Source organism: Mesoplodon bidens, assembly GCF_964165515.1.
Source record: "Mesoplodon bidens genome assembly, chromosome: 4".
Lineage (NCBI taxonomy): Eukaryota > Metazoa > Chordata > Mammalia > Artiodactyla > Ziphiidae > Mesoplodon > Mesoplodon bidens.
The window spans coordinates 157074113-157146201 of record NC_138160.1 but is presented as its reverse complement, the minus strand read 5'-3'; positions in this window follow the sequence as shown (position 1 = coordinate 157146201).

The window sequence follows — 72089 nt, the reverse complement described above, 5'->3', positions numbered from 1 at the left end:
GGCAAAGGATTCCTAGCAACTGGAGTATAAGGTGAAGGGGGGTTGCGTGGAAAGGAAAGTGGTTTAGAGATTTTACAGGGCCTTAAATGTCGTTCACAAAAGTGCTGGCCATTCCAAGAGTCGATATTTCCCTATTCGTGGTCTGAAGAAGACTTATCAAAATCAACTTGCAACACTTATAAAAATGCAGATTCTGGTTCCAGCTCCCAGGACGAAAGGATGAAAACATTCAGAGAATTAAGCATTCAGAGGATGCTCAGGAATTACCATTTTAAAAATACTCACATAAGCATTGTGCACTCCTTTAGGCACTGGGGGGCCATGGAAGGTTTTGTGTTTTTTTTTAAACATCTTTATTGGAGTATAATTGCTTTACAATGGTGTGCTAGTTTCTGCTTTACAACAAAGTGAATCAGTTATACATATACACATGTCCCCATATCTCTTCCCTCTTGCATCTCCCTCCCACCCTCCCTATCCCACCCCTCCTGGTGGTCACAAAGCACCGAGCTGATCTCCCTGTGCTATGTGGCTGCTTCCCACTAGCTATCTATTTTACCTTTCTTAGTGTATATATGTCCATGCCACTCTCTCACTTCGTCACAGCTTACCCTTCCCCTTCCCCGTATCCTCAAGTGCATTCTCTAGTAGGTCTGTGCCTTTATTCCCGTCTTGCCCATAGGTTCTTCATGACCTTTTTTTTTTTTTTTTTTAGATTCCATATATATGTGTTAGTATACGGTATTTGTCTTTCTCTTTCTGACTTACTTCACTCTGTATGACAGACTCTAGGTCCATCCACCTCACTACAAATAACTCAATTTCATTTCTTTTTATGGTTGAGTAATATTCCATTGTATATATGTGCCACATCTTCTTTATCCATTCATCTGATGGTGGACACTTAGGTTGCTTCCATCTCCTGGCTCTTGTAAATAGAGCTGCAATGAACATTTTGGTACATGACTCTTTTTGAATTATGGTTTTCTCAGGGTATATGCTCAGTAGTGGGATTGCTGGGTGGTATGGTAGTTCTATTTTTAGTTTTTTAAGGAACCTCCATACTGTTCTCCATAGTGGCTGTATTAATTTACATTCCCACCAACAGTGCAAGAGTGTTCCCTTTCCTCCACACCCTCTCCAGCATTTGTTGTTTGTAGATTTTTTGATGATGGCCATTCTGACCAGAGTGAAATTATATCTCGTTGTAGTTTTGATTTGCATTTCTCTAATGATTAATGATGTTGAGCATTCTTTCATGTGTTTGTTGGCAATCTGTATATCTTCTTTGGAGAAATGTCTATTTAGGTTTTCTGCCCATTTTTGGATTGGGTTTTTTGGTTTTTTTGATATTGAGCTGCCTGAGCTGCTTGTAAATTTTGGAGATGAATCCTTTGTCAGTTGCTTCATTTGCAAATATTTTCTCCCATTCTGAGGGTTGTCTTTTGGTCTTGTTTATGGTTTCCTTTGCTGTGCAAAAGCTTTTAAGTTTCATTAGGTCCCATTTGTTTATTTTTGTTTTTATTTCCATTTCTCTAGGAGGTGGGTCAAAAAGGATCTTGCTGTGATTTATGTCATAGAGTGTTCTGCCTATGTTTTCCTCTAAGAGTTTGATAGTGTCTGGCCTTATATTTAGGTCTTTAATCCATTTTGAGTTTATTTTTGTGTATGGCATTAGGGAGTGTTCTAATTTCATTCTTTTCCATGTAGTTGTCCAGTTTTCCCAGCACCACTTATTGAAGAGGCTGTCTTTTCTCCACTGTATATTCTTGCCTCCTTTATCAAAGGTAAGGTGACCATATGTGCGTGGGTTTATCTTTGGGCTTTCTATCCTGTTCCATTGATCTATATTTCTGTTTAAGCCATGGAAGGTTTTAAGCTACAGAGTGATGAGAGTAGCTCTGGTTTTTAGATGCATCCCTCCCCGAGGGGCAGAGAGTGATGTGATGGGAGGTTGTCACTAAACGAGTCCCCTGTGCACCGGAAGAGGGACAGCAGGCAACTGCTCAGGCAGAGGGAACTTCTCTATCCAGTTCCCCAGGCCAAAGGTGGCTGAGAATGTTCCAGAAGACCAGGGCTTCAGCACAATTGAACCTTGTGGGCCATAAACCCAGACCATACAACCAGGGCTGCCACAATGCACAATCCCAGCCCCGCAAGAGTGGTGCTTTTCCTGCAGCCTGGAATGGGCATGGTGCCCCTGCAGTGGTGCAATGCCTTGTTCTGCGTACAGACACCCTGAAATGAACTCTGAAGAGAAAGCTCCCACCTGGTGAAGGTGCCTCATTCCCCCACAGAGAAGAAGCTGGCACAGCCCCTGGGACTCTGAGACAAAGAAGTCGCCTGCAGAGATTTCCAGCTCACCCTTCTTCAGTGGCTGTTTCTACATGTTGCCAGTGTTTTTAAAAATGTAGAGTTTAGAATAAAGAAGGAAAAGCCTCTCTTGCCCCTCACCTCTCCTTTTTATATTCCAGAGGTAACCACTGTTAAGAGTATGTTCACCCAGAAATGTGTTTTATATTTATTAGCATAAGAGAATTCTTCTCAACACAAATCAGCTCATACTCTAAAGAAAATACTTGAACTTGTGTGTATTGTGTTGCGTTTAAATGTTTACTGGGCACTGTTTCATATGAGCTCACAGAGATGGGTCTCATTCATTTCCATGGCATGGATGCACTATCATTTTGTTTTTAACCAGCCCCTGTGGATGGATCTTTAGATGTTTTCCAGTTTTTACCTTTAAACATGTGACTTTCCCCTTCTTTGCATCCCATACTTGGTTTTTCTTTTTTTTTTTTTTTTTTTATTTGCTGCTATGCCAGTCTGTTCCAACATGGTCACTTCTTTGTATCAGAGGTAAAAAGTTAAAAAGTGTCAGATGCCCAGCAAGCGTGCTAGACACACTGGCTGTGCATTTGTTGGTACATCCCCTTAGATTTTGGGGAAAAATAAGTTGAAGAACTGAAAATGAATTTCCCCCCATCCCAGCAGGCGTCATCTCTGCTAAAGCCAAATCCATTCTTTCTGACCTTTAGGAACTCATTCAACTGTGAATGTCCACTCGCTTCCTACTTGAAGAGGCAGCAGAGTACATTGCTAGCCACTTAGCAACCAGACCAGAACGCTCACACCCTGCTGGTGAGGATATAAAGTATGCAACCGCTTTGCAAAGCAATCTGGCAGTTTCGTATAAAACTAAACATAAATCTACCTTTGACCCCTCAGTTGCACCCCTAAGTTTTAACCCCCAAAATGAAAGCCTATGGTCTACAGAAAGACTAGTACACGAATGTTCATAGCATCCCTGTTCAATGTAGCCCCAGAAGGGGGGCGGGGAAAGCCAGGTATCCATAAATAAGCAATGAATAAACCAAGTGTGGTATATTCGTACAGTGGGATATCACTTAGTGATATATATACAATCTATAAATATAAAAACAAGCTACTGATACCTCGACAATATGGAGAAATCTGGAAAACATTATGGCAAGGGAAGGAAGCCAGCCATAAAGGAGTACACACTGTGTGATTCCATTTATATAAAGTTCTGAAAAGGAAAAATATACCTATGATGAAAAAAGCCAGAACAGTGGTTTCCTGGGTGCAAGTGGGGTGGATAATTGATTAGGAAGGGATGTGAAGGAAATTTCTGGAGTGAAGGAATGTTCTACATCTTGAGGAGGTTTGAGTAACACAGGTGGACACATTTGTTGAATTTCACTGAATGGTGCAATTAAGGTTTGTGCATTTCTCTCTATGTAAATTTTATCTCAAAAAACCCATAAATAAATGTTGAACTCTAGGTAATGGTATCCATGCTGAAGTGTTTAGAGGTAAGGTGTACAGATGTCTGCAACTTACTTTGAAATGCATCAAAAATAAGATGGGTTGATGGATGGGTAGATGGACAGATAGGTGGAAAAATAAATGGAGTAAATGCTAACAACTGCAGAAACTAGAGGGTAGGCACGCAGTGTTCTTTCAAGTTTTCTATGTGTTTGAATTTTTTCCTAACAAAATAGAGAAAGCAGCCAGAACTTTACTGTCTGGGTTTGAATCGTAGCTTTAACCCCTTCTTACCCTTGACCCTAGACAAGTCCCTTAGTCTCCCTGTGCTGTGCCCAAGTTCCCTTGTCTGTAAAATGGGGATAAAAACACTGGGATATTCTGAGGATTAAATGATTTATGCACTTGGAACCATTTCTAGCTCACAGTAAGCACTCACTAAATACTTTCTTTGGCTAGCCAGTACACTGAGATGTTGATTGTACGCCTCTGTCTTCAAGGAAGTGTATCTATATAGTACCTGTCCCTGCTCAATTTACCCCAAGAGGCAGTGTTGAAGAGAAGTGTGTATTGAACCTTGGAGTCCAAAGGCCCAGGAGTCTCAAACAAGTGGTTATTCTTGAACTCCAACTTCCTCAACTCAAAAACTGGAATAATAAGAAAACTGCTCTGGGCTTTTAAGAGGATTAAATAAAACAGCATAAATAAAGGCAACACGAGCTAGGTTCAATAAATGTTCATTGAATGCCTCTTTCCTAAATGGAACCTCTCCTCTGCTGACATAATTAGAAGGAATTGATTGAGTTATGTCCTAATGCAGCCCCTCTTACGTACAGGCTTAGTAGCAGGATTCCAGTTGTGCAGCCCTGGACCCTCCAGCAAGTTGGGGTGGTTGTCAGAGAGGCGGCAAGAGGAGGGAGCATCTTCTCCCCAAAGCACTTGGGGCAACTCCTTTGCAGTCCCCCTCAGGGATGCTGCCTGAACCTCCGGAACCCTGCTGGAGGTCTATTTAGCCAGGAGGCTGGAGTAAACAAGATTGATCTTGGAATAGCCATGTCAGTGTTATGCAGACCTATGTAGGACACCAATTACGTAGCATCTCCATCCCAAGGATGGCAGCTCTTCGGGTGAGGACATGCCCTGGTAAATAAATAGAACAGAAGAGGCTGTTCATAATGTCAGCAGCCATGGTTCGCGCCATTTTATATAACATGATGAGAGAGTGCGGACTTTGATTTAAGTTACAAGGCCTGTCTTGGCGAAACTTTGGAGTAACCAAGAGGTCATCCGCTGCTAGGATTTCATAAAAACAGAGCGATTTAAACAAAAAGGTCCAACTGATTTGCAAAACTTTCTAAAGCCTGTTATTTCATGATTTCCTGATTTTTAAAAAAACTTTTCTAATGGATATTTCGACTTCCTATAGAAATGGTTCCCCTTAGCCCCCTTCCCCCACGTATGGTCTGACTTCACTGGCTTTTGGGGAAGCAATTTCTCACCCTCAATCTTAAAATCCATCTGGATTTCAAGAGCATTTTAATTCATGCAGAGCTGATTCGCTTATTTCTGACAAAAATGCTATTTTGTAAGAGGAATTTGCAAACCCCCCAGTCTCTTTAGAGATCTTTTTAAAGTGCTTTGGTGCTGTAGGATTTGAAGGGTGGCTCAGTGCTCTGTGTGTGTGTATTTTTTTTCTAACCTTCCTCTTGGCAACACTTAAATGGAATTCAAATCCCAAATGTCATGAGTTTTCTACTGAGCTAAAACTGGTTAGGAAAAGCTTCTCTAAGGGAGCAAACCATGTGCAAGCCCCTTGTTAATGAAGAGACTTAATGGCGGGTTAGATGGTACGATGGGATTGAACGGTGCCTTTTCCACCCCTGTTTGGCACCATTCCTATAACCCAGGTGGCTGCCAACTTCCACATCCTCACAGGCTGGCTCACCCCCCAGCCAATTCCAGCACAAACTCAGCTGCATCACCACCTTCCCCCCAAAACACTATCGTACCAAGCATATTAATATTTTTATTGTGACTTTTAACTTAAGATTTCTGGCATCCTAGGGCAGGATAATATTTCATTTCATGTAATATCTGCATTTTCACAAGACTGCGTTGGACACGACCTTCTCAAATTCCCTCTTGACCCCTAGCCACCAAGACTGTCTTTCCTCATCAAGATGGTGTCAAAGGCAGTTGGCACAGTGGTTGAACCTTCGATTTTGGAGTCGAGAGTGTGGGTTCAGAATCCAGCTCCACGACTCTGTGACTGTTTGGCCTTAAACCAGTGATTTCACCTTTATACCCCTGTTTCCTCCTCTGTAAAATGGAGATAATGGTGCTTACCTTAGAGTTGTGGTGAAGATTAAATGGGATAGTTCATGTGAGCCCTTTACAACAGTGTTTTTCATGCAGGATACGTTCAGTAAATGAATAAATTAATGGACCCACCCAACTTAGAGGACAATGTTGCAGGCACTGTTTCTAGAGAATGTTCTTTAAAGTGTTTCTCTCCTAAGTGGAGCACTGGTAAATACAGCTTTCTCCATCTCATTTTGTATGGAGAGCCAGAGGTGTATATGTGTATGGACCTAGCTTAGTTCATTTCTGAACTCTCCCCACCCCACTGCATTATGGGGCACAGGGAGCAGCACTGCCCATATTTCCTTTCTCTGGGACCCCACACACAGGGTATTCAGTCAAGCTGCCAGACAGTGGTCGGTCCCTAAGGCAGCCCCTGGAAAGGTGAACCTGAGAAGTGACTCTGGGATCCTTCGGGAGGTGAAGTGCTATTCAAATGCCATTTGGATGTGAAATCTAACCTCCAGGGCCAAGCCAGAGACCTAGAAAATCCATCACTTAGCAACAGCTGACCCTGATCAAAAAGAGACATGAGACTGCTATTGTGACCTTGGGGACACAGAGCTGGAAAACCACCAACAGCAATGACTGAAAAGGACCCTGAAGGCAGAGGTGTCTGTAAATAGCAATTGGTTTGTAATGATGTGAGGACACAGGGTGAGAGCAAGAGCCAGGCTCTGGCATTAAGATCCCAGCTGAGCCACAGACAGGCTGTGTGACCTGGAGCAAGGGCTGACCTCTCTAAATATCAGTGTCCTCACCTGTGACGCAGACCCCAAATCTTACTCTTCAATGTTATTGCAAAGATTAAATGGATGATATATCTAAAGCTTAACACAGTGCCAGGACAGAGTAAACACCGAATGACTGGTGTTTATTGTTAATATTGATTACATTTGTGACCCCAAAATCCATTTTGGATACCTGGAACTGTGTATCTAACATTCTAAATAATACCCCAAATTTTCCTACACAAAGGTGAACCTGTTAGGACTCACCCTGGGGAGACACTGACATATTCTATTGCAAATCTCGTTTAGTCAACTTGCCTGTCCATCTACTATACATACAAGTACACATACACATGTGCATGTGGACATTTACATATGTGAGCTTGTGAACATACAAGGCATGTGTATATATGTAAATATATACATATACAAAGTGCTTAGTGGTTCACACAGATGCATAGGTATATGTGTCATTAATATTAATACAAATAGTAATGATAAAATGATAATCATTCATTAAGGTCATATAGGAAGGTGACAACTCACCTTTGTACCACCTGTTAGAGGCTGATATAGCAGGAGATGAGACATGATTCACTAAAGGTGGGCATATTGGCTCAGAAGTGAAAGGTGCTCCACAGATAAAATGAATAAATACACATTACAGGTTCTTTCAATCATAGGGCTACTGTAAGCATCGAATTAGATAATGAATGTGAACGTGTCATGCAAATGTCACTATTGTGTTAGTGTGTTATTAATCTCTTGTTATTTAAAGTATTAATGAAATAATAGAAAATTACCAAAATTAGAGACAGGAACACTTCTCACAGAGTATCTAGAAAAATTCATATCACCTAGGAAAGGACACAACCAGCATTTGTTGGTATTTCAAGAAGTTGCTGTCTACCCCACCATGACACATGGAGACATGTCCCAGAGCACCTTTGAACAAGAGAATCTAAACTGTGGACTATTCATTCAACTAATACTTACTGAACATCGAGACTGTTCCAAGCTCCATGCTATATCGAGAGGCAGAGATAATCTAACGATCGTCTCCCCCAAGAAGCCCAAAGGCTAGAGGGGAGAAAGATATGTGAAAACATTGCCCTTGTTCTGTGTGAGACACCCTTTGAAGAAGGAAGGTCCAGGACATTGTGGCAGCACACATGGGACCAGCCCAGTGGTTCGTTCATTCAGGTGAGCAATACTGGGTGGAGCCAACAAAAGAAGGCTTGGGGACATTGTGTGATTGCCCCCTATGTAGGGTGACTATGCATTTGAGTTTACTAGGGACAGTCTTAGTTGTCACTTGTTGACCTAACTTAATCATTAATAGCCCGTCCCCCGCAAATACTCCCTCTCAAGATAGACCCAGATTATATGATAGATTTCCCTATCTCTATGGCTAGCAACCTCTAATTGGGCTAGTTGTGTTTCAGACATTCCAAACGTAGTGAAGAGAGAGCAGGCTTGGAAGTCAGGTAGACTTCCAGAGTTCCAGAGTTCAAATCCCAGCTCTGCCATTTATATGCCATGTGGCCTTAGAAAAGTAGCATCAACTCCTGAGCCTAAAATTCCTTACCAGTGAAACACTGATCCTTGTTATGCATGGAGAAGCATCTTATACATGAGAGGTGCATGATATATTGTAAATCCCCACCAAAATAACAATTGCACATCCCAATAAATGGTACTACCATTGACCCTATGGCTCACTCAGGTCAAAACACTACCACGCATCTTAGACTCTATCTTTTGCTTACCCTCCAACATTCAGTCCATATCAGTTATATAAGTTACAACTTATAGCTACGAGTTATAGCAATTCTATCTCCAGCATTTATCCTGATGATGTCAGTACTTCGGGCTCAAAGAAGAAAGGCTGTCACAAACCATGTTATGTCCTCATTTGAAAGCTATGAATAGCCTTTGATCTCATTGTTTGAGCAGTTCAGGCAAAAACCATGGACTGACCGTGACCAGAAAGGTGATCATCTTTCCCACTGAAGCTAGGAATAAGTTCAGGGTTCCCTACTCAAGTGTCCTTCCCAGACTTGAAATAACTTAGGGCAGATTGTGCCCTTGGTAGAGTGGTAGAGCTTGAGATCCTTTGGGAGGACCTCAAAAGGTTTCAGGATCAATTTCTTTTTCTACCATTATCACAGATGAACTTTACAATGGTATTCCATGTTCCTACTAAGGTCATTTTAACTTGTCATTTTTACCTCAGTGTACATTTTCCCTTCGAATCCAGAGAAGTTTCTAAACATCTTCTCACTCTCCAAAACTACCCAAGGAAGGAGGAGAAAAAGCTCAAAACGGGATGTTGTTACCACGGCAAGGTGGAATAGCCCTGGACCAGTTGTCAGGAATCCCGAGATCCAGGCTGATTCTGTTTAGGCTGCTTATATGAACTTGGACTGAACTGAACTTCAGGTTTCCTGTCTGTAAATAGAGCAGGATTAAATCATCTCTACTGATCTTCTGGTTCTGAGTTTTTACAGTCAGTGACCTTGATGAATTGAGCTATGGCTCAATTAGCCATAGCTATGGCTATGGCTAGCTATGGCTAGAACTACAGATTTCCCCCAAAGAAAATGCTCTGGCTGCTTCTTCAGCTTTCACCAAAACTCTAGAGTTCACTATGCTGTATTGTCAGTATCTTCCTACTTGTGTAATGGATTTGAACTTCAGCCTCAAACTCAGGCAGGCAAAAATAAGACATTTTTCTCTATGATCTAACTTAACTTAGATCTCTGAGCACTCATTTTCTTCTGGGAAGTAGGAGACTTAACCATGCAAATTCAAGGTAAACTCAATCACTCAAGAATGTTCACACTCTTGTGTCCATTTAGATTCCTTTCTCTTTTTTCTCCTTTCCTTCTCCCAGGATAATCTAAATTTGGGAAACACATGCCACCCTGGCCTTCAGGGAGAGGCACTGGTCTTCAGCATTGCTCCATGCAGGCTTCTATTGACAGGTAGAGTACTCACCTGTACTTGGTTTGTTAGGTTTATTTATTCTTGATGCTCCTGCTCTTCAAGAGTCCACATCTATGTCCTTGTCCCTGTCAGCTTTCCCTTCAGGGTCACACCAGTCCCCCTGCACCTTCCTTTTCCTGACCACAGGCATGGTGACGGAGCCTCTGACCTGCCCACACCTGTCCTGCCATAACTGTTGTTCTTCTGTCTCCAAGCTAGCTCTCAGTCTTTGCCAGGCTGTTCCTTTGCCAAGGTTTCAGATGTAAAGTAAATCATGGGAGCCCTCTGATTTTGGTCCTGCATGCGTATCTGAGACTTCTACTGTTCCCATCCTGGGACTCATGCTGAGAGGTGTGCCTTGAGGACCTCTTAGAAGCATTCCCCTATGCTTCACTCTCTTCTTTTCTCCACTGCTTCTCCACCTCCTGTAACCTACACGCCATTTACCAAGTCTAGGATGGAAACTGTGTTCTTCCTCAGTCTGTGTACATGAAAGCAATCATTTACACTGAGTCCTCCAGCACAGCAGCTTTTGATTTATAAAGCCAAATTTTTAAATTAAAACAAAAAACAAGATAAAACATTTCTGTCTCAAAATTCCAAACTCTTGCAATTACAAGCCTTAGTTTTAAAGAAATTTACTCTGTTATGTGTTTCAAGAGCCTGTTTTGGAATCTTCTACCAATAATTTTTCTTGGCTATAAATGTTCTCCTCCTGAGTGCAGGGTATGTGCTCCCTGAATGTGGCAGATGTGAAATGTGTACAAAGAAATGGAGTGGGCATGAATAGGGTGACAGCTTTGGCTAATGTCTCAGAATACTGTCCTGCTGTAATTGGCTGTCTCACTAATGGTCCCTGAATCCATGAAAAAACAAAAGTGTAATCATATCCATTTGACTCTGAAACTCCAGGTTTGCTCCAAATTCTCAGAGTGTGCATAGTAAATTTCTTAGACCATCTCAGTCATAGAACTTTGTGTCTCCTCGTCGAATTATCTTCAACCTGAAAACTTCTAATTACTTTTTCATTTCTCTAAGGTACAAAGGAAAGATCAGGAAAGTAATCCTTTTCCTTTTATTTTTTCCAGAATACTATGACAAAGGAGTAATGCACCTGCCTTTATCCAGTGGTAGAATATACTGTTCATCATATCTACCTGCCCTCTTGTGGATACCCTCTCTGAACCATTAGCAGAGAAACATCACTTGTGAGGAATGTTTTATATCCAGAATTATACATGTTGAATCAGTCAGCACAGAGGATAAGTGTTAGGGGAAATTTAGATTGCTGAGCACTTAAAATAAATAATGTCATTTGCAAGGATAATAAAGATAATACGGTACCCAGGGAGGTGTAGCCAAGGAGATGTAGCAAAAGACAGAAGTGAAGGAGATGTGAAGGAGGAGGGGTTGGACTGCCCCAGCCGGAAAATGATTGTGTCATCTTAGCTCTATGGGCAAGCAGGGATTCTGGTTCTAAAAGCCAAAGCACATCCCTTTGGGATCCAGAACCTAGTCTAGCTAACATCAAAATTGAATTTTTTTTTTTTTGCCCCAGGTAAGGACCAAGAAAATTCTGAGTTTTTTTTTGTATCAGCACTTCCCCTCCATGAAGGGAAGAAGAGGTAGCCCCTTCTTTCCCCAGCCAGAACCCCTGGAGCCTCACCACTCCCCCCTGAACTCCTCCCCTGTTTCTCTAGCCACTGTACTGCCTCTGACTTCATTGCTTCCAACCTCCACATGTGCACTCTTTTCCTTCCCAGCCAAGTTCAGAAAAGGGTCTACAGTTACACTCTGGCCACTGCCTCTCCTTCCAGCCCCTCTTCAACCCACTGCCTATCTGCTCCTGGTCCCAGAGGCTCGGGGCCACAGACTGGGAGCCCCATGGGACAATTGTCATGTTTCTCTTGTCTTCTCTGACTCCAGTACTGGTACCGAGCAGGAAACGTCTGATAGATGACAGGTACCTAGGCAAGGGGATGACTGGCTGGCTGAACTACTGAGAGATTCATTCAAGGTAAGTCTCTCAGGAAGACTCATTGACTGAGTTTAAAAAAAAAAACTCATAACAGAAGAAGAGTAAAGCCAAGATACATCAAATTATCTTAAAAAAAAATCCGAATAGCCAAGTGGCACCTGTCATGCACTGCAGCAAGGACAAAGGTCTTGAGACAAGGTGGGACTGTTCCCTTGCCTCAGGCAGGCATGTTGCTCTGAGCAGTAATTCAGGATGTGGAAGAAGAGCTGGGATGAGGCAGCAACTCCGTGCACCAGCAGCCACCAGCAATTGGTGAGTGACAGGGAAGGAGATGGTGGATTCGAGGCATCACGTGCCTCCTCTGCTGATGTCCCTTCGCATTAGCCCATCCAAGGTGATAGGGAGCTTCGTGCTTCTTGCTGATATGCAGCTCTGGGGAAAGCCGGGGAGAAGGATGCTTGGGGGGCTAAATGAGGAGGGCCCACTCCGCCCACCTGCAGCAGCTGCAGTGGTGGAGGAGCATGGACCCCCCCCCCCGACCAGACACTCCTGGGTTGCCATCCTGGCTCTCACCTACTGTGGGCAATCTTGCCCAGAGATTAACATAGAAAATCATCCCCACTGAACAGGGCAGTGGTGAAGGTAAAATGGGACGAGCATCTGGGAACCTGATGGATGTCTGCTCCCTTCCCACCTCCAAGAATCCAACAGCCTGGGAACATGCACCGTAGAGTGACATCTTAGAGCTGGATTCTGCTTGCCAGCCAGAGGTATGAATCCTGCTAGCTTTTCACCTACAGCATTTGGGAAATGAGAATTCCAACTTTTTTTCCAGTTTTGCATTATGATGGGAAACTTGATTCTACCTCTCCCCTCAACAGGAGGCTCCACAAGGCCTGAGACTGAGTCTGCCTGTCCCCCACTGGGTGTAGGACACATGGCAGAAAATTAAGCCCCTATAAGTATGTTTTCGATACTCAAGGAATGGCAACCACAATACCCATTGTTTGTTATTGCTTCATAGTTCAGGAAATGTTTCCGCTAGATAATCTTATTACGTACTTATTGCTAATGAAAGAAATGGGCCTTAAGTGTAGTCATTTGGTGTACAAACCCTGGAGTCAGATAAACTGGGTTCAAATCCTAGAACTTACAAGTTATATGGCTTTGGGCCAATTACTGTTCCTTTCTCAGCCTCAGTTTCCCACTTATAACATGGGGATCATATAAGAACCTGCTACCTAGGGTTTGTGGCAAAGATTGTAAAGGTATAGATGTAGAGGACTCAGTGTGGTGCCCGGTACATAACAAATATCCCATATAGGTAAACCTAATTCTCAGAGAGGTGAGGCCAATTACCCACAGTCACACAGCAAGTCAGTGTCAGAACCAGGACTGGAATCTAAGATGTTTGACTCCAAATGAGTTTCTCTTTCCATTCTATGATTGTAACACCTACCACTTGTTGAGTGATTTTCCTCAAGTGCCTGACACTGTGCTAAGCACTCTTCATGTATTATCTCTTTTCATGCTCAAGACAATCCTGAGATGGGTTCTATAATTGTCTCCATTTTACAAATGAGAAAACTGAGACTGTGAGCCATTAAAGTGACATGACCAAACATGAAAAGATGCTCAGAGTTGCTAATCATCAGGGAAATGCAAATCAAAACCACAATGAAGTGTCTCCTCACACCTGTCAGAATGGCTATCATCAAAAAGAACACAAGTAACAAATGTTGGTAAGGATGTGGAGAAAAGGGAACCCTCGTACACTGCTGGTGGGAATGTAATTGGTGCAGCCACTGTGGAAAACAGAATAGAGATTGTTCAAGAAACTAAAAATAGAACTACCATATGACCCAGCAATTCCACTCATGAGTATATATCTGAAAAAACAAAAACATTAATTCGAAAAGACATATGCACCCCAATGTTCATAGCAGCATTATTTACAGTTGCCAAGATATGGAAGCAACTTAAGTGTCCATCAACAGATGAATGGATAAAGAAGACGTGGTATATATGTATTTACAATATATATATGTATATATACTCAGCCATAAAAAGAATGAAATTTTGCCATTTGCAGCAATATGGACAGACTTGGAAGACATTATGCTAAGTGAAATAAGTCAAAGACAACTACTATAAGTTATCACTTATATGTGAAATCTAAAAAATACAACAGATTAGTGAATATGACAAAAAAGAAGCAGACTCACAGATATAGAGAACAAACTAGGAAACTTTTTTCAGCCTGCAGAGTTCAGAGAGTCAAAAGGTCTCAGATCTAAGAAACTATGAGTGTAACTACTGCTGTGCTTCACTTTGCTGAATATAAACATGACCTGAGAAATGGTTTACTAGGGGGGCCCTTCCTGAGTTAGGTAAAGCCTGCTGAATATTGAATATGGCTGTGGAGGGGAACATGGCAGCATGGAAATTGGATCTGACCTACACGTTTATTCTACTCCCTTGATGAAGTTTTTTATTAACTATATATGACAGCAAAGGAAAAAATGGCCCTTACCCCAAAAGCAATTTGTGCTTTCAATTACAGAGAAGCAAGATGTTGGTACATCTTTCAAGTTATTATAAGTGCATGCAAAAGATCATCTTTGAGTGGAAGTTTATATAAGATCTTGATCAGAGGGTTCTTCACCTTGAGCCTGCATCAGAACCACCAGGAAAACCTGTTAAAATACAGACTTGCTGGGCCCTACCCTAGAGACTCTGATTCAGTAGGTCTGGGGTGAGGCCTAACAATCTGCATTTCTAACAAGTTCCTAGATGATGCTGTTGCTGCTGCTCTGGGTATGATACTTTGAGAACTGCTACTCTAGATAAATCAGAAGAGTGTGGTTAAGTGTCAGAGAGACCAGAGTTCCAGCCCCAGCTGCACCACCAAGTCACTTGACCTTGGGCAAGTCACTTCAGTCTCTGAGCCCCAGTTTCTTTGTCTGTAAAACAGAGATGATGTTATGAGCATGAACTAACACTTGCCCAGTGCTTGACCCCTTACCATGAACGCTTGTTCCCTTCAGAGATCTCTTGTGAAGCACAATGCTTATGTACCTAATTAGTGGTTCTGGTAACAAAAGCAGCAGTCAGAACACAGCTGAGGAGTCAAACAGACCTGAAAGTAAATCCCAGTTCTATGACTTCCTATGAGGACTCAGGCAAGTTAATTAACATCTCTACACTACCTCTTCCTCTTTTATAAAATGAGGATGAACATAATGTCAGCATCTACCTTAGAGAGCTTGGGGACTGTTATTATGTGTCTGGCACAAAATAAGCATGGAGTAAAGTAAAATTTTACTGCTGGTAATTTCTTTTGGTCCCCAGAACCTCTGCTTTTGACATAAATATAAGTCCAAAGGATGGAAAGTGTGCACAAAGAACCAGATATTGAGGGACATGAAAAAATATTCAAAAAGCTTAAATTCTGAATTTCCAAGCCAAAATTTCAGGAGGAAATGTTAAAGATGTGATACATTTGTTTTGAAACGAATTCATGCCCAACGGATTAAGATGGGATAAAAGTTATGCTGAGGATTCATATTCTTTAAAGTTAGAAAAGCAGTGGGTGAAATTAGTCTAAGGGCTAGAATCCATTCCTGATTTCCTGTGGTCATTTGCAAAGATGGACAACTTGTTAATCAGTCCATGATTTCTCTCAGTAGCCATGGTGTTGGCCTCACCCCTGGACATAAAGTAATTAGAAGCCAGAAGGACTTGGTGAGTTGACACAAGGAAGGGAGAAGCCAACCTTTCCAGTCAGATGTCCCTCAGCCATTGGCCAGCCTGGCACCAAAATACACACTCATTTGAATGCTTCGTAGTTTGCTTGATTCCCTTAACCAGAAGAGTGGTGATCAAAAATCTAAACATTTTATGCCATTCTTCTGATGCCTGCATGAGGTAGAGATGGAGAAGGTCAAGAAGAAGAAGACATGGTGGGTGAAAGTGGGTGTGACCCTCCACTGTCTGGTCTTTGAGTAGCGGCCTCAGTGTGGCCTGAAAGATATATGGACCCACACGGGAGAAAGTAGTTTTTTGGTGGAGTTGTAAACATACCCTCCACCAAAACAACAGAACAGAATTATGCAGGTGGTTTAAAAAAAACTTTTAATAAATCCAGCACTGTTTGGGTGTATTATATTCTGAAGGTGTTAGCTCTGACATAGAAACTTGATTTCAGGTTCAACTTATTTATTCCCTAATTAATCAATACAACTTCTTGATTAGCTGGTTGAGTCTCGAGTACACAGTAAAGATCTGTTGGACAATGGTTACCTTAACAGCCACGTGGCTGTGTCCTCATAAGTCTTACACAAGTGGAGGTGAAGAGGTTAGTACTGGAGGATAGTGGATCTGGGTTGAGTCCCAGCTTTATGACACTGAGCAGGTCACATTCTTTCTCTGATCCTCAGTTGCTTCATCTGTAAAATGGGCCGAGTCCCTACCTCTTAAGTTTATAGGACTTAAATAAGAAGACATTTGTGAAATGTGTAACACAGAGTAAATTCACAATAAGTGTAAGCTGTTGTTATTGTCATCATGAGGCTGGACATAAACCCAATGGCACAATGAACAGGCCATTCCTTGGAAATGATGCTTTTCCCACTGAACACTGATTGAGTTAGTGAAATGCAGCAATTACAGGCCTGCTCTATTGCTTTAAGTCATTGTTATTGGAGGCAAATAAGTATTTGGAGTCCATAAGCCCAGCTTGCAAAGTGGCTTGGCATATTTAAGAATAGAGGCATGCATTTTATTCTAGCAAGTGTGGGGAAGGAAAAAAGAAGAAGAGAAGGAGGAAAGCAACATTTATTGAGCACCTAGCATGTGCCAGGCACTGTTCTAGACTTTGCATGTACGAACATTGAATCTCAGCTGCTTTAAAAAAAAAAAAAAGGCAAATCCAGGATCTGAACTGAAGACTGTTAGAGCCCCAAACTTCTGCTCTATTCAATTCTCTAAAGCCAACATCCCAGCCCTTCAGCTATGACCAATCTCCAACCCACCTGACAACTTTGTCCCGAACTCAAAAAATTAGCAAGATGAAAACCTTATTAACAGTCAAGTCAAAGAGCCAAATTTCCCACCGTGAGTGATAAGTCCCAGAGAGAACTTGATCATGGAATGTATTATACTCAAGTATGGACAGGGCATGATACAAAAGTGCTGGTATTAAGGCAGTCAACATGGAGATCAGTAAAGTGCTCAATTCTTTTTGAAAGGGATTAGATCAATTTGTAGTCCTTTCCACCTACCCAAGGTCAAGTGACATGGAGGAACTCAGACCCAGAAACTGACTTATGAGGAAGCAAAACGTTACACACTGAGCCTCAGATTCAAAAGAGGGTGCCTGAGAAAGCACAGATTTACGGAAGAAATCAAGATTCCACTGTCCCGGTAGTTAGTGTTAGGCTCTCTAAAATGCAACTTTAAAAAAAGGGTTTTCCAACTGTGTTTGGACTACAACCCAAGATTCTGAGCACAGTCTGAGAGTGACTTCACACCTTCAACCTTTAATCATGCCAACTTTGTATTCTCAACCTCATGCTCACCTCCTTCCAACCACAATGAAGTTCTTTTGCTTTGGGCACACACCAAGCTCACTTGCTCTCATGGGGTTCGCACATCCTATTCTCTCTGGAATGCTCTTCATCTGGAAGGACAAAGTCCCTCCAGCCATTGGAATGCCCCATTGGAGCCATTGGAATGCTCCAATGCCCCATTCTCCGGACCTTCCATAAACACTATTGAATATTGCTGTCTTTCTCCCTTCACTTTCTACCACATGTCTTGTTTTCTTTATGGCACATTTATTTATTTGAAATAGTCCTTTTTAGTCACTGGTTTGGGGATTTGTTGATGCTCTCCTGCTCCAGAGTGGAAATTCTGTGAGTGTTGGGACCTTACCTGTCTTCTTCACTACTGAAACTGCCTAGAATGGAGTTTTGCATTTTTTAAGCATTTAATAAACATGTTTGAATTAAAAAAAGTAATTTCTATCAGTTTGGGAGGATGTGAAAAGACCCATGAAGTTTTATACCTCTGTTTTGTTTTCTCTGCCTGGAATGTCCCCTAGTCAAGTCCTTGTCATGTTCAAAGTCCAACTCAGGAGTCAATTTCTCCATAGTCTTCCCAGCCACTCACCCATTAGAGGTAACCACTGGCTTTTGTGCACAATCTTTCTATCTTTCACTTACCACAATCTTTACCCATCTCACACTCCATTATGTTTATTTATGTATATGTCCATCTTCCTCACTTTCATCTGAGTTTCCTGAGGACAGAAAAACCACACTGATCTTGTCTTTCACACTTGGGACAATGCCTAGCATATAAGAGGTGCTTGGTGAATGTCTGGGAAATAGGTTGACTTGAAATTAATTAAATAGCATTTGTGAAAACAATTTTTCAAAGTCCACAAGCTGTGAAGTATATCCACCTGGTTTAGTTCAATTTAACAACTATTTATTCAACATACTTCAGCAAATAATAATACTGCCCTGGAACTGTAGCTCTGCCTGAGTAAAAAAAATTAAGTCTCTGTCTTTAATTACAGTAGTTCATAAACTCAGGAGTAGGGGTTGCTAATGAACAGTTGCAATGCTTAATTAAAAGTGTAGAAATGGCTGTACATGCATGGAACACCTCTTCTTGATTAAGTCTTCCATTCTATTCTGGGCATGCAGAAGGGTGGTTGCTCTCAGTGTGGTACATACCAAATATTGTGGGAGCAGAAGAAGGAGGAAAAATTATTGATCTCCATGGGATCTGGAAAGACCTTAAGGAGAAGAGGTTTAGTAGGGTCTTTGAAAATGAACACACTTCAGCCAGAAGAAAAGAGGAGGAGTCTGGGCATGCCACTGTAGACAGATGTGAGAGGGAGAACATACGTGGAGACACCAGGAGTAAACGTTGTGAGAGAGGAGAGGCAGAGCCAAGAGATGAGGGAGACCTCAGTGGCCTGGACCACTCAGAGATCTACTGCAAAAGGCTACCCCATCCTTCCCCCAACTATTTCCCACCGGGTGGGAGATACTGGTGCTGGGACAATGGTGGCCTGCTAGGAGGTTTTAGGAATTCAAGGTCCTCATCTTTGTGTGATGCTCAGGCCTACCCTAGCAGGTTGACTGCCTGACCAGAGGGCTTCCCGAGTCTAAGTTCTGTCTGTGAAGTGCCCACCCTACTCTCTCATACAAGAAGGCTCTGTCCACCCTAGGGAAAAGGACATCTTTAAAGACCTCAGAGCTGCCTTACGGATGGACTGGAAAGTGGACAGAGAGCCCAAGAGCAGACCTTCTGGTCAAACATGAAATCTGACCAGAAAGGTCAGGGTGAGTAAAATCCAAAATGTAGCCCTTCTTCAGTCTGTGATACTGAGTGGCTCACCGTCTCTCCAATATCCTCAACATCCTCTTCTGTAAAATGGGATTATAGCATCTGCCAGCCAGGATTGTCCTAGGTCAAATGTGATAATGCAGCATTTCTCAATACACAGGCTATGGAACATTCACAGAGAAGGGATGGTTTTGGATTGCACCAAAGGTGGTATTAAGAGATATTCTGACTGCTTCAAGGAGAAGGTCTTAATATGTGCTAATATATTTAATACCTCACCCCAACATTCTCTCTTCTCAAGAATAAGAACAATAGCCTTTGTGCTCAGAGCCAAGCAAACAATCATACACAGAGTGGCCACGTAGACCTCATGTTTGCCCCAGAGACAGCTGTATGCTTTCTTTCACTCTCTGCATACTTTATATTTAATCCAAGTTTCTCCTAGACATTTATTCCATGCTGGTTATTGCAAGTAATTCAATGAAGATCCAGAGAGCTGTTTTTTAACTCTCCAAATCCTGTTAGGTGGAATCTCATATGTAGAGACTTCATGGCCAGTCTTTGTCTAGAATCCGCTAACATTTTGTTTCCACTATATTTATTTTTACAAGTAACTTCTACTTATAGCCAGCGATGCTGCATTTTTATTTCAGGTGATGATATATCATTTCCTTTTTGAAAAATAGCATGTTTTTCCAAGTAACTGAATAATATTGGTGGGACAAAGCTATGACTTGGTGTTCAGAGCTATAACCAGGTGTAGGGATGGTAAGTGTGGAGCTGGTAGTATACAAATGACTGGACTTTGCTAAATGATGGAATAAATTATAGGACAGTGATTTATAAACAGTAAAGTAAATATGAGCCACTGTCAAATGGCAGTTCCCATGTGTATTCTCTGGCGTCAAGTCATTAATTAATCCATAATGAGAATGTGCTTGGTTTCATAATTAAATAAGCAGGGCACAGCACAGTCCAGAGTGACCCAGGGATAACCTGGATGGTCTGCTTTCCAGTTCTGCATGTCAGTGGCCCACCCGAGGGAGAAGAAGCAAAGGTTGGAGCATCTCTGCGCAATGACTGATGCCTTAAACTTGGCAAAGGGAGGGTTAACTCAAATTTCCTGAAATAAATGTCCTGGTAATTGGGTGGACTTTGCATAGACTTCATTTGTCTGGTGGGGACCACCACAAAGCAGCTGGGTGAGCAAAGGATAATGAGAGGAAGGCAGTCACAGTGCCCTTGATGAAAGGAACCCTGGGGTTGTTATGTTAACCAGTCTCTATCAGAGCCTTCGTTGGCCCTGATGTGAGAGGAAAGTCCAATGATCTCTCCAGAGGTGATTAGCTCAGAAGAACTTTGAAGAGGAACAAGGAGGTACAAATCACTCTGATAAACTACAGGAACACTAAGTTTCTTCAAGTCTGCTTGGAATTAACATAGCAAGTGGAAGTCCTAGCTTGAGCGTTAGAGTGAGATTTGTATAAGATGATCTGGCAAAGAGATGCTGTAGCCATGGGGCTGACAGATGTTGTAGCCCTAATTGTAGGGGAAGTAGAGAGTCTCCTAGAAAATAACTCAAGCCATGTCCATTGATAGAATGGGTACACACCTGGGCAGGTCTCACACAGAGTTTGCAGGAAAACCATGAAACACCCTATGAAAGAACTCATCTGGGGCTGACCCAGGACAAAGCTTTCGTTGTCAGGGAAGTATTCTTAAGGACAACTAAGTACTTACCACGTAGTGAATTCTCAATGTATATGTGTGGAATAAACAATAATGAATAAATTCATCTCTGGCTCAGGCAATGAAGCCCCCCCCCATTAAGCAACACCCTCTATTAAAAACCCCTCTAGGTTGGAGCATGTAGTTTACTAACTTGTCCTCTACTGTGAAAAATAGCACTGACAAATAACAACAGGTCTTGGCTGTTCCTAAGTCAGTCACAATACAACCCACATTCCTCTCTCTCAGAAAATGAGCCAACTGAGGTAAGGAAAAAATATAATAGCTTTAGTTTCCCTTACTCAAAGTCCCTTGATTTTGCAGGCTGAATGGCTTGCTTTCCCCTAGAAAATAGAAAGGGACTTATTCTTCTGTATCTCAAAAGTGATCTTTGATGACGTCATTGACTCACCATTTTTGCTCTAGGAGAGCTAATAAATGACAACAGAAGACTTTCCTCTTCCCAAACAGCCAATTTTTTATGTCCATCAAGATTGGCTATGGATTGTGTGCAAACACTCTTGTGTCCATTCTTTTGTCCAAGTGAGTGTTGCCACCTCAGGTCTTTTGCTCTAAGTCCAAGTGTATTAGGGTTCCCCAAAGAAACAAAACCAATAGGATATATATATATCCATTAGGGTTTCTATGACCTCTTTCATATCCACAGCTGATAGGCTGTAGCAAAATTCAAGCTACCTCCATCAAGTAGTTTGGAATTGAAATGCTGAAGGGTAAGCTTCAGCTCTGGCAGAAGAATCCCACTACCACTCACCAGCATGTGATATCTGGGAAGTTATGAATCCTTCTGGATTTCCTCCTCTCTATTTTGGGAGTCATCCTCCATTTTGTTATGGGAATCATCATGTCTTTTGTGTAAATATGTGAAAAGGACTAGAGAAAATAGATGTAACCTCACACCAGGCAGCTGCTATTTTCACCCTGGAATAACCTTGATGTAGGACTGGACTCTGCTGTGCATTTGCCCATGGTTCCAGAGCAATAATGAACAATGTGCTTTTTATTGAAGTCCGTAGAGGGAAGCAAGCATTGGCTTTACATCACACATTGCACAGTAGATGACCTCAAACTGTTCCACTCAATGTTTCCCATTCTCCCCGAGGCTTTCCTGCTCAAGCTGTCAACAGAGTCTTCTGCGGGACAGCTTCCCTTCCCAACTTTCTTATTTCTTTCCACATGAATCTGGTCCAAGCTTGTTTCTATCCCAGTGAGCTTACCAAAACCTCTTTTACAAAGTCAGTCTAATCAGGCCTGATGCTAAACCAAATACCATGTGGTACTGGAACCCAAGACACGTAATAAATGCTCAATAAATGAGATCTTCTTCCCCTTCCCCCTTGATCTCTTTGGATGTGAAATCAGGAAGGCATGGGCATCTGAAGTAATGTAACAATATAGGAAATGCTGCTGAGTTACCCTCACCGTTTTGGGAGGACCGAAGTCAGCTCCCAAAACCAAGTTTGTCTATTCAGAGGCATTGAGACAGCAGAGAAAACAGTAGGACTGTAACCAGACCTGGCTCTGTCACTTAAAGCTGGGTGACCTTGCAAGTCTGTGTTTACAACCCAGGGCATCAATTTTCTCATCTGATATTGAGCAAGATTAAGGGGTAAAGGTAAAGTACACCAACTTATTTTGATGTTGTGAGGCTTAAAAGGGGTGGTGGGTGGGAAAGCATACAGGAAACTGGATGCAAATTGAGGTTGGCTTCATTATTTCACATCCTCCATTAAGAATTAGAATGCCAAATTTAATAGTTAAAGCCTTCTGAAAAGATCTAAATTTAATACCTGGTTCTGCCATTTATGAATCACACAACTTTAGATAAATGACCTTATCTCTCTGAGCCTTAGTCTCTTTATGAGTAAAATGATGGTGGGGAGGATGGAATGGGTGTTGGTGAACACAATGGGTATATAATTGTTACTCTGTCTAAGCATGTTGTAAGAATTGAATGAAATAAGGAGATAAATGTAAAGACTAAGCACAGGTCCTCTTCCTTTCAGGCAGAAAGGGTTCAATTTAATATACTTGGCTGAGGCGCTGCCATATTTATACTTTACCAACCTAAAAGGACATTTCACTTTGTAAGCTTGTTTTAAACTTCAAGAATTTGTTTAATTCTCTCTCTCTCCCTCTCCCTCCCAATTAGATTTCAATTTTACTCTATTGTTATAAAATAGTGAGAGTTCATTTTGGAAAACTTGAAAAAAATCATCCATTATTCTCTAATTCAACGGTTTATTCAATTAATATTTCTCAGTTGTCTTCTGTGAATCCAGCTCCCACGCACCATAGCAGTACACAAGACAGACAGGCCCCTGCTCTCTGGAGCTGACTCTCAAGTAGGGGGAGATAGCAAATCAACAGATAGATAAACAACAGAATATTGAGCAGCGATGTGCTGTGATGAAAATAAAATAGAGCAATGTGAGAGTCCCAAGTGCCAGAGACCCAGCTACTCTAGATAAAGTAGTAGGAAAAGTCCTTCATGGAGGGGTGATATTTGAACTGAGACCTGATAGAAAAGAAGAAAATAATGCAAAAATCTGGGAAAAGAGTGTTTGAGGCAGAATATGCAGCAAGGGCCAACATCCTGAAAGGGAAAGGGTGTGATGTGTATGAGAAACAGAAGAAGGTTCATGGGTCTGGACTGTATTGAGCATAGGGACAATGATGTGGGAAGAAGTTGGAGACAGAGGTAGGGATTAGATTAGAGCAAGTGTTGTGGGCTTTAGTAAGAGGCTTGGGTTTGATTCAGGTGCAAACTATGGCCACTGGAAGGTTCACACATCTATAAGATCCCACCATGGAGGCAAAACCATAAGGAGGCAAGAGTGGAAGAAGGAAACCCAGTAGAAAAACTACTGCAATAGTCTGGGCAGAGGATAGATGTGGCCTGGTTGATGGTGGAACAGGAAGAGAAGGAGAGACGTAGGCAGGGTGGGATGTGTCTGGGAGGAAGAGTCATCAGCAATTGTTGATGGATTGGATGTGGGTGTTCAGGGAACATGGGGAATCAGCTATGACTCCCAGGTCTAACCTAAGCAACTGGCCAGTGGGGAAGACAGGAAGAGGTATAGGTGTAAGGAGTGAGAAGACAGAAGGGAGCTGGGGGAAAGAATCAGGAGGTTTAATCTGACAATGCTACATTTGAGATGCCCATTAGACACCCAAGTGGAGATTACAGAGATGCAATTGGTATTTGAGTATCAAGCTCAAGGATGTGTGGAGACCAGAGATATGAAATTGGGAGTTACTGTCATGTGACTGACTCTGAGGGAGAGATTGCACATGAAGAAAAGAGGTCCCAAAAGAGGGCCTTCCAGCTTGGAGAGATGGAGAAGGAGAGAAGGAAGGAGCTGAAAAGAAGACTGGAAATGAGTTACCTGTGAATTGGGAGGGAAATCCTGGAGAGTGTGTGGTCACAGAAGCCAGGAGGAGAAAGAGGGAGGGAGGGACTGAATGGGATGCTTCAAGAGACTAAGGCAAACACAAGGAACTGACCACTGCCTTGGGCAACATGGACGTCACTAGTGGCCTGGGCAGCTGTGCACTCCCCGTTCCATCAGAGACAAGTATTTGAGATTACAAGACAGCTCATAAACACAGGCTGTGAATGCCATCCCAGGGCACCCAGCCCTTTTCCTGCCAAACACTGGAGAGAGAAGTGAACTCAGGAAAGCTCCCTGGGCTCTCATGGTCACATGAGCTGCCGTCTATCACAGGGTCCTTCTGCCATCCTTTCTCTACACATGAACCCCACCCTGGGAGACTTCTTGGAATTTTCCCAGCCTGTGGGGCAAAAGCAGGCTGAATCAGAAGAAAGTGATTACTTATTTCTGGGTGAAATTATATTTTATATGAAATTCCAAAAGACTTTCTTTGATGCTGTCCATTTACCTAAAAAATCAACGTACTATGAGTATGTCCCTAAAGATCAAGAACTCAGGCACCCTGTTTCTATTTGTGATCTGCCAATGACATCAAACAATTTTTCAAAGCTTGGAGTTTAAATAACACTTGGAGGTTGATTTGGGAAAACATTAGAACTGAACGCCTTGGACGCATTGAATATATAAATGCTGATATGGAAGCTTGATTTTGTGATCATAACAGAGTGTATTTCTGTTAATCATATGAAATTGAGAAATCTGGAGCCCATCAAAGTTATTTGCATTAACTAAAATGACTAACATTATATATTGGACCATGAATACTTTCTGTCTGGGAAAAAATAAAGTTCCCAAAAGTTAGGAAAAGAGGATTTTTCTGTAGCTATGGTAACAAGTGGCCATAGGAGCAGATTTTAAGCCTGTTCAATTGATTAATGACAACTTGCCTCACTGAATCTGCTTCTGCAACCAGTCAGTCAACCCTTGCTTCTGAAAGTCAGCCAAATTGGGACAAAGTCATGCCAGAAAACAATGTCTTTGAGTGAAACCTATCAACAACAGTCAACCTCAAGTAACTACACTTCTATAAACAATATCAACCTACGTGGGCTTCTAAAAGTCAGCCAATCCTCTTTTCCTTTTTTTTTTTATTTTAGAAGTTTTTAAAGAAATGTCCATACTGTTTTCCACAGTGGCTGCACCAGTTTACAATCCTGCCAACAATGTACAAGGGTTCCCTTTTCTCCACATTCTCCCCAACATTTGTAATTTGTATTCTTTTTGATGATACCCATTCTGACAGGTGTGAGGTGGTATCTCATTGTGGTTTATACCCAAGGAAACCAAAAACACTAATTCAAAAAGAAATATGCACTCCAATGTTCACAGCAGCGCTACATATTTACAATAGCCAAGATATGGAAGCCACCTAAGTGTCCATCAACTGATGAATTGATATAGAAGATGTGGTATATAAACAATTAAATACTACTCAACCATAAAAAAGAATGAAATTTTGCCATTTGCAGCAATATGGACAAACTTGGAAGGTGTTACGCTAAGTAAAATGTCAGACAGAGAAAGATAAATACTGTATGATATCACTTACATGTAGAATCTAAAAATACAACAAACTAGTGAATAGAACAAAACAGAAGTAGACTCATAGATACAGAGAAAAAACTAGTGATTACCAGTGGGGAGAGGGAAGGGGGGAGGGCAATATAAGAGTAGAGGATTAAGAGGCTCAAACTATTATGGATAAAATAAGCTACAAAGATGTATTGTACAACACATGGAATATAGCCAATAACTCTAAATGAAATATAACCAGTAAAAATTGTGAATCATTATATTGTACACCTGTAACTTATATAATATTGTGCATCAACTACACTTCAAATTTTTTAAAAGTCAGCCAATTCTTTCAGTCCATGCTTCCCCAAAGCCCTGTACAAAATCAGCAGTCTGCTCTGCTCAGAGAAACTATCTGACCAGCATGGCTGTCCCTTACTCAATAAGCAATAAATTCAGCTTTGTCTTTTCATTTCAGGTATTGAATGATAATCTCATCAGTGTATGAATTCCCTGGGTTTCATGTTTAAATGTTGGGAGGATCAATTCATTAATTTATTCATTAAACCTTTCTTTACTGCCTTTTAGGTGCCTGAACTGTGCTTGGTGCTGGGAACACAAAGAAAAACACTATACAATTCCTTTCACAGAGGAACTCTCAGACCAGGAAACACATGGCTAGAATTCAGTATAATAACCACAGCACCAGAAGATCAACCAAGGGCTACAGAAGCCAAGAGGAGGAAGTAATGAACTCTACTTAGGAGAGGAAGGACAGAGAAGCATTCCAAAGATGATGCTCAGGTTGAGGTTTCAACAACTCATATGAGTTTTCCAGATTAAGAAAGGTAGAAGGTGTTCCAGGCAGATGGAACAGCATGGGCAGAATCCTGGACACAGGAGAAAGAGCACACCAGACTGAAATGGGGAGAAGTACAGTGCATGTGAGCATTCTTGGGAAAGAGGGATGAGCAGGGAGGGGATGGGTCTGTATGGGTCCCCCATACTATATCTGGGAACTTGGATTAACCTCATTCAGCTCAATCTTCTTATTGATAAAGTAGAATTAATAGTATAACCCTCCATGTCCTGGCTATTGCAAATAGTACTGCAATGAACATGTATCTTTTCAAATTATGGTTTTCTCTGAATATACGCACAGGAGTGGGATTGCTGGATCATATGTCCATCAACAGAGGGATGGATAAAGAAGACGTGGTGCATATACACAATGGAATATTACTCAGCCATAAAAAAGGAACGAAATAATGTCATTTGCAACAACATGGATGGACATAGAGATTGTCATACTGAGCGAAGTAAGTCAGACAGAAAGACAAATATCATGTGATATTGCTTATATGTGAAACTAAAAAATAAGGGTACAAATTAACTTATCTACAAAACAGAAATAGAGTTACAGATGTAGAAAACAAACTTATGGTTACTGGGAGGTAAGGGGGTGGGATAAATTGGGAGATCGGGATGGACATATACACACTACTACATATAAAATAGATGACTAATAAGGACTTACTGTATAGCACAGGGAACTCTACTCAATACTCTGTAATGGCCTATATGGGAAAAGAATCTAAAAAAGGGTGGCTATATGTATACGTATAAATGATTCACTTTGCTGTATACCTGAAACTAACACAACATTGTAAATCAACTATACTCCAATAAAAATTTTAAAAAACAGTATAACCTACCTCTCAGGATGGCCATGAGGATTAAATAAAATGAGGTATGTGAATATGTGTTTGGGATACCTTATACACCCAGGCAAGAATATATGTAATTTTTATGAGACTTTTTCCTGAAGACTTCAGGACACAAGGGAATGAATTGATGCCAAGACTACATTTGTGTTTTAGAAAGAGCTCTCAGAGGCATTGTGGGGAAGCTGAAGAAATTGTAAGCAATTTCCTTTTGAAAACTTCAGGAAATAATTAATAATAATAATAACATTCAGAGCAGCTAAATAGTTCCTGAGCCCTTACTGAGTACCAGGCACGTCTACTTCTGCAAGATGCATTACTTGCATTGAATGGTTAATTACAACAGCCCTGCAGTGGTCGGTGCTAATATCATCCCCATTCAAGGGACTGATTCTTCTCAAGGAAAGTGGAGCGATCCAAGGGAGCTCCACACCAATACAATAACCTGAGACTAGAGATAGTCTGTGTTTTCCTAGCTTATGCTAATAAGTGCACCAGTTTCATTTTGCACACCGTTTAGTTCAGCTGACATTTCCTCCATAGCAAGTCTTTCTCAATGAAGGCAGTATTATTGTGATTGACATGCTAGTACAGACTCCTTATCTAGCCACAGGGCAACACTGTGAGTAGCAGCAGATGAAAGAGATCAGGGCCAATGAAGCACTCATTTATTCACTTGTTCGTTGAATACACACTACTGAGCATTGTAGTTGCACACTAGTGAGTGTCATTCCTGCTCTTACAGAGCTTCTAAAAATAACAGCTAACACATACAGAGTACTAGCTATCTGCCAGGTACTGTTCTAAGCACTTCATTTCCAATGATTCATTTAATTCTCCTGACAAATGTATGAGGAAGGTAATATTATTATACCCATTCCACAGAGTAGAAACTGAAGCATATGGAGATTAAATAGTCTAGCCATGGTCACATGGTAAATAGCAAAGCTGGGGTTTGAACCCAGGGAGTGTAGCTCCAGTGTTGCTATTCTACAGCAACAGCGGCACCAGATCATGCTCTAGGGCAGCAGTACCCAAAACGCTGTCTGAAGTCCCTGCTCCTCCATTCCACCCACTGTAGCTTGTGCTAGGAAGTGCACCAGCTTAATCATGCAAACCGTTTAGTCCAGAGGACATGTTTTCCATAGCAAGACTTTCTCAGCAAAAGAAGTATTGTTGTGATCGACATTTTGGTACAAATTCTTTACCTGATCATAGGTCAGCACTGTGAGTAGCAGTGGATGAAAGACTTTACACAAATAATCACACTGATAAATTTGTAATTGTTATTAGCATCAGTCTTAGGAGACAAAAAGGCAGGGAACTGGGAGAGAGTGCAACAGGGTAGCAGGAAGCCATATCCTCCTTGGAACAGAGGAGCAGGGTCATGGAAGCATCCCAGAGACCCATGGGATAAGGAGGACTTCTGTAGGTTGAAGCATGGGGATGGAGGGGTGATGCAGAAGGGCACTGCAGGCAGAGGGGAGAGCACTTGTGAGGCCATAAGTGGAAAGATCCTGGCATGTTTGAGAACCAGAGAAAAAAATATGTGAGTATAAGGAAAGAGTCTCCTGGGAAGCTGGCAAGTGGATTCCACCATGAACAACTCATGCTAGAAGAGAAGAACAATTCAAGGAATGCCAGAAGTGTTTGCTGTATAGAGCTTCACTCAGCTGACCCTTCTAAGGCTGGAAACTGGGGAGAGAAAAGAAGGAAGACAGCGGGAGGGGCAAAGTTTGCACTTGTCTGGTTCCAATCTGACCCTGAGTCCCTTTGTGTTTTTTAATGACTGCTTTGGAGGCGCCCATTGATGGTCACCTCTCACCTATGATGCCCTTGATTCAGCAGACGCAGTTTTTCTTGCTACTCAACTCTATCTATCTCATTCCTCATTCCCAGGCATGGTCCACACCCAGCTGCCCTGACTGAGCTCACCTCACCCTTCCTGGTGAACTTCTAGGGCAGAGTCTGGGGCAACTGCATATCTTGTTCCTGCTGAGGGGGGAGTACAGACCCCCTCTCCCACTGTCCCCAGGCACTTCAGCCAGGCTCTCATCCTTTAGATCACTCAGGCATGAGCCAGAACCTAGTTTAACTCCTAAATTTGTTCTACCTTCGATGAGAGGCGAACGTTGGTAGAAACAGAATTGGGTTTCGATCTCCTCCTTTGCTAGTGCTACATCGTGGTTTTTCACCTCACTCTGGAATATGACATCTCTTGTCTTGAGGCTTTGGAAGAATATGTCCATTCTAAAAGAAAGTTACAAAAATAAAAAGAAAATAATTTAAATAAAAGAAAGTTACATAAAACACCATGAGAATTTGCTGGGGCAGGAGATTGGAATCAGAGATGGCTTTCTAGAGAAGGTGATGTTGGATATAGTTCTTGAAGGAGAAATATGAGCTTACCAAGTGGAGAACGAGAGAAAGGCTATTCCTGATGGCAGAAAATTCATGTGCAAAGGCACAGGAGTGTGAGGAGAGCTTGACATTTGGGCAGAGTGTAGCAGAATAAGGAGAAACTGAGGCCAACCCAACTTAATTCAACTGGCTCTCTCCACTCACCAGTTGGATGACCTTGGGTAAATATCTCAATGTGGGCTCCTCAACTGGGCTGCCCATTCCTGAAGCCAATGGCTGTCCAGCTTTAGAAAACATAACAATCCCCCAAGAGCTTCTTAGAAATGCAGATCCTCAGGCCTCCCAGCAGAAACTCTGACAGAGGGGATTTGGGGTTGGACCCAGGATTCTGGTGCAGGCGGTCTGTGGGCCTCGTGTCCCATGCCCAGCACAGGGTCCAGCATACAGCTGATGCTCAGCAAGCATTTTGAGTAATGAATGAAGGAATCCAATTAATCCACCTCAATGAAGCTTGCCCTGCAAAAATGCTCCCAGAAGTAACACATGGCTGCCTAAAATATCTCTACCCATTTCACAGCACAGAGGGGATGCCCGCCTCACAGAGGGTTTTGCACAGAAGTAAAGGGCTCAGATGCATCCACCCAACCTGGGAACATTAGTCAGACCTGATGACGGTGGTGCAGGCAGGAAGCCTACCTAAGGACAAATCCTATGGTTATTTTAAGCTTCTCTGTGTTGTCATTGTGGCATTCAGAGGAGCTGAGAAAAGCTGAAAGAAAACTACTTGTGATTCTTTGCAAACAGCAATGTTGTACAAGGATCTGAGACCAAGCTGGAAAAAGAACACAGGGTTTTGGGGTCAAATATCCCTGGATATTAGTCCTGGCAAGTCTCTGAGCCCAGTTTCTTTAACTGTAAAATGGACATAACATTCCTCGGAAGATTGCTGTGTGAATCCATTGAGAGGCAGGGGTTACAACTGTTGAGGAACCTGCAGCCAGCAGAGGGAGAGGCAGAGTGTGTTACAGCAAGGGGTTCAGCCACGATCACCTGACTTGGGCAGAGACTCAAAGGCAGGCAGGGGAGTGGGGAAAAGGAAAGGCTTCAGACCACCTGTGATTGGAGGCTGTTCACGTGGGGTGGCTGAAGGTAGGCTAAGTAGAAATGGGATCCCTGACCTGATGGTTGAGGGAACACACATGGCTTTCCCTTGTGGGTCCTAAGTCGGAAGCAGGTTCTAAAACTAGGGAAGCTGAAAGTCATTGATCAAATCCCGATTGTTCAGGGAAGATGGCTACAGAGGTAGTTTGGTTTGGCTTCTCGGAAGGGCTGCTGCAGAGACTGTGGGTCTCCATTGTATTGTCACGTATGGTCTGGCCATCGTCTGTCTGTATATTTAGACTCACAGAGCACTTATGGTACACTTACTCAACAGATATTGACTGAGGGTCTCCTCCATGCCCTAGGCGCTGAGGACACAGGTATGAGCCGGACAGGCCAGACTTCTTGACCTCCTGGGGCTGCTCAGAGGTCGCCTGGCATTGAGCTGAGTGGGTTTTACCTCCATGGCTCCGGAGACCCACCGTCTGTGTCCAAGCACTACTTAGTCCTTCATGGCTGTGGTTGCTTCTGCAGTGGGGGGTTCTATTTATTCAAATTTCCTATTTCTTGAGATTTCAAGTATTCTTCCAGTGGTCACAGCCCCCATGTTAGTCCAATGGCTGGGCCTCGGCCAAGAGCAGGCTCTCTCCTCCCTACTTAACATCACCCCAACAGGGACGTCCAAATTCCCACTGCCCAGCCCATCATGCAATGCAGACCTTTACTATTCCATTGCCCCAGCTGTCACTTGCCTTGTCCCTGTCTGGTTCCAGTGCCCTGGGCAAGGACTCTTATTGTGGCTACAACCAGGAGATGCCTGCAGTTCCCGCAGGTCAGTGGAGGCCCTTGACACCCGTACCTGAACTGAGTTAGCACACAGGAAAACAGTCAGTAGGCTCAGTGCCATTTTTATGAAGCATAGGCTCCTTCCTTCCAGGGAACCTTGCTGCTTCTCTCGGCTAAGCCCCAGACATATTTCTCCTTCCCCTCTTCTCTCTTTCCTGCTCCCTCTTTTCTGTCTTCCTCTTTCCTCCAGTTTCTCTTAGTGATAGTAGTAGTGACAGGAGCTACTCTGCCCCAAGCAACTTTCACATGCAGCTGGGGAATCAGTTCCTCCTTCCTCAGATCCATGGGAACAGACTTTTATCACAATAACTACAGACCTCATCACAATCTTTTACTTACAGAGCTGGTTTTGGTTCATGTGCCACAGGCACAGGACTCTTATCTCTAGTGTCAGGGCAAATAACTGCTGATTGGCTGGCTGAGGAAATGACTTGACCATCAGTTTTACATTTTAAGAATATATTTTGGCCCTCATTAGAGGTCTCTGGGGGCTATATCATTATTGCCAAGAAAGATGAAGTGGTTTATCTATGTCACACAGCCTCTTAGAGATGGTCTTCGAACTCTAAAGTTTTAAACCCAGGTTTTATGACTCCAGACCTTTTAGCAAAACCATTAACACCAGTCTTATTCTCTGGTATAGATATTGTGACAAGCTCTATGTTTTCTAATCTGTGAGAGATTTATTTGAATAACACTATTTGCCTTTCAAGGGTTTGTGGGAGAAATAATTAGTACTTATCCATTGTCTGGAAATGGCAGGTTATAAAATGCAGCAATCTAACTCAGTTTTCATTTTTATATCTTTTATAGAACATGAAACTCTACTCTGCAATCATAGTAGAAAGGCTTTTCTTTGTCTGTTTATGTAAAAGTTTATTTTGAGCCTTTGATTTTGCAATCTAAAGAGTCATATTCTTTTGTGTCTCCTTGAGTGTAAGCAAATCTGGATAGAGAATTTTGGCAGCCCAGTGTCTCCATGCAAAACTATCTCTGACCTTCTCTCAGTCTGTGTGGTTGGGGAGGGAGATGCAGGAGGCACTCGGTGCCCTGGCACTCTGAGTGGCCACTTGACACAGGACTGACCAAGGTGATCTTGTATCCCACTAGCTAAAGTGACTGGTTTAGATGAGAGCAGAGAACCAAGCCAGAAGAGTAGGAGTCAAGCTCAGGAATTTGCTGGAGCCTTCAGGAAAGTGCTGCTCTCCAGCCCCTGTGGTTATTAAACCTAGAACTGCTGGTTGTCGCCTTTGTCATCACCTAGAAAAGAGCCTGTCTGAGGCTTCATAGAAAACAGATTCAAGAGATGGAGGGCTGTCAGGTACTGATGAAAATGAGGACCCATGACTAAAACCTGTGCTACCCCAGGACTTATCAGTTATAAAAAACAATCAACTCCCTTTTTTTGCTGAAACTCGTATGACCTGGGTTTCTGCCATTTACAACAACAAATCCCGTATAGCATATTAAAGATAATAATTACAATAACTGAAAATAAATAATATATTAAGTCAAACTCTTAATCTGTTTACTAAGTTCAAATTATGTGGACTATATTGAGTTAGGCAATGGTTCCCATGTTCAAAGAATTTATATTCCAATCAGGAAGACCAAACATAAATGCATTTTTTTTTTTTTTTTTGCAGTACACGGGCCTCTCACTGTTGTGGCCTCTCCCGTTGCAGAGCACAGGCTCCGGACACGCAGGCTCAGCGGCCATGGCTCACGGCCCCAGCTGCTCTGCAGCATATGGGATCCTCCCGGACCAGGGCACGAACCCGTGTCCCCTGCGTCGGCAGGTGGACTCTCAACCACCAGGGAAGCCCCATAAATGTATTTTTTAATGATTCTTTCTTTTATTTCATTCCTTCATATAACAAACATTGCCTCAATGCTTGGTCTGGGCCCTGCTCAGTGCTATAAGCTAGTGATATACAGAGGAACACAAAAGACAGACCAGACTTGAGCTCTCTGTTTTATGGCACCTGGACTTTCGGTTCATGGCACTTATCACAATTTCATATTGTTTACATAATTATCACACTAATGACTAACTCTCCCATCAGCCTGGGATTTTTTTGGAATGGGACCTTGTCTGTCTTTTGTTCATCACTATGTCCCATGTCTGGCACAGTGTTCACCCTCTGGGAGCCCACAGTCTGGTGGAGACACAGCTAAACAGACAGTTGTAACACAGGGAGATACACATTCACCAGGGGGATGAGATGTACAAGGGTTGTAGATCCCCAGAAAGGAAGTCCAACCACTTAAGCTAATGCCTGAAATTGACTAAAATTGGCCATAATTTATTACCCAAGCGGGAGTTGCAAGCCTTCAATAGACTTGTATTCCAAAATAGTTACATCAGACAAATTCTGCCAGTATAATTGTTGTCTACCATGGTATGACAGATTCCAGGTACTTCCTACTCTACCATATTCCCAAAATGTTCCTATTTTTAACTTGTGTCTCTGAAGCACTTTCAGGAGATTTAGAGGGCCAACACCCTCCCTTCCTTTTATTTTTCTCTTTTTTCCCATTTAGAAGGCAGACACTAAAAATTAGGACATTAAAAAGCAGCTGTATATATGGGGAAATTAGAAAGTCACTGCCTTTTCCTAGGGACCCCAGGTTCAGAAAAAACCCTGAGAAGACCTTACTTGTATACCTCCAGCTGATCCCCAGCATGGAGACAGACTCCAACAGTCAAAAAGCAAAACAAAAACAAGGAGCAAACCCTGGGGAAAGGAAAAATTCGATTTCCAGAGTAACCACATTATTAGATTTAAATGTTCAGTTTTCAAAACCAACAACAAAAATGACAGGGTATACAAAGAAACAGGGAAGTATGACCTATCTAAAGGAAAGACATAAGCCAACAGAAACTGTCCCCAAGAAAGAACAGATGGTAAATCTACTAGACAAAGACTTTAGAACAACTGTCTTAAAGATGTCCAAAGAACTAAAAGAAGACATGATGAAAGTCAAGAAAGCAATGTATGAACAAAATGGAAACATCAATAGATTGAAAACCTAAAAATAAACCAAAAAGAAATTCTAGAGCTGAAAAGTACAATATCTGAAATAAAAAAATTTACTAGAGGGTTTCAAAGGCAGGATTGAGTCAGCAGAAAAAAGAATCAGTGAACTTAAAGATAGGACAATTGAAACTATTGAGTCTAAGAAACAGAAAAAAAAATTGAAGAAAAGTAAACAGAACCCAAGAGACTGTGGGATACCATCAAGCTGACCAACATATGTACTGTAGGAGTCCCACACTGAGAAGAGAGAAAGAAAAGGGAAGAGAGAATATTTGAAGGAACATGGCCAAAAACTTACCAAATTTGATGAAATACATGAATATAAACATGCAGGGAGCTCAAAAAATGCCAGGTAGGATGAATTCAAGAGATACACACTGAGCCACACTACAATCAAATGGCAGAAAGACAAAGAGAGAATCTTAAAAGCAGCAAGAAAGTGACTTGTCAGGTGCAAGTCATCATCAATAAGATTATCAGCAAATTTCTTAGCAGAAACTTTGAAGTATATCAGAAGGCAGTAGCTGATATACTCAAGTGCTGAAAGGAAAAACTGTCAACCAAGAATCCTATATATGGGAAAATGGTCCTTCCAAAGTGAGGGGAAAATTAAGACATTCTTGGATAAACAAAAACTGAGAGAGCTCATTGCCACTAAGCCTCCCTGCATGAAATCCTAAAGGGAGTCCTGCAGGTTGAAATGAAAAAAAGATAGTAGCTCAAAACTGTTTGAAGAAATAAAGATCTCAGTAAAAGTAAATAAAGGAACAATTATGAAAGCTAGTACTATTGTAACTTTCTATTGTAACTCCACATTTTGCTTTCTCCATTATTTAAGAGATTAATGCATTTCTAAAAAAATATTAATCTATTTTTTGAACACACTGTACAAAGATGTACATCAAAATTGAAAAGGGGTAAGTATAGAGCTGTAAATGAGCAGGCTTTGTGTATGTTATTGAAGTTAATCTAGTATAAATTCAGTTAGAGTGATATAATTTTATGATGTTAAATGTAATCCCTGTGGGAGCCACAAAAAATAGTTACAGAATGTATACAAAAGGAAATGAGAAGGGAATTAAAACATTTCACTACAATAAATCAACTAAACACAAAGGAAGACAGTAAGGGAGGAAATGAGGGACAAAAATTCTACAATATACAAAGAAAACAATTAACAAAATAGCAATAGCAAGTCCCTCCCTATCAGTAATTACTTTAAATGTAAATGGATTAAACTCCCCAATCAAAAGGCATAGATTGGATGAATGTATTTAAAATAAACAAAACAAAACAAGATCCAACTATATGTTTTCTATAAGAAATTTGCCTTAGATCTAAGGACAAATCCAGACAAGCTAAAGGTGAAAAAACAGAAATAATATTTCATGCAAATAGTAACCAAAAGAGAGGAGAGGGACTAAACTAAACTAATACCAGACAAAATGATGTTAAATCAAAAGACAAGTGACAAGGAAGGACATTATATATTAATAAAATGTTCAATGCAGCAAGAAGATACAACAATTATAAACTCTTACACACCTAATAACAGACTATCAAAATATGTGAAGCAAAAATTGACAGAATTAAAGTGATAAATAGGTATTTCTACCATAATAGAGAATTCAACTATGGTTTAATGGGCATAGAATTTCAGTTTGCAAGATGAAAATAGTTCTGGAGATGGACGATGGTGATGGTTACACAACTATATAAATGTGATTAGTACCACTGAAGTACACAGTTAAAAGTGGTGAAATGGTAACTTTTATGTTATATGTATTTTTCCACTTTTAAAATATTGAAAAAATAAAAGGCTGGACAGGGAGGGGGTAGCAGGCTACCAGAATGGCCAGGGAAAATACCAGGAAGAGGAGTGGTCAAGAACCACTTCTTAGATGATGGGCTGTTACCATTTCCTAGGTCAATGGGAAATCTCCAGAGGACTTTAAGCACAAGAGAGATGAGATCAGACTTGAAAAGGAGGAGACTAGGAACTTTCCAGCCCTTCAGCCATTATTCTGGGAAAACCCCACCCAGATTTGCAATAGATATAATTCTCCATAGGGCATGCTTCTCCTCTGTATGCTTCCAGAGTCTACAGTGAGACCTTGGGAAGGACATATGCTCCCTCAGACACTGACCAGGGAATTTGCTCTTCCCTGGAGATAAAGCCTCCTGTGAATATTGTCAGCCAACTTCATGGCTTCAGAGAAGATGATCTGGGCAACTGTCTACCCCAAGGGAATGCTGGTGTGTGTGTGTGTGTGTGTGTGTGTGTGTGTGTGTGTGTGTGTTCCCTCTTGCAAATTTTTCTCATGTGCTTTTTCTAGAATGCAATTCAAATTTATAGCAAGCTAATGGTTAAAATATAAAATAACTCCAAAATGTCAATGAAGAAAAACAACTCTTTAATAAGTCATTTCAAACGTAACATGTCTGAAACTAAACTCTTGATTTTTCTCCCCAGAAATACTGTATTCTTGGCCTTTCCCACCTCAGTTACAATTCCAAAAACCTTGCAGTAATCCTCTACACCTATTTTCCCCTCAGACCTGACATGTGATCCACTAGAAAGTGCCATCAGCTACCTATAACTTCCAAATATGTACAGAACCTGTCCTGTTTCCTCCACCTCGGCTGCTACCTCAATGGTCCAAGCCGCTCTCATTTCTTCCTTGAAAAATGTTCTACCCCTGCCCAGCGGGTCTCCTTGAATCTGCTCTAGTTCTTCTACAGCCCATTCTGCACACAGCAGCCTAAGAGACTGTTAAAAAATATAAAGCAGATGAGTTACTATGCCAGTTTCTTCTACTCATGGGAAATAAAATCCAAATACCATAAAGCATACAAGCCCTAAGGGATATGGCCCCAGCTACCTCTCCAAATTAATCTCTTTCATGCTTCCTTGTTCTTACAGTCAGCCATGCTGGCCTTCTTGCTCTTCCTCAAATGTGCTGCACTCACCACCATCTCAGGTCTATGCTTCTCTATCGGGAAGGTTTTCGTCCAGGTCTTCCTTGGGCTCATTCCTTCAGGTTCAAGTGCTACCTTCTCAAAGAGAAGTCTTTCCTGACCATATGAAAAATGGCATACCCTGTGCTCCATCATTGTTTCCTTATTCTGTTTCTTCATTGTACTTATCACTATCTGAAATTATCTACTTGTCCTCTTGCTTGTCTGTTTTCTACACTAGAAGGTAAAACCTGTAAGGGCAGAGATTCTCACTCTCCTGGTCATTGATGACTCTCCTGTGTCCTGTGTCCTGTCTCCTGTGTTGTCCTGTCTCTCCTGTGTCCTGTCTCCTGTGTTGATGACTCTCATGCTGTGAGCATGGTAAGTAAATACATATTTTTGAATGAATAAATGGATGCTTCACATCCCTCCCTAATTCCCAGTCCTACTCCCCAGAGGCAACAACTTTTAATTATTTTAGCTATTTCTTTTGGTAGTTATCTCCATATTCAAGTCTTCTGTGTCTTCAATTATGTGTTAAAAAAATTATTTACCACCTATTAAGCTAGATGAAAATTAGCTCATTACCACTTTCACCCTTACCTCTTCCTCCCCCATCACCCAAACATACTTGTGTCACTATCTTTTGATGAATAAATAATATTATTATGACTGCATTAAATCTGCTTGCTTCAGAGCCAAGTAGTATACTGGGATTATATTTTTTGTATAGCTTTATATTGTTCTTATATTTTCTAATTATTATTTTCTGCTTGTAATTTGTTATAAGTAGTAAGTCTAAATTTTTTTAAAGTTTTATCACATTAAGTATTCTAATGAGCCCCCTTTTTCAAGGAATCCATATTTCTAGGGTCAACTTCTTAATTCTCCTAACTAGACTGTTCCTTTTCTAGCCCTGTACACAGATGACACTTCAGGATTTCCCACAATTTCTTTCTTGGGTTGGACCCATTATTTTCTAAATACCATGTCTTCTTCATTCGGGGTTCATTCCCTTTGGTTCTGGATCCCATAGAAAGTATAGAGGTTCCTACAATTTTCCTGAATCTTATGGCAAATTTAAGTGTGTAAGGAACTTATATTAATTACAATAATACCTTTCACTTAGAGCTAATTCAAGACAACTTTATAAAATATATTTTATCCCCATTTTATAGAGAAGTAAACGGAGGTTAAAGCAGTTAAGTAACTTGCCCCAAGTCTCACATCTAGGAAGTAGCAGAGGTGGGATTTGACCCCAGGACTTTCTAGCCCCAAAGTCTGATGAGCTACTTTCTACTGAGGTCTTACCACACATCAGACATTGTGTTGAGCTCTGTGTATTATCATCATTACATATCACCCTTACCACATCCATCCAGATGGTGCTGAAGTGAAAGTTGTTGTCAAATATTGAAGGATTGTCACAATGAATAAAGAATTAAACTTACTAAAATAAAGTAACTGCAGAGAACATAACTTGGATCAGTGAGAAAAAGTTACAAGGAGACAGATGTTGGCTCAAAATAAGGAGAGAATTTCTAACCATCTGAGCTGTCCCAGACTAAGTCACTTTGTAAGATAGTGAGCTCTCCATCCCTGGAGATAAACAAGAAAAATCTATTTGCTCTAAGTGATTGTAAAATCACCTTCTCTGTTTTGTAAGCTGATGACCTATGGAGGAGAAAGGAACTATCAGGCTGAACTCCAGCTATGGCCAGGCACAGTGTTTTGCATACAGGATCTCATAAAAAATATGATGTACATATTATTTATTTGATGAGTAAGGTAACTAAGCTCAGAAAAATCAAATTGTTAACCCAGGGTCACACAGTTCATGTGTAATTTTGAATCCAAATCTCTCTGACTCCAAATCGTATAAGGTACCTCGCACTAGATATGTGATTCATAATCTTTTAATCCTTTCAGCACCAATATTTTCTTTGAGACTCCTCTTACCCTCACAGACTTCTTTAAAAGATCCTATCTACTCAATTAACTGCCTCTATGGAGCAGCAGTTGCTGACCAAAGGCTTATGACCCTGTCAATCAGAAGGAAAGGGCTGATAGAACTCCATGCCAAAGTAAAGGCACACACCACTTCTGATAACCTGTTCACTCTTATAATTGATGTATGGTAATTTTAAAAACAGCTCACAAACCTTTGTGACTGTCTTCCAAGATCTTTCTTGAATTAACAACCTAAAAGTAAAATTAATTTATACAGTTTTTACGGATGTTATCGTTTAGGGAGAAGCATTATTTTTGACTGAATGTTTTTTGTTGTTGTTCAGTAAGCTCTTTTTTATCTGCCTCCCCTCTTCCTAATGAAACCCAAATCATTCAGAATCCAATTAAAACCTAACTTCTCCCTGACATTTTGTGCCTTGGAATTCCCACAACACTTTCATTAGAGCAACCATCTTGAACTACCCTCTAGCAACATTCCGTGTCTTGCTTCCTTACAAAACTCTATCTTATAGGCTCCTGTGAGAAAGTTCCAAACTTCAAATTTGGTGCTATGTATTAATCAGGATCCTCTCATTAGCAAGTAACAGAAACCAACTCAACTTGGTTTAAAGTAGAAAAAGAAACGTATTGGCTTAAGTAACAGAAAAGTCAATGTGCATTCAGGCATCAGACATGCCTCAGTCCAGAAGGTTAAATATTTACATCAAGACTTGATGTCTCTCTCCACTAGGGTGACCAATAGTCCTAGTCTGAGGGAATGGGAGCAATGAGGGGCTTCCAATTACGGGGGATTTTCAGTGCTAAAGTCTCAGGCAAACCAGGACAGGTTGGCACCTCAAGTCTTAGAGTATCTTTAAAACTAACAATTCCAGTGGATAACAAATTTCTCTTTCACAGTGGTTGCATCAAAATCTCAGAATTGTATCTCACTGGCCTGGCCTAGTTCAGAGGCAGTTCCTGAGCCAATTCCCATGACCAAGTGAAATGTGAGACACTAATTGACCGAGCATGGGGCACGTAACTACCTCCAGGGCTGAGTTTTAGAACCAGTCACACCAAAATCAACAAACTGTGTATGAAATCGAGATGGATCTCCAGAGAGAAATCAAGTTACTGTTATCAGAAGAAAAAAAGAATGGTTGTGGGCAAGTAAAAACAACGTCCACGACAAGGAGTGATATGACAGAAAGACCACTGGTCTTGGTGTCACACAGACCTGAGTTCAAATCTCAAGTCTATCATTTTTGGAGTGACCCTGCTGAGCTGCCAGCGTTAATGTGCAGCTCTTAGGACTCTTGTGAGAATTAAAGGCATTAGTTGTTGAAGGTAACTGGCAAGGAGCAGATGCTTAGTCAATGTTCTGTTTGCCATATTTGCCTACAAATAAACAGCTTTAACCAGGTGTCCCCACTGGCAGCACCCAAAGGCACTTTTTTTTTTTTTGGCCACGCTGTGTGGCATGAAGGATATGGGGTCTTAGTTCCCTGACCAGGGATCTAACCTGTGCCCCCTGCATTGGGAGTGCAGAGTCTTAGCCTGAACCACCACTTAGTCTGAACAACGAGGCAAGTCCCAAAGGCACCTTTTATAATATGTAATTGAATAAGAAATGGTTTTTCTGTCTTAAAGCAAGTATGATTCCGGAGTTACTTTGAAAGCATTAGCATTGAACACTTCTACTTACCCTGAGATCCTGGAACTAAAACTTATAATCTCATCTTTTTAAAAAGGTCTAAGTACATGAGATAGGATATGAAACATTTGACTTTGATGAAAATCAGTTTACTTCCCCCCAGAACTGACTAGTCCTTTACACAAGATTTTCAACCCCAAAATCTGAGAAAGGTGCCTAGAGCCAGCCTCATGAAAACTTTGCAACACTATGTGTAAAGGATGGAGATTAAATATCAATTCTTTCTACAGTCTACTTTGTACTTGAGATTTCAGTTATTATTGAGAACAGAGGTATACGAAATGTTCTTTCCCTCAAATACAGAGTTTTCAGAGGATTTTTGGACATTTTCTGATCCACCCTTACTTTACTATTGGGGAAACCAAGGCCATATTTAGCTACAAGTACTTTAAATGAATCAGGATGATTTACTCTCCTGGGTTTCCTCAGATGATATTCCTTCTGCTTCAGATGTTCATGGACCCCTTCCCCATACCTCTGTAAAACGTTTTGCTCCTTCACAATTCAATGTAAGCCCATCTCCCTGAGAATCTTTCCCTGACACCACCCACTCTAGGTTGGTTGAAGTGGCTCATGATAATGCACTCAAAGTCACAGTGTACAGTAATCATTGGTTTTATAGTTTCCCTCTGTCAAGCCCCACCTAGCACCCTCCCACCCTGAGCTCCTCTTGGGAAGAGTCAATGTATTATTCATTGCTGAATCTCCAGTATCTAACACAGGTCTTGGGACACACAAAGCGTTAGTCCTTGTTTGTTTTCAAAAAGACCAACCTGGCTAGATCTAATTTATAAGCATGTGGCAAGCCTAGGTATTTCCATTTTACAGGAAATATTTGGACCACATAACAAGGAGGTAACTGAGCTCAGCCAGAAAGATAGAATGAGGCATTTTATATTTGTCTAACCACCGAGATTGGCAAAGTGTATTGAACATATTTGTTATCTTCAAGGAATAGACAGTCAGATGGACAATTTAAGAAGCATACAGAGTCAACAAGAGGAAAATGACTTAAGAAAGGAACAGAAAAATGTTCAGAAAAAGGCAGGTTGCTGCTACCCAGCACTGTTTCAATATACACAGTGGAGAAAGGGGGCCAACTTAAGTGGAGGGAACAGCATGAGCAAAGGGCTGGAGGCAGGAAAGTGGATGTAGTGATCAGGGGAGGAGAGCATAGTGACCACAAAGGGGGGGGTGCAAAAGTGGTAACTAGGGCACCTTATAAAAAGTATGATGTATAAAGTATATGGAGAGAGGAAGATGGCGTATATTATCAAGGTGGATCAGACAGGATGCCACTTTACAGACCAGGCTAAGGATGGCACTGGGTGGGATGCCAACTACTATGGAGCTAAATAATACTACATACACTAGACTTTTACTCCCATTTATACCTTAAGATCTTCTTCATGAAATGTATGGGTTATGAATCTACCTCCCTGGCTCTGCTCCAAGGCCACATGGAGCATTGAAAAGAAGCCAGGCATTAGATTAGGCATGTTTGTACCCAAATTTCAGCTTTATCAATGACCAACTGTATGACTTTGGGTACATGACTCTACCTGTTGCAGCTTCTTTTCTAGTCTGTGAAAGTGATGCCTGTATCACTATGTTATTCTGGAATGTAAATGAAATTGCTTAAGGGAGAGTTCCTGACACAGCAGCTTGCACAGGGCTTGTGAGTTCACCCTTCCTCTTAGCATCTTTCCATTGCTGGTGAGATAAGTACTCAGGAGAAACCCAGGTCCAAGTCATTTCTGCTTCCCCAAGTCCTAATCTAGCACCCATAGCTCTCTATTGAATGGATAGTTGAAGGAGTGAGTGAATAAATAAATAGGTGAATTAGGTTAACTGATAGATGAATGAAGAAATAGATAATTAATGAATAAATTATTCTCTCACAGTGGAAAAATTTGGTAAATATGAGATAACAATACCAAGAATAGTGAGAAGTAGGCACAGAGAAAGAAGAGGTCCAGAAATTTGCCCAGGTTCCTATAGTTAGCATGAGGTGGAGCTGGGATCCTGACTAAGGCTTATTGATTGTGCTCACTGTGTGTGAGGGCACAGGATAGGCAGAGGAGGCTGAAGGTCACATATGGGAGGCCATGACATCAAAAACAAAAAAATCAACTTAATCCTTTTATTCAAATGACCAAATAAATCGGTTGTGAAAAAATACCATTAGACACAAGGATTATCATTGATCTCAGTAATCACAACTGCTACCCACTGACTACTGTGGGCTTTCTGAGTGCAATGCTAGACATTTCACATACATTATCCTTTGCAACAACTTCCCAAAGTAAATATTAACCTCATGTTACAGATGAGGAAACTGAAGCCCCAAAAGTTGAATCACTTGCCCAAGGAGACAAGCCAGTAATGGACCCAGGATTTGAAGTCATACTTGATTATTTCTAAGACAACATGCCCTTTCTTTGCCATATAGGAATTAATTCTTGGTACTTTAGGCTTGTAGTTAGTTATATAAAAGATGACCACACTAAGTGAAACTTTTGAGAAATGTATTTTTCTTGGTCGCAGAACCCAGAATCATGAGCAATGGAAACTCGGCAGTGATACAGTACATTGCATTTCTGTTTTCTGCCTTTTTAAGAAGTGGCATTCTCCATCGTGTCCTTCCTATCCTTACATCACATCTCCTGATGGACAAGAGTTACCTTCCATGCACATCCACCCATTCATCAACTCCTTGGTTTGCCACTGAATGAGGCTCATGGATGGAGGCTAGATCTGGGAACAATCTAGGTCTTTCTCTTTCTTTACCTACCTCTTCACTTCCTCCAGAGGGAAGGAAGAGTGCACCCTGGACAGAAAAAGACCCTTTGCCTCTATCCTCTGATTGAAGGGAGAAACACTGTTTATCTCCTAGCAAGGAAGAAAGTTAAGCATTGCTTTTACTTTGCTTCTGTATGGTGCTTTTATCCGTTACAAGCCGTACATGTGGATACCATGCATATCTCAGGATTCCTTATAGTCTCTGAGGATTTTTATAAGCACACACTCTGAGGTCAGCTGGCCAGGGTATAAATCCCAGCTTTGCTCTTTACTAACTTACCATCCTATAAAATACAGGTCCTAATACATATATCACTGGACTGTTACAGCATTAGGCAATGAGCCAGGAAGGTATAAGTGCCAGCATATGGTGGAAGCATGGAGTTAATGGCCAGCTGAGGAGCTTACCTTGGCCTTGGCCTTGGAGACCATGAGAGGGATTAATGGGCATGTTAACGATGGGAGCAGAGCAGTGTTGTAGAGCTACTTACGGGAGGTAGCATGCAAGGAAATGTGAAGGCTGGGAAACATGTTAAGGGACCATTTTTGGTCTTCCTGTTGTAAGTGAGGGGCAGAGAGACAGATTTAGGCTCATGGGAGAAATTAGAGAGAGCCCAATTCCTCCTCTGATCTACGTGGGGAATTTAGCTATTTTCTTGCCTGTTCCCTGGACTATCACATCACAGATTCTGAGGACGGCTTCAGGGGGGCTCAAATATCTGATCTACCAGGCCTTCCTGAGCAGTCTTGGGAAAAACCCTCCAACATGTCTGAGCTCAGTTTACTTACCTGTATAATGAGGTTGAAAACACCTACCTTGGAACATAATTAAAAGATAAGAAACACTGTTCATAATGCACTTTTATGTAGGCCTGGCAAGCAGCAGATACCAAATCTACAAAGTGATTTTCACTAGCCAGGAGCATGCTAGCATCTACTGTAAGAACCATAAGGACAAATCAAAGTAAATTAGTTAAATTGAGTATAAATTGAATCCCATCCAATTTGTCCTCGTTTGGGCAATAGTAATAAATATTCATATTTTTGCAGAATCTCACATTTTTCAAAGAACCTGTCTCCATTTACCTGAACAACAGCTCTTCATAGTAACTAAAGTGGGTTTAGCTGGGATTTTTAGAATCAGTGTTTAAACATTTTGGAAACAGTCAGTAGTTCTCCAGAGGGATTCCAGCAGGATGCCAGCAGGGGCTAACCCTACGATTCACCATTATGAAAGTCTTCTACGTTTCCAGAACTACAAAGCTTTTAAGAACTTCTTATTTTTGCACATGCTGTTCCTGCTGCTTGGAGTTCCCTTTCTCCTTTCTCCATCTATTTCGCATTACCCCGCTTTCCCCGCAGTACACAGTGAGCAGAACTGAACAGTCTTTGTTAAGACCCTAACTCCAACCCATTCTAGCTAGAGGATATTGCACAAACTTCTGGACCTTTTCTATCTTGGTTTCCTCACCTGTAAAATGGCAGCAATAATAATAATAATGCCCACTTCCCATTATTCTTGGTATTGTGGTCATCTCATCTTTTCAGACTCAACCAGAAGAGTTCACTCGCTGTTCTCTTCCACAAGCTTGGGTCCAGTGCTCTTTGCCCATTTCGGTAATCTCATGAACCCAGGCTTGTTTCTGGTGTGGTGTGAATTATAGCCTTTAACCCATCAATTCCATTTTCAGGAATCTAGTTTGTTTCAGACCTACAATCTGAAATGAACGCAGAGCTTATACATAAAGATGTCCATTGACGCACTGTTCGCTTAATAATATTTGCAAATAACCTAAGTGCCCATGCTGCAGGCCATGGTCAATGAGAAGGCTAATTATTGGTGTGTTGTGTTTTCTTCATCCACCAAGGTCCAGATCATGTCTGAGACCTCTTAAGCCCCAGTGACTCAAAAGGAGCCTAAAACAAAGCGGCTACTCACTAAATGTTTCCATTCATGTATTCAACAAAGATTTATAGAACACAAATGATGAAGCAGGAACTGCTGTGCTACATGCTTTATATGCATTATTGTTTTAAATCTTCCTGATACTCCTTGTGGCAGGTGCTATTTTTGACCCCAATTTAAAATTGAGGGAACTGAGGCTTGAAAGGTTAAGTCAGACCCAGGTTTGCAAGTACTAACCACTGTTCCACTGCACGTGATGAATGAATGAATGAACGAATGGTCTCTGGTAAGATCATTGTTTTTTTTAATTAAAAAAAAAATTTAACATCTTTATTGGAGTATAATTGCTTTACAATGGTGTGTTAGTTCCTGCTTTATAGCAAAGTAAATCAGCTATACATATACATATATCCCCATATCTCCTCCCTCTTGCGTCTCCCTCCTACCCTCCCTATCCCACCCTTCTAGGTGGTCACAAAGCACCGAGGTGATATCCCTGTGCTATGGGCTGCTTCTCACTAGCTATCTATTTTACATTTGGTAGTATATATAAGTCCATGCCGCTTTGTCCCAGCTTACCCTTCCCCTACCCCAGGTGCTCAAGACCATTCTCTATGTCTGCATCTTTATTCCTGTCCGGCCCCTAGGTTCTTCAGAACATTTTTTCTTTTTTACATTCCATATATATTTGTTAGTGTATGGTATTTATTTTTCTCTTTCTGACTTACTTCACTCTGTATGACAGTCTCTAGTTCCATCCACCTCACTACAAATAATTCAACTTCGTTTCTTTATATGGCTGAGTAATATTCCATTGTATATATGTGCCACATCTTCTTTATCCATTCATCTGTTGATGGAAACTTAGGTTGCTTCCATGTCCTGGCTATTGTAAATAGAGCTGCAATGAACATTATGGTACATGACTCTTTTTGAATTATGGTTTTCTCAGGGTATATGCCCAGTAGTGGGATTACCAGGTCGTATGGTAGCTCTATTTTTAGTTTTATAAGGAACCTCCATACTCTTCTCCATAGTGGCTGTATCAACTTACATTCCCAGCAACAGTGCAAGAGGGTTTCCTTCTCCACACGCTCTCCAGCATTTATTGTTTGTACAGTTTTTGATGATGGCCATTCTGACTGGTGTGAGGTGATACCACATTATAGTTTCGATTTGCATTTCTCTAATGATTAGTGATGTTGAACATCCTTTCATGTGTTTGTTGGCAATCTGCATATCTTCTTTGGAGAAATGTCAATTTAGGTTTTCTGCCCACTTTTGGATTGGGTTGCTTGTTTTTTTGATATTGAGCTGCATGAACTGCTTGTAAATTTTGGAGGTTAATCCTCTGTCAGTTGCTTCATTTGCAAATATTTTCTCCCATTCTGAGGGTTATTTTTTCATCTTGTTTATGGTTTCCTTTGCTGTGCAAAAGCTTTTAAGTTTCATTAGGTCCCATTCGTTTTTCTTTGTTTTTATCTCCATTTCTCTAGGAGGTGGGTCAAAAAGGATCTTGCTGTGATTTATGTCATAGAGTGTTCCGTCTGTGTCTTCCTCTAAGAGTTTTATAGGGTCTGGCCTTACATTTAGTTCTTTAATCCATTCTGAGTTTATTTTTGTGTATGGTGTTAGGGAGTGTTCTATTTTCATTCTTGTACATGTAGCTGTCCAGTTTTCCCAGCACTACTTATTGAAGAGGCTGTCTTTCCTCCATTGTATATTCGTGCCCCCTTTATCAAAGATAAGGTGACCATATGTGCGTGGGCTTATCTCTAGGCTTTCTATCCTGTTCCATTGATCTATATTTCTGTTTTTGTGTGAGTACCATATTATTTGGATTAATGTAGCTTTGTAGTATAGTCTGAAGTCCAGAAGCCTGATTCGTCCAGCTCTGTTTTTCTTTCTCAAGTTTGCTTTGGATATTCAGGGTATTTTGTGTTTCCATAAAAATTGTGAATTTTTTTGTTCTACCTCTCTGAAAAATGCCATTGGTAGTTTGATAGGGATTGCATTGAATCTGTAGATTTCTTTGGGTAGTATAGTCATTTTCACAATGTTGGTTCTTCCAACCCAAGAACATGGTATATCTCCCTAACTGTTTGTATCATCTTTAATTTCTTTCATCAGTGTCTTATAGTTTGCTGCATACAGGTCTTGTCTCCTTAGGTAGGTTTATTCCTAGGTATTTTATTCTTTTTGTTACAATGGTAAATGGGAGTGTTTCCTTAATTTCTCTTTCAGATTTTTCATCATTAGTGTATAGGAATGCAAGAGATTTCTGTGCATTAATTTTGTATCCTGCTACTTTACCAAATTCATTGATTAGCTCTAGTAGTTTTCTGGTAGCATCTTTAGGATTCTCTATGTATAGTATCATGTCATCTGCAAACAGTGACAGTTTTACTTCTTCTTCTCTGATTTGGATTCCTTTTATTTCTTTTTCTTCTCTGATTGCTGTGGCTAAAACTTCCAAAACTATCTTGAATAATAGTGGTGAGAGTGGACAACCTTGTTTTATTCCTGATCTTAGAGGAAATGCTTTCAGTCTATCACCATTGAGAATGATGGTGGCTGTGGGTTTGTCATATATGGCCTTTATTATGTTGAGGTAAGTTCCCTCTATGCCTACCTGCTGCAGGGTTTTTTTCATAAATATGTGTTGAATTTTGTCAAAAGCTTTTTCTGCATCTATTGAGATGATCATATGATTTTTCTCCTTCAGTTTGTTATCAACAATGTTTATCACATTGTTTGATTTGCATATATTGAAGAATCCTTGCATTCCTGGGACAAACCCCCCTTGCTCATGGTGTATGATCCTTTTAATGTGCTGTTGGATTCTGTTTGCTAGTGTTTTGTGGAGGATTTTTGCATCTATGTTCATCAGTGATATTGGCCTGTAGTTTTCTTTCTTTGTGACATCTTTGTCTCGTTTTGGTATCAGGGTGATGGTGGCTTCGTAGAATGAGTTTGGGAGTGTTCCTCCCTCTGCTATATTTTGGAAGAGTTTGAGAAGGATAGGTGTTATCTCTTCTCTAAATGTTTGATAGAACTCGCCTGTGAAGCCATCTGGTCCTGGGCTTTTGTTTGTTGGAAGATTTTTTTATCTCAGTCTCAATTTCAGTGCTTGTGATCAGTCTGTTTATATTTTCTATTTCTTCCTGGTTCAGTCTCAGAAGGTTATGCTTTTCTAAGAATTTGTCCCTTTCTTCCAGGTTGTCCATTTTATTGGCATATAGTTGCTTGTAGTAGTCTCTCAAGATCCTTGGTATTTCTGCAGTGTCAGTTTTTACTTCTCCTTTTTCATTTCTAATTCTATTGATTTGAGTCTTCTCCCTTTTTTCCTTGTTGAGTCTGGCTAATGGTTTATCAATTTTGTTTATCTTCTCAAAGAACCAGTTTTTAGTTTTATTATCTTTGCTATAGTTTCCTTCATTTCTTTTTCATTTACTTCTGATCTGATCTTTATGATTTCTTTCCTTCTGCGAACTTTGGGGTTTTTTTGTTCTTCTTTCTCTAATTGCTTAAGTGTAAGGTTAGGTTGTTTATTTGAATTGTTTCTTGCTTCTTGAGATGGGATTTTATTACTATAAACTTCCCTCTTAGAACCGCTTTTGCTGCATCCCATAGGTTTTGGGTGGTCATGTTTTCATTGTCATTTGTTTCTAGGTATTTTTTATTTCCTCTTTGATTTCTTCAGTGATCTCTTGGTTATTTAGTAGTGTGTTGTTTAGCCTCCATGTGTTTGTATTTTTTACAGATTGTGTCCTGTAATTGATATCTAGTCTCATAGCATTGTGGTCAGAAAAGATACTTGATACAATTTCAATTTTCTTAAATTTACCAAGGCTTGATTTGTGACCCAAGATATGATCTATTCTGGAGAATGTCCATGAGCAGTTGAGAAGAAAGTGTATTCTGTTTTTTTCAGATGGAATGTCCTATAAATATCAATTAAGTCCATCTCATTTAATGTACCATTTAAAGCTTGTGTTTCCTTATTTATTTTCATTGAAGATGATCTGTCCATTGGTGAAAGTGGGGTGTTAAAATCCCCTACTATGATCATGTTACTGTTGATTTCCCTTTTTATGGCTGTTAGTACTTGCCTTATGTATTGAGGTGTTCATATGTTGCGTGCATAAATATTTACAATTGTTATATCTTCTTCTTGGATTGTCCCCTTGATCATTATGTCATGTCCTTCTTTGTCTCTTGTAATAGTCTTTATTTTAAAGTCTATTTTGTCTGATATGAGAATTGCTACTCCAGCTTTCTTTTGATTTCCATTTGCATGGAATATCTTTTTCCATCCCCTCACTTTCAATCTGTTTATGTGTCCCTAGGTCTGAAGTGGGTCTTTTGTCGACAGCATATATACACGTCTTGTTTTTGTATCCGCTCAGCCCATCTATGTCTTTTGTTGGGAGCACTTAAATCATTTACATTTAAAGTAGTTATTGATATGTATGTTCTTATTCCAATTTTCTTAACTGTTTTGGGTTTGTTATTGTAGGTCTTTTCCTTCTCTTGTATTTCCTGCCTAGAGAAGTTCCTTTAGCATTTGTTGTAAAGCTGGTTTTGTGGTGCTGAATTCTCTTAGTTTTTGTTTGTCTGTGAAGGTTTTAGTTTCTCCATCAAATCTGAATGAGATCCTTGCTGAGTAGAGTAATCTTGGTTGTAGGTTTTTCCCTTTCATCACTTTAAATATGTCTTGCCACTCCCTTCTGGCTTGCAGAGTCTATGCTGAAAGATCAGCTGTTAACCTTAAAGGGTTTCTCTTGTATGTTATTTGTTGCTTTTCCCTTTCTGCCTTTAATATTTTTTCTTTGTATTATATTTTGATAGTTTGATTAACATGTGTCTTGGCATGTTTCTCCTTGGATTTATCCTGTGTGGGACTCTGTGCTTCCTGGACTTGATTGACTATATTCTTTACCATATTAGGGAAGTTTTCAACTATAATCTATTCAAATATTTTCTCAGTCCCTTTATTTTTCTCTTCTTTTTCTGGGACCCCTATAATTCGAATGTTGGTGTGTTTAATGTTGTCCCAGAGGTCTCTGAGACTGTCCTCAATTCTTTTCATTCTTTTTTCTTTATTCTGCTCTGCAGTATTTATTTCCACTATTTTTTCTTCCACATCACGTATCCGTTCTTCTGCCTCAGTTATTCTGGTACTGATTCCTTCTAGAGAATTTTTAATTTCATTTCTTGTGTTGTTCATCATTGTTTGTTTGCTCTTTAGTTCTTCTAGGTGTTTGTTAAACGTTTCTTGTATTTTCTCCATTCATTTCCAAGATTTTGGATCATCTTTACTGTCATTACTCAGAATTCTTTTTCAGGTAGACTGCCTATTTCCTCTTCATTTGTTTGGTCTGGTGGGTTTTCACCTGCTCCGTCACCTGCTGTGTGTTTCTCTGTTTTCTCATTTTGCTGAACTTACTGCGTTTGGGGTCTCTTTTCACAGGCTGCAGGTTAGTAGTTCCCATTGTATTTGGTGTCTGCCCCCAGTGGCCAATGTTTGTTCAGTGGGTTGTGTAGGCTTCTTGGTGGAGGGGACTAGTGCCTGTGTTCTGCTTGGATGAGGCTGGATCTTGTCTTTCTGGTGGGCAGGACCACACCTGGTGGTGTGTTTTGGGGTGTCTATGACCTTATTCTGATCTTAGGCAGCCTCTCTGCTAATGGGTGGGTTTGTGTTCCTGCCTTGCTAGTTGTTTGGCATAAGGTGTCCAGCACTGTAGTTTGCTGGTTGTTGAGTGGATCTGGGTCTTAGTGTTGAGATGGAGATCTTTGGGAGAGCTTTCACTGTTTGATATTACATGGAACTGGGAGGACTCTCATGGACCAATGCCCTGAACTCAGCTCTCTTACCTCAGAGACAGGTCTGACTCCTGGACCGAACACCAATACACTGTCAGTCACACGGCTCATGTTTTTGTTGATTTTTGCTGAACTCTTCCATCATCAGCCAACCTATGCTTGCAATTCTGTCATGATTTGACAGTATCAGAGTTAGTGTTGACATAATTGACTCCTAAGGCTGCCATGAGAGGCCCTGCTGATAAGATCATTGTTTGCCCACCAACACGGTAAATGCAAGTATGACATTCTTGGATGGAAATCTTTTAATGTTCAGTTCTGTTGCTACTTTGAAAGGTCAGAGTCTAGAACTATTATTAGTTCAATTTTATAAATGTGACTCACTTATCTAAGTCACAGAGCTGATGAATGGCTGATTTCCAATAAGAATTAGGTCACCTGGTTCCTTGTCCATGGCCCTATCCATACTCCTTGTCCCAACTGGAAGTTGTTAGCTACAATTCAGTAATAAGTCATTGATTAAGGACAAGTCTTAGAAGAAAAAAAAAATACATGACCAAGAAGGATAGCATGCAGCTTCTTGAAAAAAGATCTCTGTTGAAGGTCTTTGTCAATGAGAATTTCATTGCCAATTTTTTGCCCTATGGTATTGTCACAGAAAATGGGCAATTCAACACCACCCAAGACTCTGATATCAGTTATCACGTTTAACTCATTACACCTCTTTCTTGTGGTCTGTGAAATATAAAGCAACTATACTCACAAAGAAAATCTGCTCCTGCTTCAGTTTTCTAGACATGACATCTTGACTGCCAAAATATTGCAATACTTTCTACTTCATATTTGCCCAACGATATTGACCTAGTTTTTCTGGATATAATTTCTAGAAATGTCTAAAGGTTGAGGGTTTAAAGTGTCTTCAGCTAATTCTACCAAAGAAAAACCAAGTTGAGAGTTAAAGTAAGCACAGTATCATTCCAGTAATAATAGTCATAATAGGACAAGGTCAATAAGTAGTTCAAATCAGCTGGAAGGTCTATGCTTTCCCAATTCCTCAAGAAATTGTTAAATTCGCCTCTCTACTTTGGAGATGTGTAAATGCAGCCTACAATGGAACAGAACCTTTAAGACTGAGAATCACAAATGGGTGTTGCCTCAAAGCCACCATTAGGCAGTGCTATTCAGGAAGGAAAATAAAGATAAAATTGCCATGGAAACCTCTGTAACACCTCGCATAGCACCTCTGACTCACACAGCTGTATGTTAAAGGAACATAGACATAAACTGATGACTGTATTCAATTCCTGGGGCCAACTATACGTTCCTGATGTACAGTAAAGGGACTTTCACTGATGTGCATCAACCTTTTTGTAAAGGAGCAATTATGAGAACAATTCAGCCTCTCATAGCCCAAATGTATTTTTATTCTACCCTAAATTCCCAACCTGAGAAAATCTGTTTCTTGCTCCACAACTGTTTCTGTTTCTGGCATAATATAGGAGAGATTTTTCCCCTAAGTTCAATCTTTGTAGCTTGCAAAGAAAGTTGATATGAGAAACAGGTGACAAGTTTAAATATACAGACAGTCAAATTTGTAAGTATGAAGTGCACAGACAAGACACAGCAGGAAGGACCACCTATTGGAAGTCAGAAATCTGGGTGTTACTCTTGACTTCACCATTATCAGGTTAGTTATCTCTCCTCTCTAACTGCCAGCATCCTCACCAACTATGTCTATTACCTATGAAAATACCTACATCACCAGGTGAGTGTGAGAATTTCTTTAGATCATTGGAGGAGAGACATCTTTTTGTAAACTGTAGAAGGAGGAAAGAGAATTGTCATGTTTGCATGCCTATTGTGTCTAGGCACACACAGCAGTTTAATATTTTTCAAGTGTAAAGTACAAAGCAAACCCGAATCTGAGATGAAGCTATTTAGGTCAGCAGGATCAGGTAACACAGGACCCTGAATATCAAACTAAGAGAGTGGATTTCATAATGAGGTAACTAAAAACTTATTGATGGATTTTGAGCAACAGAGCTATACAATCGAAACTGGGTCTTAGAAGGGTCCTTTGTGGGTAATGAGGAGGATAGATGGAGACAGAGGGGTTCGAGGGAGAGCAGCAGAGAGGCTATTACAGTAGTCCAGGAAAGAGATGGTGAGATCTGAAAAAGAAGAGCAGAAGTAGAGATATCGTCTTTACTTATGCCTCTGTGAGCAAGATGGGGTGATGTGGTCAGGATAATGGTCCAATAGATGAATTAATATGCCTGCTCACTTGGTGGCTGTTATGGGTTGAATTGTGTCCCCCCCAAAGGATATATTGAAGTCCTAACCCCAGGAACGTGTAGAGTATGAAACTATTTGGAAGTAGAGTCTTTGCAAAGGTAATCAAGTTAAGATGAAGTCATACTGGATTAGGGTGCAACCAATGACATGTCCTTACAAGAAGAGAAGAATCTGGACACAAAGACATATGGAGGAAATGCCACGTGATGACAGGTAGAGATTAAAATGATACATCTATGAGCCAAGGAACAAGGACTTCCAGCAACCACCAGAAGCTAGAAAAGTAGCAAGGAAGTATCCTCCCCTAGAGCTTTCAAAGAGATCATGGCCCTGTCAACACTGATTTTGGACTTCCAGCCTCCAGAACTGTGAGACAATAGATTTCTGGTTTTTTAAGCTGCCAAGTTTGTGGTACTTTGTTACAGCAGCCCTAGGAAACTAATACAATTGCATAGAGAGAAAAAGAATTCAGCCAATATTTTCTATCATTCCAAATGATGTTATAATCATTAAGAAATGCCCCCACATAGTGGGTACTGGGGTATACATAGTAGGTACCAGGTCCCCCTTCAGGACTAAGGCACTCATTGTCCCCACCTGGGAATGGTGGCTACCTTGGGCTCATAGATATGTCCCTCCCCAGGAATTGTCCTCAGCTGAAAAGAACTGCCTGCCCTGTTCCCTAACTCAAACCATATCTAACTACTGGCTGATGTCAGGGTACAGAGACCACTTGCTTCATTTCAGGATATCTCTGCAAGGTCATCCTCATTTCCGAGATCCCCACAGGATCACCTAAAGCCTCTTTTGTAACTGCATCACATTCCAACTTCCCTCTCAGCCCAATTCAGTTTCCCTCACTTCCTTGCAAATGTGCTCCTGAGAGCACTGCCCAGTATACCTCCTCCATAAAAACTTCTCTCTCAGGGTTTTCCTCCAGTGACCTCAACCTAAGATATCCCACAGAATTATTTCTAGCCCCACAAATGGAATGTTGACTATTAGCCACAGTCTCGGATTTGCATCTGTAAAAACCTGGAGGGTATTTTTGAACAATAAAATATAATCAAGGTATATGAATTAAAGAAAAAGTTCCCTCCACAAAAGTAAATTTCCATGCAATTTTAAAAATGAAGACTCTCATGTGAAAATAAATCTGGTTCCATCTACATTAAGAGAATATTGGAAAATGCCTGCTTCATTCTAGTCTAGAGCATGGAGTAATCCTGCAAGCCATCATACTTTATCCCCTGAACCACCACCCTTAGAAAGTATCATAATAATTAATTACTGATCCATGGAGATATTATGACCTAGGCCAACCCGAGGTGGTTGAAAGAATTGGAATTTATAATGATAATGAAACCAGCTTAGTGAGAATGAAAATAAGAAAAAGTTTATTAAAGTTCTAAAGACAAATAGAATTTGAACCCCACTAGGGACAAGAGGCAGAAAGATATGAAGAAATGTGTTAGCTCTATTCATCTGGACTGAGTCACCAATTCTCTTTATCAACAAGAATTTGATTTTAGGGACAAGAGGCAAAAGATGAGACAAACTGAAGTCAGGACTTGGCCTTTTACTTTTAGGGAGTTCAAGTACCTTCATACACACTCAATCCAAGTAAGTTGTTACTTCTACAGTCCCCCCTCAGTATCCACGAGAGACTGGTTTTGGGTCATTATCTGAGGATGCTCAAGTCCCTTATTTAAAATGGTGTAATACAATCAGCCCTCCACATCATTAGGTTCTGCATCTGCAGAGTCAACAAACCACGGATTGAAAAGTTGGTTGAATCTGGGGATGCAGAACACAGATATGGAGGACCAAGTGTATATGCAAAACTACAACTGCCTCAACTGTTTATTGAGTGGTTAATATGTCAGAGACTGTGCTAAACACTTGCCCTGGGTTCACTCCTTTATTTCTCATAAAATGCTACAATTCGGATTCTAGTAATATTGCCCTCATTTTGCAGAGTTGGCCAATGAAGCAGAGGAAGGTAAAGTAACTCACCCAAGGTCTTACTTCCACCTTTTGGAGATTGGAGCCTGGGGCAGCCTGGCTCCTGGGCTCCTCTTCAGTCCCACATTCTGCTCAGTCAGAAATCTCTCTCTTGAATTCTTCCTTTTCTCCACACTTTTATCTTTTTTTTTTTTTTTTTTTCCTGTCTGGCCTCTGTGCACACCTTCTTATTGATCTACCTTCCTCCTCCTTGCTCTCCTTTTAATCCATTTTGGGATTTGAGGCAATCTGTACAGAAAGCCTCTCTCTTCCTGACTAGGTTAGGAACCAAGTAATTGAGGAAATAAGTTCAAAAGTCAGATGGAGATGACCACATTAGCTTTGTTCCTGATAAACATCTAGGCTGGAAGACAGAGCTTACACCTGGGGACAAGTAGGTTGACAACAATCCCCTGACACTCAGTGACCCTCAAAACTGCAAGATAAAAGGTGAGAGGGTAGTCTTTCTTGGTAAGTTCACCAAAAAGCAGAGAGTAGATAAATAGTGTCCCTTTCTGAAGGCAAGCAGATCTAAACAGCAGAAAGAGAGGAAAAGGCTCTACAGGGCAAAGGAATGTGTTCCTCTCCAGCCCACTATGGCGTAACCTCAGTTCTAAGTGTGTCTCTCCCACTTTCAAATCTTGGCTGGTTTCCCTATACCTTTGAGATCAAATTCAAGTGCCCTATTGATATTTAAAGGCCCTTCCTCCTAGTGGTAGTCATTAAAAGCTATTCACCAATGTTTCTAGTTCTCCTTTGGGGCCTATGAGAGGATTGTATTTTCCCATTGTCTTCAAGTTAGGCATGGCCATGTGGCTGGTTTTGGCCAATAAAATGTGAATGAAAGTAACATGTGTCACTTCTAGTTGAGAGTCTATAAAATCCACTCCATTCATCATTTTCTTGTCCCCTTGCCACAGTGAATGATAATGATCCATGTGGTAGAGAGTCCATCAGGACAACACAGAGAAGGTCCCAGTTGACCCATGATGAATTATTAGCCCAGATGAGAAATAGTTAAGTGTGTTGTGCTAAGCCACTGAGATTTAGAAGCTGTTTGTTACTGCAGTATGACCTAACCCATCCTGACGCATGCACTACTGACCTCCCAATCCCTTTCCACATGATATGATTACTGTACACACAGTGTGACTATCCAGCTCCATGCTTTGGCCCATGCTGATCACTCTTAGTCTTTATTCACATGTCCTCCAATATCCAAACAACCTCCAACATCTCTTCCAAACCAAGATCAAATATCACCACCTCCATGAAGCCTTCTCTGTCTCCTCAAGGCAGAGTTAAATGGACTCCCCTTGGAAAGCAGCTCCGAAAACATTCCGTGAATGGCTGAGTGGGGAAGGGGATGAGGCAAGGCTGTATGATCGGGTGTGACTTGTCTGCCATCTTTTGCTATGTTAAGGACTCTCAGATGGTGCAAAACCCATAGCCCTTTCTCTATCATTCTAAAGTATGCCATTTCTTGCTGCAGAATAAGCAGAAACATGTTAAATATGTGTCCTCTGCACTGCAGGATGCCAGGTTTAGCTTTAACCTAAAGGACATGCTCAGTATTTTCCTGAAGACATTCAAGGAATGTGCCAAGCATTTGCTTCAGAATCTCCAGGAGGAGCTGGAGAGGCACAGCAGAGTGGAGAAGAAGGGGCACATGGTGTGACATATGGTGGCAGTGGCACCTTGCCAGAGATGGCAGCACTTACATTGGTTGTGGGAATAACTTGGAGAATAAATTACACTCAAGTAGGAGACAGTACAGGTGACAAAATGAGACTGAAGTGTTGTACCAAGACCATGGTAGAATGCTGCAGATGGATGGCTTTTCTGTCTAGAGCAGTGGTTCTCAACCCTGACTGCACCTCAAAATTTCCTGGAGAATTTTTTTTAAATGCCGATGCTTAGGCAGCATCCCAGACTAGTTAGATCAGAATCTCTGGGGGTGGGGCCCGGGTTATCAGCATTTTTCAAAACTCCCTATGTGATTCACGTGTCACCAGGGCTGACAGCCACCAATCTTGAGCACAGCCTTTGCTTGGTCTTCCCAGCAGACCCCAGGAGGCTGAGAGCAAATGTGGCGTGCGTTTATCCTGCTTCAGTTCTCATATCCTAAGCAATACTGGTATTCCATGAAATTGGGAGAGATGAGTTAGTATTTGTTGGGTGCCCTCTATGTGCAAGACCTTGGTGCACACTTTACACACACTGTTTTATTTAATCATTGCTTCAACCTCATGGAATGACCACCTCCTTTGAGAAAACTGAGGTTTAAAAAGGGAAATATTGTTCATACAGCTAACAAGGAGCAGTCAGTATTCAGTTCAAGAGAGCCTTTTCCTCTGTGCCACTGGTTTTCAGACTATGGTGGTATTTGAGGTGCTGAGGAAATCTGTTCAAATATCATTTTTAAAGTACATTTACAATTTTCAAAGCCATAATGTGGAAGAGCACACACCCAATTGTGCCATGTACCAAACCACAGCACATTGAAGACTTCCAGTGCTTTACTGTGCGCTTCTGTGACAATTCACGGTGATGCAGATTTCCAACGAAGGATTCTTCTGCCACCTCAGTATTTACCATTGAAAATCTGGAAAATGGGTTTACTGATTATGATTACAATGATTAGAATTGTTCTTTTTAAAAAAAATATCAGGCTTGGGTGTGTTTACACTTACATAAAATTGTTCAAATGAATATATTAGGGAAAATATGCGCCTAGCACTCTTGGATAAACGCTGAATATACCTGCTCAGTGCAAATGCTCATCAAGGTGTCAAGCCAGGTGTGTGACACCAGGTGAAGGCTTACATGGCACAACACGTCCATGTCCTTCTGGGACTACTGCAGGGTTTGCAGCAAGTTTGGGGGGTCCCCTCCAAATGTGATTAAGTTCTGTTGGACAGGTTGCCACTGCACGTAAAGGGTCCACAATGAACCCGAAATGTAAAGCTGGGGTTCAATATGCAAAACACAAGGAGTTGGGCAGCTTTGAAACTTACAAGGATGATCATTACTTTAACAATTAAATCATGTTGTATAAAATACTAAATAATGGGGATTCTTCATTGATCCCAGGTTCCATGCATTGACTTCTTCAAGTTGTGCATTTGCAATTCAGAAATGCCAATATGTTGTCAGTGATTCAGTGTTGAAACAGAAATTTTGTACTATGTTTTCAAGCTGCTTCATGAGTTTAATTTGACAAATATCCTGAGATTACACATTGAGCTGTTAAAAACAAACATCTGCAGGTAGCAGCATCAGTGGTAGACTTAGCTGGGCAGAGGCAGCAGCCCAGGTAGCCTGAGGCTGGAGCCTCATGGAGGGGCTCAGAGCCAACAGGGTCCTGAGTAGGCCATGGTCCGGGATATGAGGGCCCCTCCAGGCCCACTGACATGCCCTCAATGCCAACTGGGGCTCAACAGGGTAGAGTGGAGGCTGGGCCCAGACTTTGGGTCTAGTAGGAGGCCCATGTTTATGCTGTCCATCTCTTTCACCTCTGAAGCAGAATTTGAAGCTGTGGTTGGCTATTTATCATGAATGATGTGTTCCAGTTGTTACAGAGAAAAAACATGGACGAGTACTACCAGGAGTTTGAAAACAGAAGGAGAATTAACTCACATACATGTCTACTTTTAATGAATATAATTCTTTGGTAGAAAAGTGTATTGAAGAAAGGCTGCGAGAACAGATCCCATAGTCAACATGGCGGCCTTCACAGCAACATAGAGCATCACAAAGATGAAGGGGCTGGGGACATACTCAACATGCTACTCACATTGACAGTTGGCCCTTGAACAACACGAGTTTGAGCTGCCAGCTCCACTTATAGGTGGATCTGTTTCTATAAATACATACTACATTACTACATGGTCTGCAGTTGGTTGTGTCCTCAGATGCAGAATGGTGGATACAGAGAGTCAATTGTAAAATTGCGGGTGGATTTTCAAGCCCTAACATCCATATTGCTCAGGAGTTAACTGTACTGATTTTTCGGATTTTAAAGACATGCTTCTGGACTACAGAGCAGAAGAAGGCCAGGCACTGGACTTCAGCAGCAGTTCAGTGGAGACTTTGTTGTGCAAATCATCTTCCATGCCAGCCTCCCAGAAATATCTGTGGTACCAACTCCCGCCTCCAGGCAATGGGACTGTTGTGGACATCATTGGCCCAAAAGGCTTGGAGAGGCTTTGGCTAATGGTGACAGGAGAATACATCTTGGAGAGATAGACTCTGTGCTGCAGGTCCTCTTGAATGTTAATTATTGATGAGTCAAAAAGAAAATTACCCGACCCTGAAACACCTTGTGTTCCGTATTCCTCCCAGAGCAGACACCTCTCTCAGCTGCTTCTGAATCAGATTTCTGGGGTAAGCCGATATTGACCATTCCACCTGGGGGTCCCCTTCCTCCAACACACATGTTGGTGTGCCAAAAATATGGGATAGCCCACCATCATGAACCCACCCCCCAACTTATTCCCAAATACCACAGCAGGCTTACCACGAATTTTCTACATATTCTCAGCTCTTTCAATTGAGTGAGAGTCTCAGCCCTTCAGCCCCAGTCGCCCAGCTGTGTGAGAACCGTCTGGGAGTGTTTGTATAGAATGTTACTCAAACCAGCTATCCCTGTCTTGAGATTTTTGAAGCTCCTATTATCACAGCTAGCCTCGGCTATGGGAATAAACTGAAAGAGATGCTCTTTGCCTAAAAGCCCCATGTGAACATCACTCTGTTTTACATTTGCAGGCCTCTTATCACTTTGTCTTCTGCTGGTCCTGATGGAGTCTCACTGTTTCTGGAAGCCTTTTAAGCATTATTTTTGAAAAAAATATTCTATAGCTGAACATTCAGGTTAACTTAATAGATCTATCCTTGGAATTTCCTTTATTACTCCCTTAAAGATCAAAGTATTATATAATGCATGCTTCTTAGTTGTTAGTGCTATGAAGGCAAGAATGTTTTCCACGTTGGCTTTCTTATTTTAGTGGGTACCAATGAACGTGTGCTGTGCACTGGTAGTAAGTTAAAAATTGTACTTTCCTTATCCCATGTTACATGTGTTTGTTCAGGTTTATTTAACATCCTTTCTGTATAACTCTGTTTGTTAGATTTTCTGTTGGGGTGGTAGATGTGAGTTTGAGTTTTTGTGTGTGTGTGTGTGGTATGCGGGCCTCTCACTGTTGTGGCCTCTCCCGTTGCGGAGCACAGGCTCCGGACGCACAGGCTCAGCGGCCATGGCTCACAGGCCCAGCCACTCCGCGGCATGTGGGATCTTCCCAGACCAGGGCATGAACCCGTGTCCCCTGCATCAGCAGGCGGACTCTCAACCACTGTGCCACCAGGGAAGCCCACAAGTGTGGTTTAAAAAAAAAAGATGACTGCAATGTCTTAGCCCTTTCAAAATCTCTCTCTTACCAACTTGGTGTTCCAATGGTCCAGCTCAGCTTGAGTAAGGGGTAGAATAGCTTTACCAGCCACCTGTCTGGCTTTGATTCAGTACGATGTTTGCTAGAAAATTACTTAATGGAAAATGTGTATGTCACATCTCCAGAAAGAAGAAAAATGGTAGTTTTTTTTAAAGTCTGCCATTTGTAGCTACTTCTCTGTGTGAATCAAGACTTTTTCATCACTGATTGTTCAGTGTTAAGTTGACTAAACTATAAAACAAAATACAGGACTACACACGGTGCTGAGGCTAATATGTGGTAACCATTCATAAGCCTCAGTTCAAATTGTGAATTCACCAAAACTGCTTTGTTGTCTTTATTGACTAACTTTAACACAAGGAATTGTTATAATTTGAAATTGTAAAATAAATATGAACAAACAAAATACTACTTGTGTGTTTTCTGCGTGACCATTTTTTCCTTACAAGCTTCCATTTTCTTTAAAGAGTGTTGAAATTTTTAAAATTACTATCCTGGTTTAGGCTATCCAAAAAAAATTAATGAATGAGAATTGAAACCACCCTGTGGAAAGAAAAATGATTTCTTAAATAGTTTAATTATGAATGTCTGTCGTGTGTGTGTGTGTGTGTGTGTGTGTGTGTATGCTTAGGCTCACATGTATCCACTTACGTGCACATGTGTATTTCACACACTTATCAGATGACAAATACTGTTTTGATATAACCAAGCTCTTCACAATAGGGTTTTGGTGAAATGAAGCATGTAACACAGAAGAACCCGGGGTACTGCCAAAGCTTGAGTTCTGACCTCTTTCCTTTGTCTGATTCTGACATCCTCTGAGCTACTTCTGAATCCCACTCTGATACATGTCCCATGCCCATCCACCCAACCAATCACTTTCTTGTGTGGAACTAATGTATTAATTGCATAGGATTCTCAGTGTCAGTGAGATTTTTACTTCCTCAGAGTTCTTCATAGATTCCACCTGCCTTGAAACACAGTGTGTTTCTTCCATGGTATTTGAACTGTTCTACCTACATCTACTCCTGCATGTTATTGTACAGTTCCCCAGGAATGAGGGCTCCCTGGGCACAATGCTCTTCCATGCCATCTCATCCTGATACTGCAACTGCCAAAGCCATGCTACAAACCCATAGCTGAGGGCTGGATCTATCCCATGTAGCTCAGGCCACTTTTGACCCAAACAAATAGCTTGGTGAGGGACCATTTTAAACTCTAGTCCCACGACTTATTAACTTTGTGTCCTTAGACAAATCATTTCACGTCTCTGAGCTCAACCCTAAAATGGAGAGAAGAATCTCTGTTTTGCAAGGTTGTTGTGAGCATTGAATGAATTATGGAGACAATGTGCTAGATTATAGAAATGTCTGATAAATGTGTTGTATTAAAAAATGTGTTGATTTTTTTTAAAAAAAATCTCAGCTCCTTTTCTTTCAAGCATTGTCAAATCAGTTGGGATATTTTGCATCCTCTTTAAAGGTTTTACTTTCTATCTAAAAAGACAAGTTAAAACATTTCATGATTACCTACTTACTAAAACTTTTCTAATTTCTTCCTTGACAGATAACATTATCTAATGTCTGCCATTCTGGATGCAATGTGTAGAGTATCTTGTATTTTTTACCACCTAACAGAGTAAATTTTAGGTTGTTTTTAACCTTTTATCATTCATTCTCTCCCTTATACTTTTTAATAATGCATTTAACATAAAAAATTTGTTTTTCCTTTCCTCTCATCTTCTTACCTTCCAGCTTGAACACATACTTCAGCAAGTTTCTAGTCCCATCTCAGGTCAAGAGATGGAAATTAAAGTGGGAAAGTGTGAGATTTAGAGTCAGAGATTGACTTCACCATCCATTTGCTGTGTCACGTGAGCAAATCACCTAGCTCTCTGCTCTGCAAAATGAGTCAAAACATGTCCTATCTCCCAGGGTTGGTGTGGGGAGCTGATGACATTCTTGAGAAGCAGTGAAGTTTGGAAATTGTGCTGTTTTATACATGGGCTCTTCTGTACTTACCCATCTCCCTGAGAGGCTAGAGTAGTAGGGAGAGGAAAATAGTGTTTCACTGAGAACCATAATACAGGAAATGCAGGGTCTGCATCCCTGTGGGTGTATATAGACAGATGTTTAAGGATGGAGTGTTGGCTTTGCTTCAGAGGCACCGTCCATGCTCAAGTCACATCCAACACCTCTCCATGTTGCAAATATTTATGGAGAAGCAGTTTACACTGAAACCAGTTAGGAAGATGACCCAGTGCCTGCCATGTGACAAGAATTTCATTCCACACACTTTCTGAACCCCTGCTCTGGGCCAAGCCCTGTGCCTGGCATGGAGTTACAGAGAAGAAAGTCCCAGGCACTCAGTAATCTCATCCTCCACATTTTTGTGGAGCACTTCCATGTGCCAGGCACCCTTCCAGGTGCCAAGGACACAACAGAGAATAAGGAAAGAGGTTCCTGCTCTCATGAAGCTTATATTTTCAGAGAGGGGAAACACGCAATGAAAGGGAAAATATTTTAAAGATAAATTTAGAAAGTGAAAAGTGCTATGAAGAAAATCAAATGGGGTAATAAGACATAAAGGGACAGGGAGCTATTTAGATGTGATGGTCGGGGATGGGCTCCCTTGAGAGGTGACATTTGTGCAATGAGGATGAGTGTGAATGTGTAGAACTAGTGATACTACCAAGAGTTTGACTAGAGGATTGGATATGGGAAAGGAATCCACCCTTTTAAACCACCTACTGTGTGCCAGGGGCTGTGCTGTGTTAATAAATTTCCACTTATTTAATCTTCACAAGCAGGCACTCTACTGACTTTGGTCCCCAGTACCAAGAGCAATGCATGGCAGGAGTACTCTAATAAAAATAGAATAAATGCAAACATGGACAAATGAGTTAGAATTTATCAATTCTGCTTTTATAAATAAGGAAAGGGAGGTTCTGAGAATTTAAATTTCCCAAGGCCACACAGCTATAAGTGGCAGAGCTAGAGTAGTCTTGTCTTTAAAATGTTGTTTGATTTTTTAAATTTTATTTTATAAAATTAGAATTCATTTACAAATATTTTGTTTGAGATTATTTATATTTATGAAAATAAAGTGAGACCAGCAAGCCTATAATTTTCTTGGCTCAAACTACTCTTTTCTGATTGACATCAAGGTCATATCAAGCTCATGAAATATACTGCTTTGCTTTTCCCATATTGCTACACTCTAGAAGTTGTTGTACAAAATAGGGATTGTCTGTTAGTTGAATATTTGGTACATCTTACCTATAGAACCCTGCCCAACAGTTGCTTATTAAAGGAGCAAGGGTAGTTTTAACTATTACTATTGTTAGTGCATGAGTGTGTGGTCCCTCTGGGTCAATTCTGTGCTTTGAGCTGGGGACATGTAAATGAAAAATCAAGTTCCTTTCTGGATCCAATTTTGAAACAGTGACCTATTTACTCAACGAATATTTACTAAGCATCTCTTACAAGTCAGGCATTCTTCTAGGTACCATGAGTACAGCAATAAAACAGAAAAAAAGAATCCCTGCCCTCATGGAATTTATATCCTAATGAAGGGAGACAGATAGTAAACAGAGCAGTAAATAATACAGAATATTACAAGGTGATAATACCCCACAGAAATAAGTCAGAGAAGGGAGATAAGAAATGCAGGCCCTCTCTAAAATGTTTATATGTTAGGCAAAGACTTGAAGGAGGTAAGTATTGCAGAGAAGGAGGAAAAGGCAAAGCTTAGACTGGGAAAGGCACATGCAAAGCCTAGAGGTGTGTGTCACATAGAAAGAAGAGCAAGGAGGTCAGCATGGCTGGAAAGAGTCCAACAACAGAGACAGAGAATCAGATAGGGTCAGAAAGGCAATGGGGCCCAGCTTGTGTACAGCCTTTGGAAGAACTTGAAAGAAATTTGACTTTTACTCTGACCGAGATGGAAAGTAATAGGAGGTTATTAAGCAGAGACATGATGATATCTGATATGTTTTAATAGGATTATTCTGGCTTCCATGTTGAATAGATAAAGAGAATAACAGCCAAGGTACCAGTGAAGAGGCCACTGCAGCCAACAAGGTAATGACAATGATGGCTTGGACCTTGACAACTAAAGTGGAAATAGACAGAAGTGGTCAGGTTCCATATATATTTGAAGATTAAGCAGTAGGGTTTGCTGATACATGTAAAATAGGTTACATACTGGTGACAAAAAGACACCAATGTTTTTAGCTCAAGCAATCAAAAAATCAAATTGTCATTCATTTAGGGAGAAATTCACTTCAATTAATTGACTAAGAGTTCCATTTTGCACATGTTAAGTTTAAGTTTGATAGACAAGCGGAGATGTCGAGTATGAAAACGGATATGGGAGCTTGAAGTTTAGGAAAGAGGCCTAGGCTAGAGATATCAATTTAGGCTTCATCATCTTCAGATGGTATCTAAAGCCATGATACTAAATAATATAGCCAAGGGAATGATAGAGAAGATGGAGGGTCCAAGGACTGAATCTTGGAGCACTCCTCATTAAGAAGAAGGACATATGAAAAGGAATCAGCAGAGAAGACTGAGGAAGAGTGGCCAGTGAGAAAGGAGAAAATTAATGCACTGTGATCCACTGGAAGTAAATGAACAAAGTATATCAAAGCAGAGGAAGTGATCAACTGTGTCAAATGCTGCTGATAGATCAAGAAGGTCTATGGATCTGTACTGGGAGACTGGAAGATGAGAATTAACTACTGGATTTAGCAATGAAGAGATCATCTGGACAGGACCAAGGGAAGCTTTATTATAATTATGGGACCAAAAATCTGATTAAAGTAACTTTAAGACATAATTGATGCATTATCCTGCTATGGCTGCTATAATGAAATACCCCACACCAGGTGGCTTAAACAATAGAAGTTTATTTTCTCAGTTTTAGAGGCTAGAAGTCCAAGATCAAGGTGCCTGCAGGTTTGCTTTCTCCAGTGTCCTCTCTCGCTGGCTTGTAGATGGCAACCTTCTTGCTGTGTCTTCATATTTCCTTTGCGTGTATACACTACTGGTGTCTCCCCGTCTTCTTATAAAGACACCAGTCTTATCAGATTAAGGGCCCATCTTATAACCTCGTTTAACCTTAATTATACCTTTAAATGTCCCATCTCCAAATACAGTCACATTGGAGGTTAGGCTTTCAACATATGAATGGGATGGTGGGGAGAGGAAGGAGACACAGTTCAGTCCATTACAATGGAAGAGAAGGAACTTCCTCTTATGGTGGTGTGAAAAGATGCATAATTCCTCTCAACAAGAAAACAAGTATAAAATTGGACAAGATAGTCAAAAGCAAGCATTTTGGGGCACTGTAAATTGGTCAAGGGCAGACAACAAATTGAGAACTGTCTGTTGTTGAAAAACTGCAAGAGTTTCAGGTAAGAACAGCAGGAGTCTGTCTTCTTACCTGGAACTGCACCTATCCTCCACCTACCAACTCAGAGAGTAAAAAAAGTGGTTTTAATCAGCATGGAGTTGGCCTTGAAAATCAACAGCTGTGCTAGCAAAAGGAAGACATCATCTAGGGTAGAGAAAAGACAAAAGCCCTGTGTTCTTGCCAGGTAAACATGGTAAAATTGGTTGGGAATGAAGAGATAACACCTTTAGCTTTGCTGACGGAGAGCTGTGATCTCAGATGGGGTGAGAGCTGGACCAGCCTGAAATCCTGGAATTGAGGAAGCTATAGAAAGGTTGAGATAGGCTTTACACACATCACTGGCTGACTGGAAAAACTACATATATGTTCAAGAGAAACCAAAACAGCATAGAAGAAAGTAAAAGACAAGGCAAACTTGAGAACTGCCTGCAATTTTTAGTGCATTCCCCAACCCACACACATATCAATCAGCATATACTGGGGGCCTGGGTTTCAGGGTGTTTGAGCACAATCTGTACCCAAATCATTGACCACTCAGTTATGTAGACACAGGGGTCCCCCTGGGAAGCAGGGCTAATAAATAAAAACAAGAAGAGAAAATTGAGGAGAGACATAAGTGGATGCCCATTGCAGAAGAGATGGATTCCACAGCTTAGGTCCAAGGAAGTTACTTTTAAAAATAAAAAGAAATCCGATAAAGAGGTAAGACTCAACTAACTAAGAAATGAAAGAGGTGACATTATAACAGACTTTATGAAATAAAACGAATTAGAAAAAATATGAATAATTGTACACCAACATATTTGGCAACCTAGTGAAATGAATAAATTCCTGAAAACATACAACCTACTAAGACTGAATCAAGAAGAAAGAAAAAATCTGAACAGACCTATCACTAGACCACTATCTAACTAGTAGAATCAGTAATCAAAAATCTACCAACAAAGAAAAGCCCAGGACCAGGTGGTTTCACTGGCAAATCCTACCAAACATTTAAAGAATTAACGATCCTCCTCAAACTCTTCCAAAAAATTGAAAGGGAAGGGACACTTCCAAACTCATTCTAGGAGGCATTACTCTGATCCATAAGCTAGACAAAGACACGGCAAGAAAAGAAAACTACAGACCAATATCCAGTGATGAATATTGATGCAAAAATCCACGACAAAATACTAACAAACAGAATTCAACAGCACATTCAAAGCATTGTACAGCACTACCACGTGGGTTTTATTCATGGAATACAAGGATGGTTCAACATACAGGAATTAATCAATGTAATACACATAAAAGAATGAAGGAAAAAAACACATGATCATTTCAACTGATGCAGAAAAAAAGTATTTGACACAACTCAATACTCCTTCATGATAAAAATACTTAAAACAAGGATAGAAGGAAACTACCTCAATATAATAAAAGCCATATATGAATGACCCACAGCTAACATCATACACAATGGTGAAAGACTGAAGGCTTTTCCTCTAAGATTAGGAGCAAGACAAGGATGCCTACTTTTGCCACTTCTATTTAACATAGTACTGGAAGTCTTAGCCAGATTAATTAGGCAAGAGAAATAAATTAAAAGTTTACACATTTGAAAGGAAGGAGTAAAATAATCTTGTTTCATAGATAACATAATCTTACATGTAAAATACTCTAAATAGTCCATACAGTATCAGTTGGAGCTAATAAATTAATTCTTCAAATTTACAGGATATCAATGCCCCCAAATTTGTTACATTTCTATACATCAATAATGAACAATCCAAATAGAAAAATAAATAAATAATTCCATTTGCAGTAACACCAAAAAGAATAAAACACTTAGGAATAAACTTAGTTGATGAGGCAAAAGATTTGTACATTGAAAATTACAAAGGCTTGTGTATGGAAATTAAAGAAGACACAAATAAGTGGAAAGACATCCTGTGTTCATGGATTGGAAGACTTAATATCATTGAGATGTCAATACTATTCAAAGTAATCTACACATTTAATACAATCCGAAAAGATCTCAATGGCATTTTTTGAAGAATTGGAGAAATCCATACTAAAATTCATGCAATCTCAAGAGACCCCAGATAGTTAAAACAATCTTGAAAAAGAAGGACAAAGCTGGAGATCTCATATTTCCTAACTTCAAAACTTATTGCAAAGCTACAATAATCATGAGAGTGTGGTACTGACATAAAAAAAGACACAGATACCCAATGGAACAAAATACAGAACCCAGAAGAAACTTGTAGGTGTGGTCAAATGGTTTCTGATATTCAATGGGGAAAGGACAATCTCTTCAACAAATAGTGTTGGGAAAACCAGATATCAACATATCTGGTTGAGTGAAGATGGATTTTTGCCTAACACCATATACAAAAATTAACTCAAAATGGATCAAACACCTAAATCTAAGACCTGAAACTATAAAACTACTAGAAGAAAACATAGAGAAAAACTTCATAACATTGGATTTGACAAGGATTTCCTGGATAGGACACCAAAAGCACAGGCAACAAAAGTAAAAACAGACAAACTGCACTACATCAAAATTAAAAACTGTGCAGCAAAGTATACAATCAACAGAGTGAAATGACAACCTACGGAGTAGAAGAAAATGTTTGCAAATCATAGAGTTGATAATGGGTTAATATCCAGAATGTATAAATAACTCTTACAGCTCAAAAACAACAAAATCTGATTCAAAAAAGGGAAAAGGACTTAAATAGACATTTCTCCAAAGATGATATACAAATGGCCAACATGCATATGAAAAGATGCTCAACATTACTAATCATTAGGGAAATACAAATCAAAGCCACAATAAGATACCACCTCATACCCATTAAGATGGCTACTATGAAAAAATAAAATAAAGTAAAATAACAAGCACTGATGAGGATGTGGAGTAATTGGAACCCTTATGTACTGTTGGTGGGAATGAAAAAATGCAGATGCTGTGGAAAATAACATGTTGGTTTCTCAAAAAGTTAAAAGTGGAATTACTATATGATGTAGCAATTCCATTTATCAGTATATACACAGAAGAGTTGAAAGTAGGATCTTAAGAAATATTTTCATGTTTATATTCATAGCAACAATTTACAACAGCCAAGAGGTGGAAGCAAACCTGGTCTCTATCAATGAATGAATGAATAAACAAGGTGTAGTATATACATACAATGCAATGTTATCCCATCTTAAGAAAGAAGAAAATTCTGTTCATGCCACAACATGGATTAAGCTTAAGGACATGATGGTAAGTGAAATAAGCCAGTCACAAAAAGACAAATATGATACGATTTTACTTATATGAAGTATCTAAAGTAATCAAACTCAGAAACAAAAAGTAGAATGCTGGTTATCCCAGGGCTGAGGGAGAGAAACATGGGGAGTTATTTTGAATGGGTACAGACCTTCAGTTTTGCAAGAAGAAAAATTCTGGAGATTTGTTGCACAACCATGTGAATATACTTAACACTACTGAACTGTACACTTAGAAATGGTTAAGATGGTAAAGTTCATGTTATGTGTTTTTTATCACAATATATTTTTTAAAAAACTAAATCTAAAGAAGAGCAAGCACTTCCTCACAGCCACTTACATAATGAATGGCAGATACAAGGTTCAAATCCAGGTTTGTCTAACCCCTCAGTTAAGGGATTTCTTCTACTGTACTACAGAGTTTTTGTTTTATAAAAAAAAAAAAAGGAAAAGAAAAACTCTTAAGAGTGTTGGAGTGGCTATATTAATATCAGGCACAATAGACTTTAAGTTCAGGAATACTATTAGAGACAAAAATATTTCACGATGATAAAAGGTTCTATTCATCAGAAAGATGTAACAATGATAAATGTGTATCTACCTAAAACAACGACACAAAATACAAAAGCAAAAACAGACAGAATTAAAAAAAGAAATAGATAATTGAATAATTTTACTTGGAAATTTCATGCTTCTCTCTCAGTGACTGATGGAACAACAAGATAAACTTGACCTAATGACACATCTAGAACACTCCACCCAACAACAAAAGAGTATAGTTCTTTCAGCTTCACAGGGAAGATTCTTCTCCAGAACAGATTATATGCTGGGCCATAAAACAGACTTCGATAAAATTTAAAATTTGAAATCATACAAAGTATATTTTCTGGCCATATGAAATTAAACTAGAAATCAGCAACAGAAAGACTCTAGGAAATTCTGGAATATTTGCAAATTAAACAACACATTTCCAAACAACCCATGAGGCTAAGAAGTTACAAGGAAAATAAATAAAATAAAACACAAAATAAACATATGTAGGATACAGTTACAGCTATGATTAGAGGGAAATTTATAATTTTAAATACAGAAAAAAATACCAAAAACCAAAAATCTAAAGTTCTACCTCAAAAACCTAGAAAAGGAAGAACAAATCAAAAACAGCATAAATAGAAGGTCAATAGTAACTTTAAGAGCATAAATCAATAAACTAGAAAAACAGAAAAATAAAATGGAGGGGATCAATGTAATCAAACATTAGTTCTTTATAAAGATCGACAAAATTAATGTACCTTTGCCGAGAATTACTTTTAGAAAAAAAAATAAAGAGCACAAAATTACCAAAGTCAACAATAAAGAAAGGGAAATCACTACAAACCTACAGAAAATAAGAAGAATGTAATGGAACATTATAAACAAGTTTATGCCAACAAAATAGACTTAGATGAAATGGTCAAATGCCTAGATAGACACAAATTACCAAAAGTGACTCAAGAAGGAATAGAAAATCTGC